Consider the following 71,659-nt stretch of genomic DNA (forward strand, 5'->3'; position numbering starts at 1 on the left):
TGACTGCCATTGCCCTCAGTCTACACAATCTCCTACCACCAGATTATCCAGGCTCAGAAACTTTCTATAACTTTACACTGTCTACATAAGAAATGTAAACATCTGTCTTTGGCATCCAGATCCTTCACAATCTTCTATCAGAACCTCACCTCTACCACAAGGTAAGCTACTCAAGGACAGAAGATTTGGTGAGCTTGTTATGCTTTCTATCAGAGGTTCTTCAAGTGTAGTCCTAGACCATTAGCATCCGTAATACCCTGGGAACTCTGTAGGAAGTCAAGTTCTTTGACCTCTACTTCAGACCTAGTGAAACGAACAGCCTAGGGGTGGCACCAGCAACCTGTGCTTTAATAAACCCTGGGGGTAATTCTGATGCAGTTTGAAAACCTTTGTTCTGTGTGTCCTCAGTACGTAATTCAGTGCTTGGCATTGGAATATGAATGAATGCCTACCCGCTCTTTCAACATGCATGCTCCTTCTGTCTGCCTGGAAGGCCTGGAAGGCTGTGCAGGCTCCCCACCCCCACCCCCAGCCCCAGGGCATTTCCCCTCCTTCCTTTCCAAAATCACATCGACTTCGTATAGGCGTCTCCCTTTTCCTTGCGTGTGCTCCAGGGAAACCAGAGTCCCTCCCCAGCCTTAGGAATTGGTCCTAATTCAACCATACAGATCTTGAAAGTGCAGCAGGTTCTTTGGGGCTATGAGTAACTTAGTAGGGGTGCAGCTTCCCCAAGGACATGATCTTTAAGCTGATGTGGGAGTAGTTGATCAATCAACTCGTGTGTGTGTGTGTGTGTGTGTGTGTGTGTGTTCTTTCTGGGACAGAGAGAAAAATTGCAAAGGTATAGAAACTGGAGGGATCCAGGGAAAATTCCAGAAACTGGGGAGAGGGGAAGATGGAGGAGGAAGACTAAAAGGAGAAAGAGAATCTCCTGATGTTGGATTGGAGAGTTAGCTGAGGTCAGACATGGCAGAGCTTGAAGCTATAATACAGATTTTGGAATCTGTGCTAAGAACAGTGCAAGATCATTTAAAGGGCTTTGGACAGGGATAAGACAACATGATGCGTGGTTTCAAAAAGACCACGGTGGCTCTGAGTGAAAACTGGATTTGCTACTGAGAAATTTAAGAACTATCTCAAACTAAAATCAAGAAGACCATAGTTGAAACACAATGGTAATTTAACTTGAAAACAAATACTTATTGTGTCTTTGTGGTTACTGTAATTTGTTAGGAAAATGAAAGGGCAACCAGATAGACTGAATGATAAAGCTGGCAAGGCTGGCAAGGTGTTTTTCAAAGATGCCTCCATAGGACAGTGAGAGTGATTATTGGCTGGAATTGGGATTTCCACTGACCAGCAAGGTACCCCCAAGCCAGCCTTTCTCACCTATCTTCCCAAGGTAGCTTCTACCCCTTGGTGACCAGAGAGATGAGGAAGGAAGCCTGTGGTTTAAGTCTTTTTGCACTTTCATATTCGCTTCCACAGTGCCCTTTGACATGCCCTGGGACCTTCTACATTTGTCCTTGCCACTATCACGCCCCCTTTACTGCACTAAGCAAGGGAAGGAGTACCGGAGGAGGGATTAGAGGGATTAGGGTGTAGATGAACTCGGAAGAGGACCTGCAAGTAAAAGAGGATGGACCCGAGGCTGCGGAGCCAATGTCTATATTGTGATTACACTGACGAGACCGAAATGGCTTAGACAGAATTGATTTTGCATGCCTAGTTTGTGAAACGGGACGGAGGGAGAAGCAGGATTTTATTCACCTTCATTAGAACCTAATCCGATGACAAGCACCTTTTAAAAGCACTTTAGAAAAGGAGAAAGCAAAATTAAGACATTAAGAATACATTTTTCCATTATTGGACTGCAGTAGCTGTCCCCCTCCCCCAAGGTAATAGGTCCTTAAAATAACATTAGATGATTAGAGTTCATTAGAACTGTTAAGAGCCTTACGCAAAGCGAAGGAAAGGGCATTAACAAAATCAAACAGAATGAGAGCGGAAATAACTGAACGAACGCTAAGAGAATCGTCAATACGTTTTTAAAAACAGGTTCTCAAATGCCGCTGTAAGCTCCTTTGCTCAAGAGTCACACTTTGTAAACAGAGACCGGTCATCTGCGGCCGCTTAGCTTTCTTCATTACTGGCCCTCACACGTCACAACCCCCGTGCAAATCAGTAAAGGATGAACACTTCCAAGTACAGGGAAATCAGTTAAGAATCCTGTACGAAAAACTATAAGCGCATGCAACTGCCGAGAAGCGGTTGCTTGCGCTCTAACTTGAGGCACTAAACCAAACGACAGAATGCTATATATCAACGCTCAATCATTTTAAGTTCAGAAGGCAACAGTAAACAGCTCTGTTCGTGAAACCGTGAGTGGCTCTGAAAAGAGCCTTTGGGTTTAGCAGTAAATATCCAAACTTTCAACTTTACTTGGAGCTGGTGTACTTGGTGACAGCCTTAGTGCCTTCGGACACCGCGTGTTTAGCCAGCTCCCCGGGAAGCAGCAAGCGCACAGCGGTCTGAATCTCCCTGGAGGTGATAGTCGAACGCTTGTTGTAGTGAGCCAAGCGCGACGCCTCGCCTGCGATACGCTCAAAAATGTCGTTAACAAAGGAATTCATGATACCCATAGCCTTGGACGAAATACCAGTGTCGGGGTGAACCTGCTTCAGCACCTTGTAAACGTAGACCGAATAGCTCTCCTTGCGGCTGCGTTTGCGCTTCTTGCCATCCTTTTTCTGTGCTTTGGTTACTGCCTTCTTGGAGCCTTTCTTTGGGACAGGAGCTGATTTGGCTGGTTCAGGCATGGCTTCCGTATTATGGCTTCTCTAACGAGTAAAGCAAGCAGCGCATGATCCCGCTTACTTGTAGACAGTATTATGCAAATAAGGACTTTGGTTCCTCAACCGCTGATTCGCTCGTGCGTTTGGTGGCCTGTACGCAAATAAAGGATTCTAGTTTTACGCTCCTATTGGCCGAGTCCTAAGAGCAATTTCCACCAATCAGGCCAGCTTCTTTAACCTGGCTAACAGTGTTTAGCCAGGTTGTCTCCATTCGGAACGAAAGCTTACTAATTTTAAAACGAGAAGACCGTCCCACCCATGTTTTGAAATGCCAGGGAGGCTAAGCTTGTGGCACCGGTACACTTGAATTGCGAGGCTTCATTACAGCTCCTGGAAAACTAGATCTTTACATTAGAATCTAGTTTCTAAAGCAATAAGACAGAAAAGAAGGACTGAGAAGACAATTCCGGAGTCAGTGTTTTCTACTGCTTACAAATTGCACACATATAAAGTGAAAACAACGGTGGAGGAATAAGATCGCAGTACGAAAGCAAAATAATATTCCTTAAGGAGAGATAAGAAACGAAATAACTTTTTAGTCAATATGGCCAGATAATACCGGAAAAAGGCAAATCTTATCCAGCTTAGCCACAAAACAAGGATCAGAAACAGTTCTTCAGTCTGGTGAAAAAACCTAAAATGGAAGAACCCGGTATTTAATGGCTTCATTTTAAATTTATCTTTGGCTGAAGCAGGCTTCTTAATTTTTTTCTCTCTTTTTTGCAGGGAGGGTGTCCTTCCTAAATTTGACTATTATTCTAAACTGCTTCCTTACACACACGCACACACACACACACACACACACCATCCATGGGCTGCAAAGGTCCTCACAGACAGCTTTCCACCAAGTCTCCACCAGTCCTGGGATAGCAGCCAAGAGGCACTCTCCTTGACTTCATTATATCTCATCTTTGTATCCCTAAATATTTATATGTCTTTCTCACGTTAATTGATGAGAAGGAAATGGGCCTGGCGATCTGTTCATCTTCTTTATTTCTTCCCTATTTTCCCATTAAGCCAATTTAGTAATTTTCAAAATAAGTTAACCAGCTAAATATGTATTCATTCATTCATTTAGTTATCTAAAGAATGTCTATGTGATACGTATTATTATAGTTTCCATTTTAGAGAAATTCAGGGAACCCGAGTCGTAGTAACTTCCCCAAGATTCTGCCACTTGTAAGTGATGGCGCCAGATTTAGGCAGATGTGGAGTCAAAGCCTAGGCCTTTCTCCAGAAGATTCCAGCTGCCCTGGGCTGTCGTCCCCCCACCCCCACCCCAATCCCCACCCCCCAAAGAGAGAAAGCTTCTTGTTGCTTATTTCTGGTTTTAAAAAGAAGGGAACTCTGTGGTTCCAGCGGGGAAAGAAGGAGAAGCAGAGAGCCGGGCGGCTGGGGCGGAACACGACGTGGCTGCAGCCACCGCCGCCACCGCCACCGCCACCGCCTCTGTGCTCGCGGCGTGGGGAAGGAGGTGTGGGTCTCAGGGTGGGCGGTGGGAATAAGAGCGCGGATATAGATAAACTCAACATCGACAGCATCTTCCGATGGCTGCTGGAAGTGAGAGGGTCAAAGGCGGGTAAGAATGGCCAAACTACAGAAGCATGAAATTAGAGGATTGTGCTTAAAGTCTCGTGAGATCTTTTTCAGTTAGCGTATCCTACCAGAACTTGAAGCACCACTCAAAATATGAGGTGATATCCATGGGCAATACTACGATTTGCTCGACTGGAGTCCTGCGGTTTCCCACCAGAATGCAACTGCCTGTTTTTTGGGGACTGTGTGGACAGAAGGAAGCAGTCACTGGAGACTGTTATTTGCCTACAAAATCTAATATCCCGAAACTTTTTTTCTTCTCTGAGGAATCCATGAATGTGCCAGCATCAATAGAATTTATGGAATTTATAATGAATGTAAAAGAAGATACAACATTAAACTATGGAAAACTTTTAACAGACTGCTTTAACTGTACCGATAGCAGCCATCGTGGATGAGAATATATTCTGCTGTCATGGAGGTTTATCACCAGATCTTCAATCTATGGAACAGATTCCGTGAATAATGCGACCAACTGATGTACCAGATCAAGGTCTTCTTTGTGATCTTTTGTGGTTTCACCCCGATAGGCTGGGGTGCAAATGACAGAGAAGTGTCCTTCACATTTGGTGCAGAAGTGCTTGCAAAATTTCTCCATAAGCATGATTTGGATCTTATATGTAGAGCCCATCAGGTGGTTGACGATGGATATGATTTTTTTTTTGCCAAAAGGCAGTTGGTCACTGTTTTCTGCACCCAATTGTGGAGAGTTTGACAATGTAGTTGCCATGATGAGTGTGGATGAAATGCTAATGTGTTCTTTTCTGATTTTAAAACCTGCAGAAAAAAAGAAGCCGAGTGCCACTAGACCCTTTACACTACCAAGGGATATGATCACAAAGCAAGCAAAGAAATAGATGTCATTTTGACACTGCCTGGTTTGGACTTGTAACATATAGTATATAACTTTCATTTTCAAAACTGTAATGTGTACTGGTCAGCTTGCTCAGCTCTGTGTGTGTGTGGGGGGGGCACATCCTCCCCATACCAATTTCAATTTAATGAATGGCATTTACTTAAATGATAAAGTACTTATCATCATTACTTAAATGGTGTTAAATCTGTACACCCCAAGACAGTTTAAACTAAGGGGTAAGTCTACCATTGATCTTTTTTTAATTCAGTACAGTTCGTGAATAATGTAAATGTTTGCTTTCTTTAGTATATAAGAGAGCCCTAGGGTGCTTTCAATCTGTACATGTTATTGTCATAAAATGCATACTGTTGAAACAAACCACTATGAACATTTTTTTAAAAAATTTATTTCAAAGGTATTTTTTTTTTTTCTAATTTTTTTCATCATGTACAAACTAGTTTTTATAGCTATCACCATTAGGAGTAAACTTCAACCTTGCCAGCATCACTGGTATGATATATATTTAAATGAAGCACACTTTTCTCCTATCATATACTTAAAATGATGATTAAAACCATTGTTTAAATGTTTGTGACTCTTCCCTAAAGCCAGTTTCTGTTGAGATCTGTATTGACATTACATGGCATGGTTATGTACACATGCAGTCTTCTAGGGGATTCAAAACAAGTTTTTTATTTCAAATAGCAATTAGTAATGTAGTGCTGTTTAAGCTATTAATGATTAAAGTTAATAACATTTTGTACAATTTCCATATACAGATTATTCATTAAGTAATCTTTTTACTGTTGCATCAGGCCTGAACTCGTCCATTCAGAAAGCTTCAAATTATACAAACAATACTGCTCTATACCAGTGACTGAATATGCTTTCTTTGGCCTATGTTCTATATTCTGCAGTGACGTTGAGGCTTATGTTAAAAGAAAGGAACTAACTTACTATCTACCATTTTATACAAAACTCACAGTATATATGACTTTTTTTAAACTAAGATCTGTTAAAAAGAAATCTGTTTCAACAGATGACAGTGTACAATACCATGTGGTGGAAATGAATTCAGACTTGTTAAATGAAGAACTTATTAAATCCAAAAAAAGGAAGTGGAATAGAGCATTTTTTTTAAGACTAAAGGAAATCCATAGAATTGAAAAAGCTTTTATTGTATGGTATACTTAATCACTGGAGAAAGAAGAGAAAGAAAATTAAAATCAGAGCCATGGAAAGTGGCAGAAAGAGAGGAAATAAAATAGAAACAACGGAAGTAGAGGAAAAAGAATAGCGTGGGATAAAGATGAAGAAAGAAATTTACCCAAAGAGGAAGAGATAGGGTCTGGGAGACAGAAAATGTGCATACACAAAGAAGAGTCATCCAGTGATACAATCTGCAATTGCAACTAGGCACAGGAAGAGAAAGACAAATGGCGACCCCTAGCAAGAAATACACATATCACATGATCAGTTGTTAGGATTGAGACACAATAACTGAGTTTTATGGAGTAATGATGCTGTTTATGATTTTTTTAATTCTTTCCAAGGCCTGCATTTTTAGATATATTTGAACAAAATGAAGCTATGGCACATAGGTAAAGAAGAAAACAATAGGAGAAATGTTTAAAATGCCAAGAACCACCCAGTGGACTTGAGGAGATCCTTACCCCTGATTAGAGGTTTTTTAAAATTTTAAAGTAAAATATATGTATTTATAGATTTTTTTCGTGTAGCAGAAAGAAGAATTATAAAACAAATACCTGGTACTCATAACCCAGTTTAAGAAGTAGACTGTCATTAATATTTTAGAAAGCCTTGAATAGCCCTGTCCAATTCCATCTCTCCTCCCCCATACCCACACTCCCAGAGATAAAACACTATCTACATTTTATGTTAATTAGTCCTTTGTTTTTCCTTTTAGTTTCACCTTCTAAGTACGGATCCATATGATATTTAATTTTGCCTATCTTTATCTTTATATAAAATGGAGTCATATCTATATATTATTTTATGATTTGCTTTTTCATTCAAACAAATGTTTTTGAGATTCATTCATACTGCTATATTTTACTCTAGTACCATCACTTTTATTGATAAATGGTAACATTGATGTACCTAATTTACTGAAACAGACATTTGTGTTTTGTCTTTTTAAGATTATTGAGATCAATATTGCATGAACTTTCTTGTACATGTTTCTTGAGGTAGATGTGAACACATTTATCCATGAGATAGATAAATATGTAGATAAAGGACACTTTCTGGAAAATTGATCTTTCAAAGCAGTTGATTCGTAGCTCTCTTATCACAACTGAATTTTCACTGTGCTATTATTGTTTGACTCTTTGATAACCGGGACAGAGCCCCTTTGATCTTTGTCTCCATGGTAGAGACAAAGATTTCTAGCCTGGTAGACTACTCAGCATTTAGTAGCCTTCAGCACATGAATGAATGGGCAATTGAATTGATCAATCATAGCAGTGAAAATGAGAAATTCCATTGAGGAAAATGGTACACACCTGGCTTCACTGACCTGGAGGTGCTGATAAAATGATGTTGGCACATTTCACAGAGACAACCTGTTGTACGATTCCACAGCTAAATTTGCAGAGTCTCTTGGGGAATATATGTAAGCTACAATTGTTTTCTTTGGTACCTGTAGACAACTTGTTTAAGGGACATACTGCCCAGACTGACCTGTTATCTCCCAGCTAATTTATCCCCAAAATGCATAAAACAGGATTTTCCCTACCAGTCTCTCTTTTTGTTTTTCCCTTGATCTATTAAAGTTATTTTTGTCTTTTGTTTTGAATAATTGTTCTTAAACCATCATGAATACTAACCTGAAATTATCTGGATGGAGATGACAATTATCCATTTCTGATTTCCCAGTGGGTAGTATTTTCTAGTGGTTGAGCTATTCTCTAATTAGAAAAGTTTCCAGAGCTTTTTTTTTTTTTTTTTTTTTTTTTTTTTGGCTGTGGAGGAAATTGATAATGAAGTCCCAACCTCCTTATAGAAAATCCTGGTGTTTTATATTCTTACAGCTCTCAGAGAGAAGGCTTGTTTTTATTGTGCTCTTTCTAATCCTTCCAAAGCTGCCTCTTTTCAGAGGACAAATCACCCTCTGCAGGACTGACACTTAAACTCCTCAAAACCTTGGGATAGATTACTATTTTTACTTCCTTCAGTACCGAGAGAGAGGAGGAAACATGATGGTCCTCTGTGGGAAACTGAGTCTTCCATGTTGCCTGAGGCATATCTAGAGTGGTGGCTTAGAACGCTGAGCCGCAGGCCTGCATAGAATGCCATGCAGGACCGCCCTGTAAAGATGTGTGTCTTGTGACTACCATTGTCTTAAACCTAGATTGTATTCACCTGATGTAAACCTAGATTGTATACACCTGATGTAAACATAGGTATCTGGTGGGCTCTCCCCCACCTGAGGACCTTTAGCATATACACCTGATCTTCTGAAATAAATAGCTGGAGCAAGGCTGCATTGTCGTCCGTTTAGCACGAGATGCAGTGGACCCCCTGCTCCCTTAACTCTTAACTTTGTGTCCGTGTTTCATTCCTGCGCCGCCCTGTCAGCAATAGTCCTCTGCCTTCCTTTTATCTGTTCCTCCCCCCTCCCATTTCTCAAAGTCAACATTCTAGTTCTTTCTTGGGCTCTCACTCCATTCCCATATCTTCCCTTATGGCAGGTGCCAATGCCCCATACTTCACAGAGATGTCTGACACTTTGAACTCTGATTTAAAATCTGAGGTTTGAACTTGTTATATCCTGCTTTCCCAACCACCCTCTCCCTAGAAACTTAAATAAATCCTATCACATCCCCAAACCCTTTTGTCCTGTCTCAGAGGATGTCTTCCAAATACTGAAATGTTCCCAGGCTCAGTTCTTGGACCTCCTCTCTCAAGTTGATCTCTTCCTGTCTCATGCTTTAAATATCCTATAGTATTGCCTTCCAAATTCATATCTCTAGTCTGGATCTCTTATCTGAATTCCAGACTTGTATATCCAATTGCTACTCATCATATTCATTAGACATCCTATGTTATTGCCTAAAACTGAACTCCTGACCTTGTCTCCAAATAATCTGTCCACAGTCTTCCCCATCTCAATGAAATTGTACTCTTCTGTCAGCTTCTCAGACCCAACACCTTGAAACCATACTTGACTTTTCATTTTCTCTCCCACTTCATATCCAGTCAAACAATAAACTCAGTCTACTCTTCCTCCAAAATCTATCCTGAATCTGATCAATTCTTTCTGCTTCCAGCATTACCATCCTGATCTCATCAGCTTTCATTTTTCACCTGGATTTCCACAGTAAACTCTTCACTGTCTGTCTGTTCTCACCTTTACACACTTATGAACCACTTGCCATACAGAGTCAGAATGAGCGTTTATAAACTCAAGTCTTACTGTGTTGCTGCTCTCCTCAAAACCCTGTAATAGCTTCCCATCTCCCTTAAAAACAAAAGCCGAGGTCATTGCAGTGGCCTGCAGAGCCCTCCATCATCTGAGTTCCCATTACTTCTCGATCACAGGCCTCCTGTAGTACCTCAAAATGCCCAGCACCTCCTACCTCAGAGCTTTTGCACTAAGTTCCCTGTGCCTATAATATTCTTCTTTCTCCCTCACTTTTTTAAAGGGCTGGTAAAATTTCACCTTCCTCTAGTCACCATATGTAAATATCCTTTCTTGGTCATCAAATGGAAAATAACATTATCCATCTACTCCCATCCTGTCCCAAGACATATGTAATATCCTTCTTACCCTGCTTATTGTTCACCACATCATGAATCAACCCACAGCATATTGTATATTTTAATTCTGTATTGTTTTTCCTGTAACATTCCTTGTGGCAGTCAGTGGCTTACTTTCTGTTTGGGCCTCATTGTTCAAATTTTGATACCTGGACCAGCAGTAGCTCCTTGCCTGGGTGCTTGTTATAAATGCAGAGCCTTGGACTCCACACCAGACCTACAAACCAGGCTGTAGCTTAATGAGATCCTCTGGTGATCTGGGTTTACTCTACAATGTGTGAAGTGCTATGCCAGGGAACTGTTGATATGGGTGCTCTGATCTCTACTTATAGGGAAGGGTAACTAGCAGAATAAAATACTGGTATATTTCCTTTGAATCCCCCCTCTTTCCCATATATGTATATATATGTTTAAGTACTATCTCTTTCTGACTCTTTGTCTAGGATCATTGGTTTTTATTTGTTAGCTTATATTAGCATTACCATTAGCTTTGTTTATTTGTTAATACTGTAAGCTTTACCAACACCACCTCTTCTTTAATATAGTAATTAAGACCTTGATACATCTCCATTATGAGTAAAGTTGAAAGCCACTGATTAAGAGCCAAAGCTGGAAAGTTAAGAAAACAGGCAATCATTTTAGGTATGATGATTTCTCTAGCTTTACTGAAATTTCAGTCTCCCCTTGAAATTCTACTCTCAATAGGGCACCTATCTGTACATATGTATGTGATCATTCTATGAATAAGGACACATTGCCTGGGAACTTTTATGGTCTGATTTATTTCCAATTCAGTACAAATACAACTAATAAATAAGTCAAGTCAATGACACTTGACCATCTGCCCCACAATTGAAACCAAATTTTGCCATTAACTATTTAATTAATAGAATTTAAATAGGGGTCTAAGGGTCCAAGCAACTGATTTTAAATGTGAGAATCATGAAATATGAAACTGGCCTCTAAACAACTCTGAAGGGTGGTAAGGATTAACCCAAACTGGAGCGTTCTTTCCACATTTACGTGAATTTAGAGAAACACGGTGAACAGGGCAGACAAAAATAGTCCAAGAGCTGTTTCAAATAAAAAAATAAATCCAGATTTGGTTAGAAGAGGTTTTTTTCAAAAGGATTATTGCAATAGGGGAGGGGACTATTGCAATAGAGAGAATGCTCAGATCATAAGTTCTGCAAGGTTTTCAAGGGTAAAGCAAAAAGAGTTTTTCTTTTATATGGAGGAGTCAATAAGGCTAGAAGGAACTGGGTGTGGGGAAATGGGATGAAAGTGTGGCAGGATCAGATAATGATCACATAATGTCACACCCTGAAGTCAGCTTATTCTCCTCAGGGGCCTTTGAGGAGAGGGGTGGGCTAACTCAGGCTGCGGGTGGATCAAATTTCAGGGGTCTGGGTGAAGGAGACAAACAGCCAAAAATTGTTTACCAAACTTATCATTCTGATTGATCAGTGGGGACAAGTGGTTCAGCTAATCCTTTATGAGGCAAAGAATGGGAATTTGGAGTGTCTGTCTGGGTTTTTTGTAGGTAAAAAACAGAGTTATGTAAGTCATATGGGGAAGGATGGTTCATTGCAGGAATATTGATATAAAAAAAAAAGTGGCTAGGAAGCTTATAAATAAGTGAATTTCTCTGATAGACTTTTTTCCCATAAAAATTCTCTCCAGGTCCAAGAACAAAGATCTTTTTTACGTGTACATAAAATTGAATGCCAAAATAATTGTAGATGTTAATTTAAATGTAGTATGTTCTAAATTATTTTGCTATAATAATTGTAGTCTTATGGAAATTTTGTTTTCTTTGTCCTTTTTCAAACAATGTACATTTTATCTATTTATGGTGCTTGCCTTTTTTCATAAAAGAATGCATGTAATAAAAATGTGCATTAGAAAGTGCTTCTCTTATTTGAGGCTGAAAATAAATCATGCATGCATTTAAAAAGGAAAAAAGAAAAAGAAAATAAAGATGCAGCAAAAATATGTATGGGAATTTTTTACCAAGAGAGAACAAGTACTGTATAGCAATATTAATGTCAGACAAAATAGAATTTAAGGCTAAAATATTAGTAGGGATATAGGGGGACACTGTCAATGTTGAAAACAAGATATTCTGAAAAGCTCTCTTGAGGAAGGCAAGATACCTAAGGAATACTCTACAATAAACACACCAGCCTATCATTGCCCAGCTAACCAAAAAACCAAAGTAAATTTCCCCAAATTCCCCAGGGCAAGAAAAATCTAGGAGCTGAAATCTGTGTGATAAAACACTTCAGTTGGGGTTCCCCAGGGCAAGCACCATTTTCAGGATTCTGAATTATGGGATTAAGGGAAACTCTTTGGAGGTGAGGATTCTAGGCTTTTAAATGGAACTGGAGACATTTAGCACAACACCAGAACCCTGGGAAAAAGGGTAAACTGGAGAAAAAAACAAATCTGGCAGATTGCTGAGAAAGAAAACTGTCTCTGAAGAGCTTTCTGGAGGCAAGGAGAAGAAATTTGCTCCAAGGATTTAACACAGGGTATGGGTTTCAATGAATGTGTCTTGGGAAATTAAACTGACAAGTTTGTAGCATCCTCTAGTAGTGCCTTACAAAGGCAAACATAAATATCTTGAAGCAAAGAGTCACACAAATCATTTATTTAGCCAGCAGTTGTTTATTGAGCACCTATTAGGTGCCAGGTACTCTATCAGGAATTTGGGATACGTCCTTATACAAGCTCATAATAAATGTGACCAAATCGAAGAGGAAAACAGAAATTATGGAGAGTCAGCTTTCCACACAAACAGGAGCCTTGGATGAGCCCTCCCAAGACAAAGAATTTCAGATATTGAAATGATCAGATAGGCTGTAAAATAACTATTTACTAAAAGTTTAAAGAAATTAAAAATGGTACACTAGAACAATCAGGGATCAAGGAAGAATAAAAGCTAGGCAGATTTTTAAAAGAACCAGATAGATTTTCTACAATCTAATTAAAGAGCAATAGATTTTTTTTTAAAGTAGTAAAAATAAAACAAGAAAATTTCCTATATATTTGAAAACCAAAAGTTACACTCCTAAATACCATATATTAGAAAGGAAATCATAAGGGAACATATGTAATATTCCAAAATAAATGGATATAAGGATGTATCTGAAGTGGTACTAAAAGGGAAATACATAACATTAAATGCAAATGTTAAGGAACAAGAAACATTGAAGATACATAAACTAGACATACACTAAAAGAAGCTAGAAATAGAACAGGAAGTAAATCAAAATAAAGTAGAAAGAAATTTTTAAAGAATAAGTATTAATTAAATAAAAAATAGAGACAATCCATAAACCAAAAGCTTGTTCTTTGAAAAGCTTAATAAAATAGACTTCTAACAAAACTAATTAAGGAAAATAAAGGGAGGAGATAGTTGTAGGAATAAAGAAGGGAACAATGCAGCTATCAAAAGGTAGATATAATGAATCACAAGGGAATGCCTTTAACAATTTTTACAAATTAATTTAGCAGAAAAGAATAATTTTCAGTAAAAAAAAAGAACATAAGTAAGAGTAAAGCTAAATAAACAAATTGTGGTTAAGGAAATAGAATAGGCAATAAAACCCAAATGACACCAAACTCACTTGAGTTTTATGAGCTTTAGTGATTCTTAAGGAATTGATCCTTATTTTATAGAAGTGGTTTCAATAGAAAAATAGGGATATTGTCCCTACTCATTTTTTTTCTTTTGAAATTGTATAACCTAAAGGAATTTTAAGCTAAAGGAGAGTAATAAAAAAGAAAGAAAATAGAAAAAGAAAAGAAATAGGAAAGAAAGAAAATTATAGCCCCATCTCACCAAAGAACATTCATTAAAAGCCGTATTAAAACATGAGCAAATGGAAACCAAGATGTCGTATTAGTTAAAAAATAATAGTATAGCATGATCAACTAAGGTTTTATTCCAAGAATGGAAAAAAGGATTAACATCTTAAATCTGATAGTGTTAAGAGATTAAGAGATAAATTACATGCTCATCTCCATAGATGGAGAAAGTATTTGTTAGAATATAACACTCTTTCACCGTATACATTTCAAAAGATTTGAATGAGAAGAGAACTTCATAAGCACCAGGTAACGTAAACAAAAGAATGGTACAATTTTGGAAAGATTCCCATAGAGTCAGAAGCAAGAGTGCTATCGCACCACTCCTACTCAACATGGCACCACAAGGTCAAGAAGAAAGACAGGTAATTCAATAAGAAAAGACTATATCTTAATTGCTTGAAAATAATATAATTTTCAACATAAAAATCCGTGAGAATGTGTAAACAATTAGATCGAATAAGAGCTCAACATATAAGAGCAACATATAAAAGTCCATGACCTTTCTATACATTAGCAATGATCTACCTGAAAAATATAATAGGGAATCCAGACATCATTCAAATAGTACAACAGATTCTAAGGATTCTAAATCCAAGAAAAAAAAAATCCAAATCTATATAAATAAAACTATGAAAAATTGAAATGACAAAAGACAAGATCTGCTTAAATGAAGAAACATATACTGTAATATGTTTATGTTTTATTACTCAGCATGCTAAAATGCTCATACATTCCAAAACAACCAATAAATTCAATGTTATGCCAAGCAAACCCTGCTGGATTTTTAGTGGAGTATGGTAAAATTCATATTGATGAATAAAAGTAGCCAAAATATTTCTCAAAAGGAAAAAGGGAAGAAAAAAAGAAAGAAAAGAAAAGAAAAAGAGAAAGAGTGGTGGCTTTGTCTTAGTATAAAGCTACATTAATTAAAGCCATGTGGCAGTGGTATACGTATAGACAACAGATGAGCAGAACAGATTCAGGCAATCCTGCTGCTTTCTGGGATCCTTTTTACTGACATTTTCTAATTGCCTATATATAGCTCCTCATTGGCTGCTTTGATTCTGAGTCTCAGCTTCTGTATCTTTGGGGATGGGTGAGGGTGAATAAGTTAAAATATTTCTCTGATCCTAAGCTCAACTCATACTGCTGCCAAAAGGAACCTGGTTGACTCAATTCGATGAATACCACGGATGCAGAGAATGGGGGCTGTCCCAGCATATATGGTGTTGAAGTGGTGAAGCAGGAAGAGTTAAGAAGCATCCCTGCAGACTGGGGTAGTTGGATGGGATTGTATGTGTGATGGAGATGGGAGTGGGGAGCACCTGTGCAGCCTTAGTAGTGGGAGGGAGAGAAACTGAAATTTTGCAGAACTTGTGAAGGCAAGGTTTTTAAAATTTTATGTGTTGTTATTCAGAGTAATTGCTTAGAATTGCCAAGAGCTAGTAGTGTGCCAGTTTGGCTGTATGACGTCCCCAAAGAGCCATATTTTTTAATGCAATCTTGCGGGGGCAGATTTATTAATCTTTTTGATTAGGGTGTGACCTTTTGATTGTTTCCATGGAGATTTGACCCTGCCCATTCAGGGTAGGTCTTGATTAGTTTACTGGAGTCCTTTAAAGGGAGCTCACACAGAGAGCAGAGAGATAAAAATGCCCCAGGACATGCTAAAGCAGGAGACCCAGACGCTTGCTGATGCTTGGAGATGCTTGGAAATGCAGACAGGACTTTTGGAGATGCTAAGCTAAGAGGTGAAGCCCAGAGTTTGCCCTGGATAAGCTAAGAGACACAGAAGGCCAGAGACATTTTGGAGAAAGCCATTTGAAATGCAACCTGGGAGAAAAGGAACAGCAGATGCAGGCCATGTCGTGCCTTCCCAACTGACAAGAGGTGTTCTGGACGACATCAGCCATTCTTCAGTGAAGGTATCATCTTGTTGATGCCTTAGTTTGGACACTTAGAACTGTAAATTTGTAACTGAATAAATTCCCTTTATAAAAGCCAATCCAACTCTGGTATTTTGCGTTCTGAGCACTAGAAAACTAGAACAGTGTGATGTGTAAGAGCAGAAACCCTGGTCCCTCTATGCCATTTATTAACTGTCTGACATTGGGTAAGTTACTGTAAACTTTAAGTGACTCAATATACCCATGGTTAAAATTGGGATAATCACAGTGCCTATCTTTACAGGTTTGTTATGAGGACTAAATGGGTTCACATCTGTAAAGCACTTAGAAATATGTCTGGCTAAGGGTTTGGTAAAGAAAAAAAAAGGTAAATAAATAAAAATAAGTCAGACGGTTGTTGCTATCTGCACCCAGGGCCTCATTGTCTTTTGTGGGTGCTAGGCACTTTGGCCTTGTTGGACCCTTTTCTCCTTCAAAATAATAATAATGACAATGATAATCATAATCATATTATATTGAAATTATATAAAGCTTGATATATTGTTATATTTTAGAACATTTTCTTCAACCTAAAAGTTCATTTGTTATTTTGTGCTTTTAGAATTAAAATATTTTCACAGGCCTTGAAAAGTATCGTGGGTCCCAGACCCTGTCCCTAATGGCTGACGGCCCTGTGTGCACCTGGAGATGAAATTTGAAGATTATATAACATATCTAGATGAGGAAATAATTATCCACATGTCCATGTGCACATATTCTCTTTATCCTCACACGAAATGCCCTACAATCATGAGGACAATAAATACGAGTGGTGCAAGAAAGACGTTTTTGGAATTATGAGAGGGTGTCTTAGGCTAAAGGCAAGGGGAAATGCTGGCTGCCTGAAAAGAATGCAGGGAGGCCCCAGGAGATTAAAGCTCAAAGTTTCTTTCTGGTTTCTCACTCTCCTTTCTCTCCTAAACTTTGAGCCATCAGGGGAAAAAGACAAAGCAGGATTGTTGCTTTGCTTTGCAATTCAAACTGCTCTGACCTCTGCATTAATCTGCAAATAATCCCTTTTTTTGTTTGTTTTAAATTTAGTTTTATTGAGATATATTCACGTATCATACAATCATCTGTGGTGTGCAATCAGCTGTTCACAGTATCATGATATAGTTGGGCATTCATCACCCCCATGTTTTTTGAACATTTTCCTTATACCAGAAAAAGTAAAAATAAGAATAAAAAATAATAGTAAAAAAAGAACACCCAAATTATCCCCCTCTCACCCTATATTTCATTTAGTTTTTGTTCACATTTTTCTACTCATCCATCCATACAGTGGAAAATAAAGGGAGTGTGATCCACAAGGTTTTCACAACCACACTGTCACCCCTTGTAATCTACATTGTTATACAATCGTCTTCAAGAGTCAAGGCTACTGGGTTGCGGTTTGACAGTTGCAGGTATTTACTTCTAGCTATTCCAAATACACTAAAAACTAAAAAGGGAAATCTATATAATGCGTAAGACTAACATAAACCTAACCCTTTTTTAGGTTTTAATGTTTTGGAATAGCTAGAAGTCTCTATTTTGAAGGAGGAAAGGGTCCGAGGTCTGGGGGCAGCATTTCAGGGCAATCTCGTCCTTTAAAAGCAGAGTTCTCAAAGTGTGATCCCCAGAACGTTAGCATCACTGGGATAATTTAGAAATGCAAATTATTGAGTCCTACCTTAGATCTACTGAATCAGAAACTCTGGCAGTGGGGCTTAGAAATCTGGGTTTAAAAAAATCCTCCAGGTGATTTCTGTGCTCACTCCAGTTTGAGACTGCTTCAGAGTACCATGTTTCCTGTAATTCAGATGCCAGAGGTGACCTTTCAAATGGCAGCTTAAACTAAACTGTTTTACCTTCAGGAAGCCAAAGCAGTTCTTAGGTCTTACCCACTCAGACTCTGATGCCAGAAAATAAAGTAACAAATGAATAAATGTATGTACATCTGTAAGAAAAAGGAGACCACAGGAGAAGAATCTGAATCAAACAATGAATGCAGAATTCCAATTCTCCACAGACTTTATTAATTGTAACATTTCATTTACAGATGTACTGTCATGCTCTCATTCAAACTTCTCCCAGCAAAGGCAGTCCATGGTAAATAATGAATTTCCAGTAACTAGGCCTGTTACAGAAGTAAATTCTATTTTTGGTAACTCATACAAAAAATAAGATGAAAAAGATAAAACCCCTTGTTTAGGCTTGTCCACTCAGGCAATGGCTGACATTGATAAATTAATGTGCAGCAAACCAGGATGGATGGCTTGGATTTGGACTTGGTGTACATATTAGTCCAGTTGTTATCAGACAGATCAGATTTTTCATAATCATAACTTTTCAGTTACTGTTTGCATTCATTTCTTCTCTGCAGCCATCTCTCCCCCCTGAAGAAATAAAAAGGATTTATTTGTTAGGTGTCATTTTTCATCAGGATTGATCACTGCTATATGAAGAAGAGGGTTTTTTTACATGTATTTGTAAAATGTGCTTGCAGGAATCTCTGCTCCCATGTTACCTATATTTTAGTCATTATTAGGATTAACATATAATGGCTCAGATCATGCTGAGTGAAGAGATATCCCTGAATAATTTATCTTTGTTCCAAATCCCCCATCTACTTTTCTTGGGGTGGGATTTATATTATTCAAAAACTTTTATTCTCTCCCTTTAGTTTTCCACCTGAAGAAAACAGGCCACCCTGACTTTCATTTTAATTCAGTATAACAAAAGAAAATATAATAATTGTAATAATTGCTAAATGTTTATTAAATGCCTATCACTGTTTTAAGAGTTTTACATGAATTATCTCACTTAATCCTTAAAATAACTCTAAGAGGTGGTTAGTATTATCATCCTCTTTGTCTGGATGAAGGAAGTGAGGCCTAGAAAAGCTGAGTCACTCAATCAACTGAACCACTGTGGCAGCTCAGCAGCGGCCTCTATCCCTGTTTTTACAGACATGTGCACTTTAGTTAATTATGCTATTATACTCTGATAAATACTAAATCAGAACCTACTGTATGTCTGGAATAGCCTTAGGCATTAGGGAGTCAGTAGCAAAAGAGACTCTAAGTCTCTGCCCTCATGGAATGTACAGTCTTGAGGTGGGGAGGGAAGACAGATAATAAACAAATTTACGTCACGTAATGCTAAGTAAAATGAAGAATAGAACAAGAAGAAGAATAGAATGGTGTAGATTGGTGCCATTTTAATTAGCTGATTAGAAAGAGCCTCTGAGGTGCAATGACATTTTAATCGAGGCACCCAAGAAATGTGGGGAATATTTCAGTTGTTGTGACAAGTATTATACCCAGTTGGAACACCACATATATGAAAGGTGTATCTCCTAATCTCTCTCACTTTTTTCATCTTTTTTGCCTTTATCCTATCACAGTCAACTGCAGGGTTTTCCCTGGTCCCTCAACTCTTCACCTCCCTTTTGTTACAGCAGTTTGCTTCTCCTTTTCCTTTTCTGAGTCCCCCTTAATTTCTCTCAACTTTCTTTTTCAGTCCACAGCCCTCCTTTTTTCCTAAAAAAAATAGCCATAATTTGGCCATTATATCTATAGTGCATTGTTTTGTATTTATGAAATGCTGCTTGAATTGCTAAAGATCAATTTCTCCACTTCTCTTCAATTCCTGTTCCCTGCCCATGTTAGTAAATTTCCTGTTTTAGGGAAGGAAAAGCCACTCAACTGTTGCTGCTCAGATAAGGAGAAGGAGCCTTTTTGCTGTTTAGAATCAAATGCCAAGGCTACCAAAACAAAGTTCAGGAACTCTGAACTTTCCCAGACCTTGATCTCTTCCTCTCTTGGTTTGGAGGGGAATTGGGAATGTAAAATCAGGAAGGAGCTGAAGAAAGTACAAAAAATAGTCTTCAGTGAGAACTCAATAATTTCTGGGTCTACGGGTGATCTGAATATCTGATAAAGCAATTACAATAGACAGAGCAATTATTTTCTTTAACAAAATAAAAGTTTATTTTATTAGACTTGGGAATGTTCTTTCCCTCTGGGCATTCTGAACAGTCCAGTTACAGTGAAAATCTAAGAACAGTTATTTCCACAGCACAGGGTACTCTATGCACAAAATTACAGAGTTAGGAGCATTTAATCAATTTACCGATCTGATTGTCTCACCAACCCACCCCCTCCCATCCCCCAAGTGCTCTATACCTGGATTTGTAGTTAAAATAATCTGTTACATTAAGTCCTTTTTTTTTAACAAAATTTCAGTTCCTAACCATGGCTGAATCACATTTTACACTGCAGATTCAATGTAGATTCATTGCAGATTCAATCACCTCTTAAAAGTTAAACAAGGTAATAATTTTTAATATTAATCAATCATCATTCTTAAGTTTTGTATTTCAAATGAATTATTAAGTTTGATTAAACTTTTTGTCCAATTTTAAAGTCCATTAGTTTTGTTTTGTCCACATCATTATTTTCTTATATTTTCATACTCCCCATTACTTTCTGGGATATTAATTTTATTTTAAGTATTTATTTTTCTCCATTGGTTTGCTTCATAAAGGCCAAATCTACTAGTTGGACATTCCAACTACAAACATGCATTAGAAATTTGCTTTATAGATTGCTGTTTAAGATCTCTCAGATGAATTAATTCAATACATTAGATAATTCTGTTTAAGTGCCTGCTATGTGCCGGGCTAAGAAAACAGCAAAGGCCACTATTTTGCCCCTTGATCTCAGGAAAAAATCCATCAGGGACACTCTCTGATCTATTTTATTGGCCTTTATCTCTGTGAACAGTGGTGAATTGTAATCTAAGTTATCAGAATTCTTAATGATCTACCATTTACATAAAGATACAGGACCAGGTGATTTTATAGCTGACTTCTATCTAATCTTTAAAGCTCAAATAATTTACACATTAAAATATTTAGAATATTAAAAAGGTGGTCTTATAATATGTTCACAGATTCTTTGACTATCCTTACCTGAAAAGGTCTATTCTGACTCCCACCTGTTTTGTGACTTGGTCTCTAATGAACAGAAAGTGGCAGAGGTGACAGTATGTAACTTCTGAAATGACATCACAAAAAACATTGTGGCTTCTTTTCCCACCCTCACCCCCCTCTCTTTCTCTTTATGATTTCTCTTTCTAGAGGAAATCAACTGCCTTGTTTTCAGGATAATTATTAGCCCTGGTGAGAGGTCTATGTGGCAAGGAACTGAGGCCTCCTGTTAAGAGTTAGCCCAAACTTGTCAGGCACATGAGTGAGTCACCCTGGAAGCAGATCCTCCAGCAATATAATAGCTACGGCTTTAGATGACTGAAGACTTTGCTAACATCTTGACTTCACCATCACACAAGACCCTGAGTCAAAATGACTCAGCTAAGTTACTCCTGAATTCCTGACCCACAGAAACTGTAGGAGATAATACTCACTGATTTAAGCTGCTTGGTTTGGGGATAATTTGTTATGCACCTCTAGATACATAATACAGATGGAGAGCCCTACAACTAAGTTTATAAAGCTACCATAATTTTATTGACAAAACCTGATGAAAGTAAATCCAAAAGAGAAAAATCATTGAACAAGTTTATGTATGAATAGAGTTTGGAAAAATCCATATACAATATTTACAAAATTTAGCCAGCCATTATTTAAGATAATAATGCAACATGACCATACAAGATTTGGCCAAGGAATGCAAACAGGGATCAACATTAAGAAATCTATCTGTACTTCACTGCTACAAGTTAAAGTAGGAAAAGCTCATGATTGCATCAGATGCTCAAAATTGATTGACTAAAACTCATAAATCATTTCTAATAAAAACTCTTAAAATCAGATTAGAAGGAAACTACATCGACACAATCAAAACTATGCACCAAACTAAAAGAGCAAGTATTACTATAAATCATGAGCTACCAAAGAGTTCCATAAAAAAGAGGAACAAGACAATGATGTCTGCAATATGTCAATAGTGATTGTGATTTTAGCTAACACAGTAAGATGATTAACAACAATTACTGGAAGTAGTATTGGAAAAAAGATCAAATACTTTCACTTGCTAATGATATTATTACCTGCAAGAAAAACTTGATAGTCCTTTAAAAATTGATTAGAATGAACAGAATTGGGTTAAGTTACCTGGATGCAAATAATCAATTACCCAATTGTCCTCCCTATACAGAATTTCAAATAGTGCTTCAATCTGATGCTGTCAATATGAAGAAGGCACAGCCTTATGAAAATCAGGATTATATCTGATATAAGAATTTATTGGGCTTAGTTCACGATGTCATATAGTGACCACTTTTTCTTGTATCACTTTTCATTCCATTGGATTTATTTTTAATTGTATGAGTAACCTATCAATTCACAAAATTTCTCAGCCATGATCTTCTCAATTACACATCTGCATTATTCTCCCTGTTTCCTTTTGGTACCATGATTAGATGCATTTCAGATATCTGCACTACTAATACCAGATCACTTACACTCACTTTTACATTTTTTTTTTTTTCATTTTGCTGCATTTTGGATAATACCTAAAGCCCTGGTTATTTAACTCATTAAATATCTTCAGCTGGGTCTAATTGGCTGTTAAACACATCCAGTAAGCATTTAATTTTAATTTTGTGTTACAATTACTATTATACATGAATGTATGTATGTGTATATATATATTTATCATACAGATGCATATATGTATTCCTAGAATTTCTATGTGGTTCTTTTTTAAAATCTGCTTGGTTGTTCTTTGCATTTTCTTAGTCCCTGAACATATTTTGAACACTGTTGTCATGTTTTCCAACATATTAAAGTTAGTCATTTGAAGTCTGTATGTGGCACTCCCTTTTACTCCTTTTGTTCCCATGGTCTGTTGCCCTTGGTCTTGGTATCTTGTTTCATGGCATGTTTGGTTAATTTTGATTGTGAAGCTGCTCATAGTCTTTGATATTTTATCTGCTGGGATTTGTTGAGGCCAAAAATGAAGCTTGATTCTCCATAGGATTGTATTTGCTAAGGGGCACAAAACCAGTTGGGATATCCCTAAATTAAATTCTCAGCTTGGGTTTTTTTATTATTATTATTATTATTTCTGTGGTATGAATGCCACAACAAATAAGTGTGAAGGCTGGCTGGCATGAAGTCTAAATTCTCGGTGGCAAAATCCCCTGCTCAGCACCAAGGTTCAGGACGAACTGTCTTCTCTGCAATCCTCTCTGATGAATGAGTCTGTGTGTTTGAGTTTGTGGTTATTTTTAGTTCATCCTTCTATCTTGAGAATGTCTGTAGCTTTTGGTCTGGTGTTTCACCTAAGGTAAAGTAGTTTGTATTTTTTATTAATTTTTTTTTTTTTTTTTTAAATCAGGATCCCCTCTTGGAAAGGCTCCAGAAAACCTATTTCAAAATCTAAAGTAATCTGTGGTACTCACGGTTTCACCTGGGCTAAGCCCCTAGCCTGAGAGTTCCTTTCCTAGCAGTTCTTCAATGCTTTTAAGAATTTAAAAAGAAAAGTTTTCTAGGATTTTATTTGTCCACTCAGTACTGAACTTCCCATATTACGGTAAAATTATTCCCATAATCTATGAATCTGTGTTTGTTTGGGAGGGTGTGAAAACACTAGCCTTTCTAGTTAAATTAATTCCTACCTCAGCTAACCTCACCCTCCAATAGCACTTCACTCCAAGCCCAGACTCATCCACCTTACAATAATCTTGTCTAACTCTGAGAACTGATTCCTTTCCTCTTAGTCACTCTCTCCCACCTCCCTCCAACCTCTCTTGTAGTTACTTTTCCCACAATAATTCATTCCCCAGCAGTGAAAATCCTGAATGCCAATCCTGAACGCCATCCTGCCTTGCCAAGCAGAAGCCATATCCTACCAAAAGGAGCTTTTCCTTTCCTTTCTACTGCCTCATGTCCTAGACCCTTGGGAACATTTGGGAGAGGGTGGGTGGTACTGAAAAGGGGGGCCTCCCTCAGTCCTTAAGCAACTATGTCTACCCACACTCCCGATTGAGTATTGGGTTTCTCTTCAGTTACTTGGAGGACTGTTAAGTGGAATGCTTATAAAGATTCTGGCTTCTTCGAGTCAAGACTGGAAAGAGATTTGACTTTCCAGAAGGAAAACTTGGTAATGGACAGCACTTGAAGTTATTGCAGACTGCTTCCCTATCCCATCCCCCTCTGTGCATTCTAGGTACAGTACGTGCTCCTCCCCTTCCTCCCCCTGGCTAGCTGGCAACTTCAGCCAGAAATTGGCCCAACTGCAAAACAAACTGGTAAAACCTTTCTAATTTGTGTGTGAAAATTCACATCGTCCTCAGCCAATTTTTGTAGTACGTGTTTAGGTGATTTTTTAAAAAAAGACGAAAAAAAAAAAAAACACTCTGAGAATAAATTTGTCGTGTCCAGAGTTAATAGTCATCAGAGTCAAACTGTTGCAGGATCAGTATCATGATCAACTTGGAGACTGACGCACGAAAACGAAAGCCCTGCATTTCAAGTAAGTTCAGTTCATATTAACATTTAGTTTTGAGATGCTAAAAGACGTAATAGGTTCAATAGAACTGTACGTAAACATGAGTGCTCAATTTATGCTAATTATCGTTATTACAATTCCTTTCAAGTCTCCCACAGAAAAACATGAAAAAAAGAATGGTAGTGTTTTAAATTTGATGAGAAATCCAACAATAGCCTTCGGGATTAAAGAATCACAATTACAACTCATTTGTTGAAAGCATGCGTGGCTCTTAAAAGAGCCTTTGGGTTAGGTGTAAAGACGCTTACTTGGTAAGTTTACTTGGAGCTGGTGTACTTCGTGACGGCCTTGGTGCCCTCGGACACGGCGTGCTTGGCCAGTTCCCCGGGCAGCAGCAGGCGCACAGCTGTCTGGATCTCCCTGGAGGTAATGGTCGATCGCTTGTTGTAATGCGCCAGACGCGATGCCTCACCCGCGATGCGCTCAAAGATGTCGTTGACAAACGAGTTCATGATGCCCATGGCCTTGGATGAGATGCCGGTGTCGGGGTGGACCTGCTTTAGTACCTTATACACGTAAACCGAGTAACTCTCCTTGCGGCTGCGCTTGCGCTTTTTGCCATCCTTCTTCTGCGCCTTGGTCACCGCCTTCTTGGAGCCCTTCTTAGGGGCTGGGGCCGATTTGGTGGGTTCAGGCATGGTAATGTGAAAAGACACAACACTACAGCAAGCACCTGGGAAAATAGTCACTGCTGGCAACGTCGCATTTATTTATAGATGCGGTATTCAAATGAAGTTAATAGGATTTCGCTTACGATTGGATTAATTTTAGAATGTCGTCACAAATGCGAATGCAAACGATTTTTGCAGGTCTACTTTTTCATTGGCTATTTCGTTACTTTGCTTTTACCCAATCAGAAAGCCAACAGTAGGCTACCCAAACGTACTGTAAATAAGTCTTCTCAAACAAAAGTGCTAGATATGTCAGAGCAGTTAAAATCTAGGGGATCATACATTCTGGCTTGTGGGTGAAGTTAACTCCTTTCTGTTAAAGACAGCTCTCCTGATTGGGTCTGGGCTAGGGACAACTGGGTCCCTGACAACGTGCTGACTGCCTAGCACAGTGCGGGAGCTGAGAAGGACGCGGTTTGTGGTGGAGCACGAGCTACTCCGCGCTTGTTGCAGCCAGCGACAAGCTTAATTATCTGTTGTGTTGCAGACATGTGACATCTCATTCTTATTCTCTAACCTCACAAAAACTCGCTACACTTAAATTTCACCCTTCCTACCGTGCGTATATTTGCGCTCCGAGCAAGGCGAACTTATTTGGAAACCCACCAATCTCCGTTCTCGGGTGACCCACGTTTTCAGACAGCCACGCCCCCTTTTGAAAGCGCAACAGCTCTTTTGAGATATTTGGGTGGCTCTGAAAAGAGCCTTTGGGTTGTATTAAAATTCTAAGCAGTTGGCCAAAGGAACTTCCTATTTCTTCTTCGCTGCCGCCTTCTTTGGCTTGGCTGCCTTCGGCTTGGCGGTCTTTGGCTTTGCCGCCTTGGGTTTCACCGCTTTGGTCTTTGCTGGACTCTTGGGCGCCTTCTTCGGCTTGGCTGCTTTCGCCTTTTTCGGACTCTTTGCAGCCTTTTTGGCTCCAGCAGCCGCCGCCGGTTTCTTAGCCTTCTTTGGAGTCTTCTTGGCGCTCTTTTTTGGGGTGGCCGACCCCGTCGCCTTCTTGGGCTTCTTGGCTGCGCCGGCGGGCTTCTTGGGCTTGGTTGCGCCCCCCTTCTTGGCCTTAGGCTTGGCTTCCCCGGGAGTAGCCTTTTTGTTGAGCTTGAAGGAGCCAGAAGCACCAGTACCCTTTGTCTGCACTAGGGTGCCCTTGCTCACCAAGCTTTTGAGACCTAACTTGATGCGGCTGTTATTCTTCTCCACGTCGTAGCCAGCAGCTGCCAATGCCTTCTTGAGCGCAGCAAGAGACACTCCACTACGCTCCTTGGAAGCAGCCACCGCCTTGGTGATGAGCTCGGACACCGGGGGCCCAGACGCCTTGCGTTTCGCAGCACCCGCAGACTTGCGAGGCTTCTTCTTCACTGGCGTCTTCTCAGCAGGGGCCGGGGTGGCGGGTGCGGCGGGCGCAGTCTCGGACATACTGCGGACTGGCTTAGAAAGCGTAATTCGAGCCGGAAACAGAGGCACTGGCCGGGACTCGGGTTCTGCCGCCGCGCCCGCCGGTTTATATAGGGCGGAGCTGTTCAGTGATTGGTGCGCTGTCCAGCCCGCCTCGCTGGCAGCCGCAGAGTGTCCTCTTGGATCCAGAGTTGTGTTTGTTACACCTCAAAAAAAGCCAAAAATATCAAAATTCCCTGCCCCGAATTGCGTGGTTTTTCTCAGAAAATGATCCCCGAAGCCTCAGGCTTCACGCAGGTCTCAAAATATAAGAGAAGCACAAATCCTTATGCCAAAAACCATCAGTATTTCCCGCCGTGCTCGGCAAATTCCATCTCAGAGGAACAAAACTTTCTATTTTCTTCGTAAATTATAACCTGATCTTTAACTGTGGAGTTTTCTGACCTCTCAAATATGATTCTCCAAGTGGTTAGTTTCCTATATGTTCAAAAAATATGCCACTATCATTAAGATTTTTATTACAAATCTGCGCTTAAGTGAAGGAAGTAACACAGGCTCCTCGGAGAGTCCTGCCTATTGAGCCGAGGGCATTTGAGTTCATCAAACTGGTTTAGTTTAATCCCAAACAAATTACTGTCCATTTTGGGTTAACTTTGGAACCCCCGGGATGTCAATCTATATAGTCATGGTTTTATTTCTGTCCGCTGCACCTGGGTTTTTGTTTTATTTTTAACAATTCCTTAGGATAATTCTTTTCCTTTCTGCTCCCAAGGGTTGGGGGCGGGGTTGTTGTTTCTCTTCCTCAGGACAGCTGCTCCATGGGTTGAGATACCTTAAATTCAGGATATTTGGGAAGGCAGGGGATTCCAAGACACTGTCAAAGTACAGAGATTAAAGAGGGCGACTTTTCAATAACCACTCAGATAATGTTCACAAAGTGACTGGAAGTGGGGGTGCACTTTAGTGCACTTTACTTTGTCTGCAGACTTGCTGAGATCTTTGGGCATATGTTTCTGGACCAAACTGTAATACACTAGTACAAGCTGGAGTTGAAGCACTGATCCTAAGAGAAAATAAATGAGAAGCATAGATTATAACCCATCTATTCTCATTATTAGAGAAACCCAGATCCTGTTATTCCTGAATAGCTGATGAATGACTAGCCAACTCACAAAATAGGATTTCAATCCCCCTGAAAATTACGGTCCAATTCTTCCCAGAGCTCCATAACAAAAGAAAAGAAGTGGCATTTAGGGCTTCAATGACAAGTTTAAATTTCCATTTCAGAAGCAGTAGTTTGAGAGGCTATCAAAGCCATGTCACTGCACTCTGAAGACATCCTTTGCAAGGCCTCTGAAGGGGTGGGTTTGGTTAGGTAGCTGGCCAAACAATGGAAGATTATGCGTTGGCAATGAAAGCCCAGCTAAAGGAATTATTCCTGAAAAATGGTTTGGAACTGTCTAAAAAACTGCAAGCCAAGAAAGCAGAGAGACAAGATACAATTTTGCACAATGCTGTAAGGTGATGGACATGCCTGCCTACAGCGTTGCATTGAGAATCACTTTAATTTTTAATTCTATTACCCCAAGTCTTCTCCATACACAGAAACCTGCACTACTGAAATGAAGATTAGAGATCTTTGATGCATTAATGAAGTGTTTCAAAACAGTTTTCTTAAAATTAATGCTTATTTGGTATAAAACTGATGTAAATCATCAATATTTCTTAAACCTTAATGTGTAAGCATTTTCACATCACACTGATGGTTACTAGGGAAACCACAATTATGTGGGCACTTGACTCTAGAACGGAGGGATTGTACTCATTTTTAATGACAGACTAAACTACTCCCACAAATGACTTAAATTTGTACAACACTTTGAAGTTTGCTTTCAAATAGTTCACTTTATTCTACGTATGCCTCACTGCTTCTGACTCAAAGGGACTTAACTCTCCAAATTCTGTGATCTTTCAACTCCCCTATGAGGGGCTCCTATGGTACAGAGTGTTTTCCTATATACTCTTGAATTGAATAGACCTATAAATAAAACTATTTGACTGAATTAGAGAAGACATTGAGGATCCGCCAATATTAAATCAAATATTTGTTTGACATTTTTCTCTGATGTTTTAGGAGCAATACCAAAAGTCTCCACTCTTGCTTGTGTTTGTGTGTTTGTGTGTGTGTGTATGCACATGTGTTTTAAATATAGATTCAAGGCTATGATCCAAAAGATTCTGATCCAATAAGTCTCCAGTGGGTCCTCTTAATCTGAATATTTGACAAGTTTGTTAGGTAACTCTGATGTCCAGCCAAGTCTGCAAACCACTGAGTCTCACCAGAGTTCACTGACAGGGCAAAAGTGTTTTCTGTGACATAGGTGTTCCTGGGGCTTGCTGGGCTTGCTTGTGAAACCTTAGTAAAGAGGTCCATGCTGGATGTGAGCACAGGTTGGGAGGATGGGGCAGCAGCAAATCATCCTTACTTACTTGGATTCACACTTGACTGGACACTAGAGTGGGCTAAAGAAGGAGAAAGAATAGTAACAAATTAAGCATCCTTTACTTTATTCTCTACCCACAGAGGGTGAATTGGCCCTTGACTGCTTTGGGGCTACCAGAATCACCTAGTAATGTATGTCTGCTCTTTATCCCATCTTATTCTTAGTAATTATACCTTCTACTTATTGACTACATAACTTTGTGCAGCTACCTTATTATTTAGTCAATACAGAAATCCTCTGCTATGGACACTATCCACATTTTACATGGGACGAAATGTGTAGTTATATAGATACAAAAACAGATGTGTGTGCTTATGTGTGGGTTAGTAAATACACAAATATGTCCTTGCTCTGTCAGCTTAGAGACACTAGAAGCAGTGACACCTTAGTAGCAACGAGCACACCTGGCACCCAATGCTTGGCTTCTCAGCACCATTTTCCAATAAAAATGAACCAGGGCTCCTTGGAGAAGTGGTTTGTTTCAGGGTGGGGCAGGGAAAACATAGAATGCGCCTGGAATATCTTGTGATGCCAGAATACAAAGAGATGCTCAAGAGAATTTGGGAACTTGTTGAAAAAACAAAGAATCTAAAGGAGCTCTTAATGACCAAAGCTGGTACAAAAAGAAAAATGATAATATTGGAATTTTAAAAAAAAATTTATTTTTAGAGCAGCTTTGAGTTTACAGAAAAATTGTTTGGAAAGAACAGAAAGTTCACATAAAACCCACTCTACTGTTTCCCCTGTTATTACCATTTTGCTTCTGTATGGTACATTTGTTGGAATAGATGAACCAATTTTATTATATTATTAACCAAAGACTATAGTTTACATTGGGGTTCATTCTTTGTGTTGTACAGTTCTATGGGTCTTGACAAATGCATAATGCCATATTTCCACCATTGCAATGTCCTGCAGAATAGTTTCACTGCCCTAAAAATGCCCTGTGCTCCACCTATCCATTCTTGCCTCCTCCCCCCTCCCTGACCTTGACAAATGCTGATCTTTTTATTGTCTCTATAGCTTTGCCTTTTCCAGAATGACATACGGTTGGAATCTACAGTATGTATGGGCTTCTTTCACATAGCAATATGCATTTAAGTTTCCTCTGTATCTTTTTGTGGCTTGATAGTTCACTTCTTCTTATTGCTGAATATTACTCCATTATATGATGTACCAGTTTGCTTATCCACTCACTCATAGCAGGATATCTTGGTTGCTTCCAATTTGGGGCAATTATAAATAAAGATGCTTGTGCCAGTTTGAATGTATTGTGTCCCCCAAACGCCATTATCTTTGATGTAATCTTGTTTGGGCAGATATTATCAGTTTTGATTAGATTTCTTTGAGTGTTTCTTTGGAGATGCACTCCACCCAGCTGATTGGATATTTCCATGGAGGCATGGCCCCACCCATTTAGGGTGAGCCTTGATCAGGGGAGCCATATAAATGAGCTGACAGGCAGAGGGAACTCAGTGCAGCTGTGAGTGACATTTTGAAGAGGAGCTACAGCCAAGAGGGACACTGAAGAAAGCACAGGAGCTGCAGATGAGAGACAGTTTGAAGACGGCCATTGAAAGCACTCTTGCTCCAGAGAAGCTAAGAGAGGACAAATACCCCAAGTGCAACTAAGAGTGACATTTTTGAGGAACTGCAACCTAGAGAGGAACATCCTGGAAGAAAGCCATTTTGAAACCAGAACTTTGGAGCAGATGCCAGCCACGTGCCTTCTCAGCTAACAGAGGTTTTCCGGACACCATTGGCCATCCTCCAGTAAAGGTACCTGATTGTTGATGACTTACCTTGTTGATGACACTTTATGGCCTTAAGACTGTAACTGTGTAACTAAATAAACCCCTTTTTATAAAAGCCAATCCATCTCTGGTGTTTTGCGTTCCGGCAGCATTAGCAAACTAGAACACTGCTATAAACGTTTACACGCAGATTTTTGCCTGGACATAAGTCTTCAAATTATTTGGGTAAATATCTAGGAGCATGATGACTGGATCATGTGGTAAGTTTTTGTTTAGCCTTGTATCAAATTGCCAAACTGTCTTCTGAAGTGCCTGTGCCATGTTACATTCCCACCAGCAATGAATGAGTGTTCCTCTTGCTCCAAATCCTCAGCAGCATTTGGTTTTGTCAGTGTATTGGCTTTTAGCTACTTTACAACTGGTATCTCCTTGTTTTAATCTACAATTCTTTGATGACATATGATATTGAGCATCTTTTCTTATGCTTATTTCCCATTGGCAAGGTGTCTGTTCAGCTTTTTTGCCTATTTTTAAATTGGGTTGTTTGTTTCCTTATCTTTAAGAGTTCTTTGTATATTTTAGATACAAATCTTTTGTGAGTTACTTGAGGTTTTTTCTTCTTTGTAAAAATGTAATTTTTAGAACAATTGTAGGTTTATACAAAAACCTTGCAGAAAGTACAGAGTTCCCAAATACCTCTCCACCCCTACACCTACCTCCATGCCACAAACACAATTTTCCCTATTAGCATTTTCATTAGTGTGGAAACTTTGTTACAGTTAATGAGCCAATATTATAATTATATTATTAACCAAAGTCTATAGTTTACATTGGGGTTCACTTTGTGTTGTACAGTTCCATGTCTTTAAAAAATTTTTATTGTGGCCACACCTACAATATAAAATTTTTCATTGTAACCTTTTTCAACTATATGGAAACCTAGATTTTTTCTTGCATTATCTTCTATAAATTTTATAGTTTTGAATTTTATATTAGGTTTGTAATTAATGTTGAGTTATTTTTTGGGAAAGGGTAAGGTCTGTGTCTAGATTCCTTTTTTTTTTGCGTGTATATGTCCAGTCGTTCCTTCATCTTGAGTGGAAAGACTATTCCCTCCCCATTGAAATGCTTTTGCTTCTTTGTCAAAGATCAGTTGATTATATTTGAATACATCTATTTCTGGACCCTCTATTCTGTTTCATTTATCTATTTGTCTATTCTTTTACCAACTCCACTCTGTATTGATCACTGTACCTTTATAGGAAGTCTTGAAGTTGGGTAGTGTCAATCCTCTATTCTTCATCAGTATTGTGTTGTTTTTATAGGTCTTTTGCCTTTCCGTATGTTCCAGTTTGCTAATGCTACCTTTCTGCAAAATACTAGAAATGGATAGGCTTTTATAAATGGGGGTTTATTTGGTTACACAGTTACAGTCTTAAGGCCATAAAGTGTCCATTGTAACTCATCAAGAATTGGGTACCTTCACTGGACGATGGCCGTTGGCATCCAGAAAACCTCTGTTAGATGGGAAAGCACATGGCTGGCATCTGCACTGGAGTTCTGGTTTCAAAATGGCTTTCTCCCAGGATGTTCTTCTCCAGGCTGCAGCTTCTCTCAAAATGTCACTCTTAGTTGCAGTTGGGGCATTTGTCCTCTCTTAGCTTCTCGGGAACAAAAGTCTGCTTTCAGAGGCCATCTCTAAAATGTCTCTGTAAACTGCAGCTCCTCTCTCAGCTCCTGTGCATTCTTCAAAGTGTCCCTCTTGGCTGTAGCAAGCTCATTTCTTCTGTCTGAGCTTATACAGTGCTCTAGTAAACTAATCAAGGCCCATGCTGAATGGGCAGGGCCACACATCCATGGAAATTATCTAATCAGTTATCACCTATGGTTGGGTGGGTTGCATATCCATGGAAACACTCAAAGAATTACAAACTAATCAACGCTAATACATCTGCCCACACAAGATTACATCAAAGATAATGGTGTTTTGGGGGACATAATACATTCAAACTGGCACACCATATAAGCCCAAGAATCAGTTTGTTGATTTCCACAAAATAACTTTCTGGGATTTTGATTGGAACAGCATTGAATCTATAGACCAAGTTGGGAAGATTTGACATCTTAATAATATTCAATCTTCCTGTCTCAAACACAGAATATCTCTCATTTATTTAGATCTTCTTTGATTTCATTCATTAGAGTTTTGCATTTTTCCTCCTTGTATATATTTTGTTAGATATATACCTAAGTATTTCATTTTTTTTGGTGCTATCATAAATGGAGTTGTACTTTCAATTTCAAATTCCAAGTCTTCATTGTTGGTGTATAGAAAGAAATTGAATTTTGTGTATTATAGCATTGGATTTTATCTCATAGAATAAATTATATATCCCTGATTCCATGCTGATATAAATAAATAAATTTTAAAAATACGTAAGTAAATAAATAAATAAATAAATAAGGAGGGGACAACTCTTCCTTGCAGTAGAATTCCAATTTATAAATGTACAAGGAGAGAGGAAATAGAGAACAACTATTAGGCAAACACCACAGTAATCTTGTTGCAGACAAAATTCAATAAAGGTTGACAAAATTAGTTGGCAAAAGTTTAAAAAGAAGCAGGATTTTCACAGTCTCAAAGAATCTCTCCTACAATATCCATTATATAAGTTTACAGTGGAGAAACCTGGCAGACTCTACCCTAAGTGGCCAAAAGTAACCATCATGAGGGAGAAGACACATTATGAACTCCTTGCACTGAGAAAGAGCTTCATCATTTTTTTGCAATATATCTTGCCAAAAAGCATACACTCACTCCAATCATGAGAAAATATCAGACTCAAATTGTATGCCATCCTTTAAAATAACTGATCACTACTTCTCAAAAGTGTCAAGGTCATGAAAGACAAGCATAGACTGAGGAATTACTACAGATTTTAAGAGACTAAGGAAAAATAACAACTAAATTTAGTATGGGATCCTGAATAACACAATATTGGGAAAATTGGTGAATTTTGAATATGGTCTGAAATATATTTAATACTGTTGTACCAAATGTCTATATCTTGTTCTTGATAATTGTTCTATGGTTATGTAAGATATTAAGCAGGTTGAGGGATATAAGAGAACTTTTTGTACTATTTTTGCAACTTTTCTGTAAATCTGAAATTAGTTCAAAGTAAAAAGTTTTCCAAAAAAAAGTTTCTCATAGGATTTCACCATGCCAAAACACTTTTCCTAGAAAAGAAAAGTATGATAAAGTGTGTCATAGTTTCTCCATAGAGTAGAATTAGAGATGATTTTTCTTCTTGTCCCTAACTTTTTTTGTATTTTCAGAGTTTCTATGATAAACATGAGTTACTTTATTGTCAGTAAAGAAGTGTTTGCCTTAAAAATATTCTAAAGCTTATTAAAAAAAAAAAATTAAGTGTTTTGTTTTTCCCAGACACTCAGATACCATCCTCTTTGCATACCCTCCCCAGCCTCCTTCCCTCCATTATCTGAACTTTCATTGAAATTATTTATTTCCTTATTTTTTTCTTTATAAGCCTATCACTCATATATATATCCATGAATAATATGGTTTAATTTGTCCTGTTTTTGAAATTTTTGGATGTGAAATCATGAAGTATTTATTCTTCTGTCTTGCTTTTTTCCGTCAATAAGATTCATCGCTCTTTATCATGTTGATGCACACAAATCTAGTTTATTGGTTTGCATTACTGTTTTCATTCCATTTATAAATGCAGCCCAGTGTATTTCTTTATCTAGTCTATTCCTCATGGACATTCTGGTAGTTGTAATGTGGCAAATTTAATTTTCAATGATGACCACAAAAATTTCTCCTTGCTTATGTTCCCTTCTCCAATGGGATTTATCACCCCCATTCCCAAGTCTAATTCCCTTCCCCTTGAATCTGAGTAACTTGGGACTCCTTGCATCAATAGAGTGTGTAGAAAGTGAGAATCTGTGTCTTCCAAGGCTAGGTTATAAAAGGCTACACATCTTTTGCCTAATTTACTGCAGTCCTTAGGCTTGAATCCCTAAGGGACCTTATATGAATTTTGATGATTGTAAGGCCACCATGCTGTGGGGAAGACAAAGTACATGAGGCAAAGACCATGTTTGGGCACTCTGTTGGCAATCCTAGTCTTTGCACCATCTTAATTCAGGGACCAGAAACGTGGAGGAGTCTCCAGACCACTGCAGCAACCAGTGGTCTCCCAGCCTTTGAGTCTTCTTGGCCAAAGTCCCAAACATCATGAAATGGAGGTAAACTATCCCAACTCTGCCCTATCTCCATTCCTGACTTGCAGAATCTGTGGGCATAATAAAATGATTATTTTAAGCCATTAGGTTTGGGGGTACTTTGTTATGCAGTGTTAGTAACCAAAATAGCAACAGTACCAATTTATTTTCATATGTTAATTAGCTTGCCAGCTAATTTTTGTCTAAACCTTTTTAACTTAGTTAACAGTAAGAAACACATTTTACATGGTACACTCACTCACACTCACATACACTCACACATGAGTGCCCTAACTGGAGCAAAAGTTTTAGGAAGTAATTGCCATCCCTATTAAATGGAATTTCTTCTGCCATTTCCTCTCCTCTCCCCTCCCTACCCGCCCTCTACTCTACTTAATTTAACTAAAAAACCCACTAAATTGATTTCATGACTCAAGGTGTCTCAATCAACAGATTGAAGGAACACCGTGTTATATGCTGCAGCTCATCCCTTAATATGTATATATGTATACATAAAATATGTATGTATTTTTTATTATATATAGGTAGAGAGAGAGAGAGAGAACTAACCTCAGATTTCAATTGTTTGGCTCATATTACACAATTTCACACTAGCCTAAGGCTAAATAAATAAACAAAATATGAAAAGGATAAATCTAATAAATGATTCTACCTTTAATTTGGATGTTGAAACATAGAAATTCTAAGAACCCATTATCTTCCAAAATGAAAGTCTAGGACTTGTCCTCTGGGAACCAGGGCAGTAATCATATGGACTCTGGAGGAAGGAAGGGTCCCTGCAAAAGATGCAGGTGTATAGTAATTTGAATCAGGGTATGTGACACAAAATGGGATAGGAGAGAGTGGTGGCTTGAAGCTGTGTGTACCCCAGAAAAACATTTTCTAAACCCAATCTGTTCCTCTGGTATGAACCCATTTTAAGTAAGACTTTTTGGTGAGGTTCCTTCAGTTAAGATGTGGCCTACCTCAATCAGGATGGATTCTAATCCTATTACTGGAGTCCTTTATAAACAGAATGGAATTCAGCAGACAGAGAGAAAGCTACAGGAAGTAAGAAGCTGAACATCACAGAAATTGGAAGAGAAGAGACTAGGACCAGAAGAGGCCACCATGCACCTTGCCATGCGACAAGCTAAGAACTAAGGATTGCTGGCAGCCAGCCCTGTAATACCACAGTCTTCAGGGAGAAAGCATTGCCTTTATGATGCCTTGATTTAGACTTTTTTCTAACCTCAAAACAGTGTGGAAATTAATTCTCATTGTTTAACCTGACCTATGTCATGGTACTTGCCTGAGCAGCCTAAGAAACTAAAACAGAGAGTTTAAGAATATAAAATATAAGTATTATGTATATTTTCTTAAGAGTCAACACAGATCCCTTAATCCTGCCAAGAGCCCAGGGAATAGTCTCTTCAGTCTGGAAGGATGACCTTGTGAAAAACAATAGTTTCAGTGTAACCTTAATATTGAACCCATCATCATTTTCCAAATCAATCTCTTCAGCATCTATTAACTCAAAGCTCTTCCTGGTATATTTATAAGGGGTGGTTCTATGAACAAGACAAGATTGAATTTGGTCTTCCTGTTTATCTTTCTCTGCTTTTCACTTTCTCTATTTATCATACATGATATTATTTTTTCCTCAGCATCCCTTTCCTATTCCCTCTCCATTCCCCCTACATTATTTGGATTTGCTAGTTTGTAATATAAGGATTATCCATTTACACAGTGTTCTAGTTTGCTAATGCTGCTGGAATGCAAAACACCAGAGACGGACTGGCTTTTATAAAAGGGGGTTTATTTGGTTACACAATTACAATCTTAGGCCATAAGGTGTCCAAGGTAACACAGCAGCAATCGGGTACCTTCACTGGAGGATGGCCAATGGCATCCGGAAAACCTCTGTTAGCTGGGAAGGCACGTGGCTGGCGTCTACTCCAAAGTTCTGATTTCAAAACGGCTTTCACCTAGGACATTCCTCTCTAGACTTCGGCTTCTCTCCAAAATGTCACTCTTGGTTGCTCTTGGGTCGTTTGTCCTCTCTTAGCTTCTCCGGAGCAAAAGTCTGCTTTCAAAGGCCATCTCCAAAATGTCTCTGTAAGCTGAAGCTCCTCTCTCAGTTCCAGCGTGTTCTTCAAAGTGTCTCTCTTGGCTGTAGCTCCTCTTCAAAAGTTCACTCTCAGCTGCACTGAGTTTCTTCTGTTATGTCAGCTCATTTACATGGTTCCACTGATCAATTTAGACCCGCCCTGAATGGGTGGAGCAACACCTCCATGGAAATTATCCAATCAGAGTCATCACCCACAGCTGGGTGGGGCTCATTCCAAAGAAACACTCAAAGAATTACAATCTAATCAACACTGATTACATCTGCCCACACAAGATTACATCAAAGATAAGGGCTTTTGGGGGACACAATCTATTCAAACTGGCACACACAGGATCATTCATTCATATACAATGGCACTTTGGCATAATGGTTAAGCAGATGGATTCTTCTATTAGTTATCTATTGCTGCCCAACAAACTGTCCCAAAATTTAGTGGCTTAAAATGATAAAAACCATTTATTATCTCATACAGTTTCCATAGGCCAGGAATCCAGGGGTCATCCTGACTTGAGATTTCAATCAAGATTGCAGTCAAGAGGTTAGCTCAGGCTGCAGTAATCTGAAGACCTCACTGGGGCTGGAGGATCCAAATTCAAGATGGCTTACTCACATGGCTGGTAGGTCAGTGCCAGCTATTGGCTGAATGCCTCAGTTCTTTGTTACATGGACCCCTCCAAAGGGCAGCTTGAGACTCCTCATAAAATGGCAATTTGCAACCCCAGAGTGAGTGATTCAAGAGAGAGCAAGACAGAGGCACACAGTCTTTTATGACCTAATTTCAGAAGTGATCTCCATTTCCACAATATTCTGCTAGTTACAGAGGTCAGTCCAATCCAGTTTGGGAGGGGACTACTCAAATGCATGAATACTAGGAGACAAGAATCACTGGTGCCATATTGGAACCTGACTGTCACATTTCTGGGGGCAGACTGCTCCATTTCAAATTCCAATTCTACCACTTGCTGGCTGTGTAACCATAAGAAATTTACTAAACTCTCTAATCCTCAATTTTGCCATGTTTAAAATTTTGTTGAGAATAAGAGTATGGTAGATTGTACTCTTGCCCCCAATGTTTTGCTATTCTCTATGGAAGATTGTATATCCCTGGCCATTGATATGGACCTATAGTATCCCTCCCCACTGAGGAGTGCACTCTCTCCCCATACGGACATCAGCCATAGCCATGCAAGTTGCTTTGGTCAATGAAACATGTGCAAAAGTGACATGTGCCCACTTGCCAGCAGAATCTTTAAGAGCTGCAACGAGATACCATTACTTTAAGTTACCCTATGTTGTGAGAACAGCATATCACACAGATAAAGAATACTCCTTCACCCTGGGTTACTCCATGAAGATGTGGAGCAAAGCCACAGCTGACCCACAAAAAACTGTAATTTGAACCTGAAATAACTCTTACTGTTGTTATCTACTGAGATTTAGGGGTAGTTTTTTTTACATTACTTAGTAAAACCTAACTGGTACAACTACTAATAACTTACTAAGATTGCTGCCACAATTAGATGAACGAATGTTTTTGAAGTGCTTATAACTGTGCCAGGCACAAGGTAAGTACCCGTGCATATCACCTATCATTAAGATTAAAGAGACCTAAATTCACAAGAGATGGACATATAAGTCATGTCATTAATTTATTAATTTGTAAGAAGCCACATTTGATGTTAAAAATAACAGTCAGAGCTTTGCCACATCTACTGTGAGAGTGAAGACCATTCTCAGCAATCAGACTGCTGACATTCCAGAAAATGTCAACGTCAAGTTAAAGGGCCCAGTTATTACAAAAGGCCCCACAGGAGCCCTATGGAGGGACTTCAATCACATCAATGTAGGATGCAGTCTCCTTGGGAAGAGAAAGAAGAGGCTTCGGGTTGACAAATGATGGGGAAATAGAAAGGAACTGGCTACAGTCCTCCCTATCTGTAGTCATATGCAGAATGTGATCAAGGATGTTACTCAGGGCTTCTTCTTTTACAAGATGAGATCTGTGTATGCACCCTTCCCCATCAACATCATTATTCAGGAGAGTGGGTCTTTTGTTGAAATCCAGAATTTCTTTGGTAAGAAATATATCCACAGAGTTCAGATGAAGCCAGGCATTGCTTATTCAATATCTTAAGCCCAAAAAGATGAATTAATTCTCAAAGGAAATGGCATTGCACTTGTTATCTGATTAAGCTGCTTTGATTCAGCAAGCCACAATAGTTAAAACAAGATTAGAAAATTTTAGGATTGTATCTATGCACTGAAAAAGGAATAAGTTCAGCAGGCTGATGAATAAGTTCTATGAGTTGTCCAGCCATGAAAACAAGATGTCAGATGTTTTCCAAGACCTCTTTGTGTTATTTTAAAGATGCGATATAATTCATCTGCTGGAAAAAAAACAAAAAAAGATACAACACGTGCTCATGGTGTCACCTTTCTGGTCAGCAGACCAACGTAAAGATTAGCAGATACTTTCTGAGCATGGAGTTATAATAATGAACAGTTTTATCTAGCAAAGTTCTCCTGATTCATGAGCTCCTCCACCCTTGGGACATTTGTGATCTGCGTTCCGGTCTGTGGTAAAGATACCCTGAACAAGTAACCATTCTATAAACTGTTCTTTTTCTAGGTGACCACTGTTTTAGTTTCTTGACCGTTAAAACAAATACCATGCAATGGGTTGGCTTAAGCAATGAAAATTTTTTGGATCACAGTTTTGAAGCTAGGAGAAGTCCAAAATCAAGGCATCATCAAGGTGACGCTTTCTCTCAGAAGATTGTGGCATTCTGGGGCTGACTGCTGCCATCCTTGGTCCTTGGCTGTTCTGTCATATGGCAATGCATATGGTAGCTTCTCTTGGCTTCTCCTTTCTTTTCTGTATTCCTTTGACTTCCAGCTTTTGGCTATTCCCTGTGTCTTTCTTTCTCTGTAGTCTTCCTTATAAGGCTTTCAGTAATATGGTTAAGACCTACCCCAATTTAGTGGGCCACATCTAAACTGAGGGAACCTCCCCCAAAAGTCCTATTTACAAGAGTTCATATCCACTGGAGTGGATTAAGTTTAAGAACTTATTTTTCTGGGCTACACAGCTCCAAGTTGCCACAACACCAACCTTCCTTTTCTCACAGTTGCTCTTATATGACCTCTATAGGCATGTAACCATAATTTCCTAGTATAATTTATATCAGTCATAGTATAAATTCAGAATATTGCAACATATTTATAAAATTCATCATAGAAAATATACTATGTGCCAGATACTGCTCTACACACTTTAAAGATAATTTAATCCTCCTAATAACCCTATGTGCTATTATTATCACCATTTTCCAGAAGATGAAACTGAGTCACAGAGATCTTAAATTACCTGTGTTTCCTGTACTCCTGGGAAGATTTCCCCATTGACTAATTCCAAACATGCTTTGTAAATTATTTTTATTCCAAATACAAAGATATGTTATTTTCATTTGTATTAATTTTATTCCTACATACTTTTCCTTGATTTGGTGGTGGAGTATAAAGTAGAGGGTGGGAAAGTAAGTTTGTAGGACATATAAATATTTTATGAAGTCATAGCATAATTCATGTTTTCAACAGCCGCACACCCCTTCTGTGTTGTGGATAATTCAGGGTGGTGTTGTCATTGCTGCTGCTACTGTTTGTTTGGGTTTATTTTTGGTCTCGTATATAGTGCTATGAAAAATGCAACTTCATGACAAGTCTCCTCCCCAAACCCCTCCCAAGGAGAATGTAGTTCCTAAACTTTCTCTATGGAAAAATTCTGAAGGCCCTAATATTCAGGGATTTAAGGGACCATAGATGTCACTAAACCTCCCATTTTATAAAAGAAGAAACTTGAGCCCATGTGGTAAAGGTACATCCTAAAGAAGCCATCATCCTCTGAACTTTCAGCAGCAGAAGGACCAGGGAAGGCATTTGCAACTAGGAAATGCTACAAACACTGTTGTACATGAGTTGCTCAACAACGGCTAATGTTTATCAGTTGTGTTCAGTCCCACTGAGCTTTTCCCCAACCCTTTGTCATTGTGCAGGTAGAAAAGAGAAACCACTCTAGGGATTTCATACAGAAGGAATTTAATAGAGGGAAGTAGATAAATAGTTAAGGGAAGAGTTGAGAGGAGGCAACCCAGAGGTAAGCAGCAACAGGAAGCTGCCACCCTTCCTAAGGCTAGAGGGACAAAGGAAAGAAAAGGTAGTGCTGGCATCCTGGCATTTTGGCTGGGACCCCCCAGCAAATCTGAAACAGGGTGGACTGGTAAGGCAGGAACTGAGATCACCAGGAGAGGTGCTGTCACATGGGAAGTGAAGCTAAGGAGAACCACGGAGGCTAGAGAAACCCTAGGAAGCAAAAAGGGAGAGGGAAACATACCCTAGTCCCACCAGTATCATCCACTAGTGCCTTCTGGAAACCAGAGAGCAAGGGAGGCTGGGAAATGTGGTTTTTGGTGATGGACAGCAGGGCTGAGAAAGGCTGAGCTGAATCTGAGAATAAACAGACAAATGACTGGCAGGTACAGTCAGAAACTCAAACAACATAGCAAATATTTTTGCAATTTCAGATGCCTGAATGTGTGACTGTATACCTGGACTCAGCCAAGTCCTCTGGAAAACACATTTTTAAAGATGCTGGATCAGGAGGACAATTTCACCTGGGTTTAAGTAGGTTATGATTGGCAGCCACTAAGCCCACCCCCAATGATCCCTGCTTCCCATGGTTCATGCCCTTTCCTTAAGTGTGTGTGCACCTAACAAATAGAATATGGCAAAAGTAATGGTAAGTCACTTTTGAGATTAGGTTACAAAAAGATTGTGGCTTCTGTCTTGGGCACCATCTCATCCTCTTACACTTGCCAGTTCCCTCAGAAGGAAGCCAGTTGTCATGTTGTGAGCTACCCAATGGAGAGACCCATGAGACAAGGAACAACCAAGGAGGACTTGAGGCTTAGGTCCAACTGCCCTCAAGGTACTGAATCCTACTAACAACCACATGAGTGAGCTTGGGAGTGGGTAGTCCCTGCTTGGAGCCTTGAGATGGCTGCAGTCCTGCCCAACACCTTGACCTCAGCCTTGTGAGAGATCCAGAGGACCCAGTTAGCTGGAGTCCAGGTCCTTGGGGGAATTTGTTATGCAGCAATGGATAATTAATACACCCAGAGGTGAACCAGAAACACATGTAAACTGAAGGCCAGGGGAAGAGGGTGCATTCTTTTCAGTGTCTGTTATGTGCTAAGTACATTTTCTCCATTTAATACACTTAGCCACCCTCTGAGATGGGTGATCATGACTAGCTCCATTGTCCAGACAACTGAGGCGGAAAAGGGGAAATAATTGTCTGAAGGTCACATTGTATTGCATGAAGCATGGGCCTGATAGATGGTCAAACCTGTGTTTCCACTCCCATTATCTCACACTATCTCATAATTCTAAATGACCAGCCCTTCAAAGTGGCTGTCACACATCCTTCAGGTTGTGTACAAATAAAAAGAACAAATTGTTTCAAATCAAATGTCATTTCATTTTCTGAAAATCCAATCCCCATTTCTCTCTCTCAGAACATCATAACTCACCTAAAAATAAAAAAGGATCAGGGTCTCATTTCTGGTGCTTCTTAAAGACTAAAGTATATGAGTACAATTTGAAATTGGAGTTAACAAATAACCAAACCAAACCAACCCTCCAAAGAGACAGGCAGATCTTAGCTCCTTGGTCTACTAGGTCACTGATATCATTGTGTAATAAAATAATAATTATGATGATAATAATAGCAAAGAAAAACAGCTAGCATTTATTGAGGGCTCCCTTTGTGCTTGGTGCTCTTCTAAGAATATATTATCTTGTTTGCCCTCCCAATAACACTCCGACCCAGCCTCCTTGTGTTTAAACCCATTTCCTCACCACAGTCGTCCACCACCTGCCCCCAGCTCACTAGGTAGGTGACCTTGGCAAGTTATTTCACCTCTGCATGCCTCAATCTCCGCATCTATGAAATGGGATAATAATAGCACTACTTTACAAAAGCTGTCATGAGGATTAAATAACACGAGTTAATATGTGAAAATAGTGCTTGGCACATAGTGAGCAACATAAGCTAATTAATGAAATGAGATAGGAACAACTTCCCTCACTCTCCAAATCTAGTTTGGTTAGCAGTGAATGTGGACAGCAAGGAATATCTGTCTGATTCTGAGCCACAGCTTGGATCTGAACAGTCTGGTTCCTGATCATGGATCCAACGGCCTTTCCACATGGGCTGCTCTGCAGCACAGATGTGGTCACCACAACCCAGAGCCAAGCTCTCAGGTCCAGGACAGCCGAGCTCTGGTGGGGCGGCCACAGAGTGAGACAGGAGGTGCTCCGCATATTTCAACACAGACTCCCTGGTGTGAAAACAGGAAAGATACTTTAAAAAACAGTTCCTTGAAGACTAGTTAATGGCAAACAGAAAGGAAAGAGAAATAATGAAAAGAGAATGGCTAGTAAACATAATAGGGGATGAATGGAAAATTATAGAAGTTGCCATTGACTTGTGGCTCATTAAGAGCATTTGAGATGATGAGACAAGAGGTGTTAGAATAACAATCAAGAAAGTTAGATCCCAGCCACTTAAGGAAAGGTTGTATTTACCCCCTTTCCCCTGACTACCTTTTCTGGAGGTTATTTCACTCCTCTGAACAGGACTTCCCAGTCTTACCTTCTGCCTGTCTCATCAGCAGGTGCAGTGTCCCTTGGAGCTCACAGGCAGAGGGTCAGCAGATGCAGAGCACCTGTCTCATGCCCTGCAGAGTGGTGTGCTGGGCAGAGTGAGGCTGATGCTTGCAGGAGCTGGGCTCCAGAAGGGGACCCACCACCTGTGACTTTCCCTTTTTATAGAGAAAGCATGGAAGTAGATTCAAATATGGAAAATAAACATTTTCTGCATGGGTGCCATCTGGGAAAACCAGCCTCCCAGCAGCTGGGAACGCTGGCTGATCCTCCCACAGGGAAAGAAGCAGCCGTCATTCCAAATTCATTGCCAGGCAACCCAGAGGAAGCCCCAAGGGTCATTTGTTCATAGCCCTGCTTATGTCCTCACAGCACCTCTGCTCATAGTGTTTCTATCCTTGCTGTGCTGGCAGTCGGCATTTCTGCCACCACCATCTCTCAGACCATGGCCACCCTCCCAGACAGCATCTTCTTGCCCGTGGGAGAGAGAGAGAGGTAGGGAATGCCTCACAGAGAAGGTGACATTGAGTGAAGTCCTGAAGGAAGTGAGGGGTTGAGGCAGGTATCTGCAAGAAGCTTGTTTTAGGCTTCCTCGTAGAATTTGAAAAGAAGATATGAAAACTGAAAGCAAGTGAGAAACAATACAGAGACAAACATCATAGGTGCAGATGATAGGAGATAGTGTGAGACTTGAATCATTCCAGAAGTATGGGGGCCATTTGGAAGGTGAGACAGAGCCCCTCTAGGTAGGAAAACAGCACAGCAGTGTGAGTCAATGCAGACAGAGAGAGAGAGACATGGATGAGAGTATCTTACCAGGCTGGAGCAGAGGGTGTTTAAGGCAGTGATGTTCTAGTAACTGTTTAACAACTGGCTTTCCAGGATAGAGACAAAACCAAACCCTCATTTGTAGCATTTGCCAATTTTTCTTGTGTAAACACTGCCAAGATGGACAATTTTGGGCTGCCAGTGTTACACTGAACACAAAGTAGCAGACAGAAAAGAAGGATGCTAAATGATACATGGATTCCCAATTGGATGCCTAAGAGAATGAAGATGCCAAGAGCAGAAATATGATTCTGTGTGTGGAAACGGACAAACCACTGACCTGTTTTGCGACCATACACAAGACTAATTGATTCAGGGCCTGAGACTCTTCATTTACAACCTGAAGAGACTGAGCAGAAAGGACATCTAAGTGTCCTTCTGTGCTCTGCCTTTGGTTTATTCTTTCCTCCCACAGGGCAGATGTGCCTTGGGCCCTTCTCCTTAAGGGCCTTCTTCATTCTTCTTTTCTCTGCTAAGAAAGCTCTGCTGCCTAACAGGGACAAGTGCTCCATATAGTCACTGAAGGCAAGGAAACAAGTTGAGCCAAAAGCTAAGTGGGCAGTGTGGTGCTCCCTTTCTGTCTTGAATTGTGGCTCAGTTTGAAACATCCATCCACTCTGCTGGGGCTGCTACTTCTGCACCCGATGGAGACCTGGTGAGCCGTGCATGAGTGCACCCTGCCGCCATTTCATTGCGGCACCTCTGCGAGGCGGGCTTCTCTAGGAGTTTCCTTCTGCCACAGGGGCAATTTGCTGATAGAAGCAGGTAGGGCTCTGGCTTAGCCCAACTCCAATTCAATCCCTGCAGGTGTGAACCCCTGGTGGAAATTCCCAAATCCTCTCCTGCTTTCTCTTGTCCATATTTGGAAATTTGTCTTTATTCCTATCTGTTTGTCTACCTACCCAGTCTTTACATTATCTATCTCTCCATCTATCTGGGCTTTATATAATCTTGCATGCTTATATTCGGTTTGACAATGAACACAGTGCTTTCTCCTCTGCCCCCATCTCATTGGATTTCCCAACTCTGGGAGGTGATATTACCCCACTTCAGAGATGAAGAACCCGATCTTCAGAGATGGCAGATGACTCACCTCCAGTCAGACGTTTGGTAAATGGCAGAGCTGGACCACAAACCCAGGTATTTGAGCTCCAGATTCTCCTGTCTTTCCAGTACACCTCACTCTGCATGTTTGTGCATATGGGTGTTGTGGGGGGGGGAGGGGAAGGTGTGCACACACACATACACAAGTCACCTTTTATAGATTTATTGTGTAGGTATTTCTTGGGTGCCTTTTTCTTACAACACAGTCTGTGAGATTTGATGTATCTCCCATCAACCTCTGGAAATTTCAATTCAGGGCCAGAATAATAACCTCCATGCAGGGCAGGCCTCATGAATTAATCAGGTATTTCTCGAGTGGCCAGTATATGCCAGTGGTGGATGAAACAGCTCCCACCCCCAGATGTTAAGAGTGTAGCAGAGACATTCTTGAAACCTGACCTCAACCTGTAGCAGAGGGCATGAGGCAGTGGGCAAGTTGGGAGGGTGATTGTCTGACTCCTAGCAGGGAGGACAGGAAATAGTGATTTAAGTAGGGAGGTGTCATTATTAAATAATTAATGAAACTGCCTTCCTTCCTCTTTGTGTCACCTTTTATCTCCTCATGCCAGGCTGGAATATGGGAAATCTGCTCCTATTACAACATATCCTTATTACTGTCACAAAGGAAATGTTTTTCAAAGTTAAATAATTGGCATTTGTGCCGATCCTTAGAGTTCAAAACAATCCATATACATTATCTTTTCTAATTCTTCTAGTCACTTAACTTGGTTTGTTACCATGTCACGAAGAAACTGAGGTTCAAAATGACTAGGCTGGTGGGGGGGCACACAGTTTTTAAGGTGAAGAATCTCAAGTCCAACTCAAGAGTGACTTGAATTTCAGTTCATTTTCCACCATCCCAGCAGAATATGATGCTAATTCCAATGTTGCTGTAAATCAGGGTTAATCATTCCAGAATAGTCTATAATAGCAAAAGACTAGAAACAACCCACATGCCTCACGTGCCTACCAACAGAGGACAGGCTAACTAAACTACAACACAGCCACACTGCAAAACCATGTGATTGTGTACAGGAAGATCCAAGTGTTTGCATATGGAGAATTCTCCAAGGTATATATTGTTAGGGAAAAGAGCAAGGGCAGAACAGTGTATTCAGTCTGCTCCCTCTTGAGAACAACTGACACCAACATAAATTAACATTAGATGGATACAGAATGGATATCTAAGAGTCAGTGGTGGAGGGAGTGGATTCTTCATGCATAACTGGTTCTTCCATTTTATTTGAACCCTGGAAATGTATTACCTATTCCAAAAACTAGAAACATTTTTTGGTAAATAGTTTTCCCCCTAATAATGTTATTTCTTGCCCCCTCTATCCTCCTTACCCCCAAACACACAAACACATATGCATGGAAAAAACAAACCCAAAGTTTTTAATAGGAAAAAAATTGCAGGTGCAGATGCAGTCTATTAAAGCCATCTATCCCATTTATTTCTGAGCACTGGTGGGTTGGGCAGACATTTGAGATCTTCTATATATCTCTCTGTAGGGGGAAGCTTTTGAAACCTAAAGAGAGAGAAAAAAAACAAAGTAAATGTATCTGGGAACCTCCTTTTCAACCTTCCTTACACATGCAGAGAAACTTTACAGCTCCCTTTCCTTGCAATGAGGTAGCTTCTCTCTTGCTACTAGCCTTCTCAACTCTTCATGTAAAAAGTAACTTCCAGTGGTGAAAGGATTAAACCTCCTAGGAAGATGGCCCCATTTTATTTCTCAGATAAGTTACTGGATTTGGCAAATAAAAATACAGAGATGCCCAGTTAAATTTGCATTTCTGATTAAAACAAGTTTTTTTTTTGTTTTTTTTTTTTTTAAGTTTAAGTATGTCTCATGCAACATTTGGGGCATACTTATCCTAAGAAAAATATTTGCTGCTTATCTGAAGTTCAAATTTAACTGGGCTTCCTGTATTTTTGGCAACCGTATCATTAGATGCCACTTGAAGAAGCTTGAACATGTTAGCTCAGAGAGGCATGAAACATCTAGCCCAGCACTAGCCAACAGAACTTTCTGTGATAATAAGACATGTTCTGTAACCATGCTGTTCAATACAGTAGCCACCAGAACATGTGGCTATTGGGCACTTGAAATGTGGTTAGTATGACTAAGAAATTGAATTTTTAATTTAATTTAAATTTAAAATGTCACTTGTGGCTCGTGGCTACTGTGTTGGACAGCACAGTTCTAGAGTCAATTGTGTATCTCCCTCCAGATTGGAATTTTAAGACCAGGTGGTGGCTAAAAGAGTACATAACCCAGGAAAAAACTCATAAGTCCCTGTAGCTTAGATAGTGATTATAACAATATCTCTGTGGAGATAAACATTTCCAAACATATCCATATATTCATTGTGAGTATTTACTGAAGATCTACTATAAAGGACGAGTGCCAAAAGCCCAAGTGCAGAGATGAGTAAGACAGAATTCTTTAACAATCTCACCCCAGAAAAGAGGGTTTTAACTGTATAACCCCAGAAATAGAAAGTGAGAGCCAGCTGAGGTGCCTTACTGCACAGAGCAGACACTGTAAATGGCTGAAAGGCACTGATTTGGTCACATACACACACCAGCCCTGTGATTCTTTTCTTTTCAATTACTCTAAGCAAATATCTAGTACCCATAGACTTAGTAACATATATAGTAAAGAGGATTCTTTTATGCCTGATACCAGCCAACAGAGAATAACAGCCCTTAAAGAAATCAAGGAGGAGAAACCAGAAAAAGGTGGAATGTGGAAAACAGGAGGGGGTTTACTTCACTTCACTGCACTCCTGGTAAATGGGCAGGGTGAGTAGACAATTTACTAACAATGATTTTATTGTTGGAGACAAATCCAGATACCATGCACTGGGCTGTGGGAGGCCTTTCTGGGCTAAATAAATAGCAGTGAATACTGGTCTATTCACTAGATATCTGAGGGCCCACAATAGTGAACACAGGCTCAGGTCACCACCTCACACAGAGTCTAATGGAAAGAGGCAAACCATGAGGGATCCGATAAATACAATCTCTGTTTTTAAAGAATCGACACCAGGTGACTGGACAGAAAATAATTTGGGTTGGGAGGTGGAGAGATGGAGACTACATTTTAAACTTTTTTAAGTTACAAAGTAACACACGTTCATTTTCACACTATCATTTAATGTTAAAGGAAAAGTTAATGTCTCTTCATCCCCCTCCCATCTTGCCTCCTGGAGATAAAACAATGTGATATGTTTTCTTGCATACCTTTCTCTATATTCATTTTACTCTCTTCAGTTGTATATGTGATTCTCTTTCACTGCCTCATTCCTTTTGGTAGTTGCAGAATATTCTTTAACAAGGATATTCTGTTGTTTAAGTTAACATTATTCTTACCTATAGTATTATAGATGGTTTAGGTGGTTTGGTTTTGCTTTCCCATTACAGTATTGCAAAGGAGTCCTTACACGAATAACTTGATACAGAAGAGCCTTAGTTTCTAGATGGTAGACATGCTCCCTACTATTTATTAAATTTTAATAGGCCTTGCCAGGACAATTTCTCAAAGGAGTATATGACAGTGGCAATTCTTCCTTGTCCTTAGCAATCCTGGTATTATTAGTTTTTACTGCTGCCTATTGTTATCTGAGAAATGGTATCCGTTTGTTGCACTAATACGCTTAACTTTAACTGCTAGGAAAGTTAACAGGATTCTTTTAATGTATTGGCCATTTGAATTTAATAAAGACTAAGATAAGATACCTGTTATAGTCATTGTACTATTATGTTGTTTGCCTTTTTGCTGTTTGCAGGTCGATCTTCTTTGTAGATTCAGTTCATTAAATGTTCTTATATTAACATTTTGCAAATCCTTTATCCTAATTTATTGCCTATTTTGTACTCTTTATGACATAGCATGTACTATTTTTTGTTGTTGTTTCTTGCTTGCTTTGTACGGACACCCCACAAAAATGGAGATTATACAAATGGTTTCCTAAATTTCTTCTAATATTAGTATTTTATATTTGAGCCGAGATCTGATGGCGAAGGAGCTTGCCAAAGGAAAGTCAGGGGATGATGGGCATCTCACAGAGACGAATTTGGAAGGTTGGAGTAGAGATCAGTGTGGTTGGAAGAGTGATGGAGATGAAGTCAGAGAGGAGGGCAGAGGCTGGGCTATGGGTGGTCCCTCCGGTTATGGGAAGGAGTGTGGGGAATAAACTAGGATATATAATGAAGGCGTAGGTGAAATGACTTACAGCTAGTTTGATTTGTGGAGATGAACGCAAACATGCAGTGCTTACTCCTACAACTTTGGGTTGAGTTAATGGATTTAGGAGAGTTTCATTTACTGATTTGGAGAAGATGGGGTGGGGTGGGGTTTTCTAACAGGCTTAGGGAGCAGTGTAACTCTCTTGTCTTGGATGCAATTCAGTTCGAGAGGCCTGTTAGAAGTTCCAACTTCTAACAAATCCCTCAAGTAGGAATTTGGATGCACACATATTTACATCTCAGGGAAGAGGTCAGGAATGGATCTGTAAAATGGGAAGTTTACTGCAAAAGGGGTCTTTGAAACCACCGAACTGACAAAATCAATCAGGGAGACAGAGTAAAGCATACAGATCAGTCAAGGTCTAAGGTTCTAAAATTTAAAGCACAACTGGCCATTTTGAGATAGACTATTAAGGCAAGAGCAATTTGTCACAAAATAAAATCAGAGCCCTATACATTCTACTCTGGTTATCATGAAAAACAAGAAATTTATCATACTTGTAAAATCAAGTTCAGATAATACCAAAATGAAATAGGATGTGAGATGACAGTAAAGAGTATTTATTTCATAGATTTGGTGATTTAAAAAGTATTACAATTGGTGGTGCTGCCAAATTGATTTGTTCGGGATGGCCCAAATAACCAAATGATTATCTCAGCCTCACATCTCACAGTAAATCCCTGGGAACTTTTGCCCCGGGTACCCATGAGCATTCCATAATTGGGAGGTTTGGATTTAGCATCTTCATCAACTTGCAATTAAAATACTCCTCTTCAGGGCCCTGAGGTATACAAGGAGACCTGTCCGGTTGTCCATGAGAATTGTTTTAACTTTAAAAACTCTTCAGGAGATAGTAACATTTGGCCATCAGGGTGAACACTTTTTTTTTTTCCGGCCATTTTGCTTTGACCAAACTCCGGGACACTGTAGCAGCATCATCTGCCTGGTGTTGAGGAGGGGAAGGGCAGAGGGAAGGGTAGGACACTGCCTCAAGAGCACCCTGCAATCGGTGCCAAAATCTGGCCCCCAGCAGTTTCTACTTGGGTTAAAAAAAAAGAAAAAAAAAAAAAAAATCCTCTCCGGGCACAGTCCCATGTGAACACTGGAAACCAAGCGATTGCAAGCAAAACGCTTCAGTGGAGCTCCAGGGGCGTTTGACTAAGCGGCTACCTGCATGAGTCTTCCCAGCGGGGCACCGACCAACGTTGGCCACCTCCGCCAGGCTCCTCGTTCAGGGAAGTGCAAACCGCATCATCCAGAAAAAACCTTGGTATACCGCAGAGAACTCAAATAAGTTCCAGATCGCCACTCTTTTGGAGTGGGAAAAGCTTAATCACCGGATCCCTTATCGCCAATTCCTTCGGGAGGCCCCTGCCCCACTCTACCCACTTGCCGGCTACGTTAGGGACGTAGCTGTTTGACCCTTTTCGTTTCTTTTAAGTCCGGCTCGCTAAATGCCAGGTATGTTTTCCTTCAGTAAATTCATTGGCAAGAAATATCTAGGTAAGACAGCACCATCTTTCTCCAATAGTACAAGATTAGAAATGGCTCCGGTTTCACAAACGGTGGAGGAACTGCAACTCGAATCTGGAAATCAGTCTACCCTGAGCTACCATACAGTAACGCGACTTTGTTGTAACCGCCCTTAAGCGCTGAAAAACGTCAGAACACACTTGCAAGGTTAACGCGAGCCAAGCCTGAAACGCCAAACCGATAACCGAAGGGTTAATTTTAGTAAGGCATAAGCCACGACTATTTGGCTATGTATGCGACTAGAGGAGCCTTTAATTGGTGGCGTCGTGAAACATACACACTAGAGCAAAAATAACTTATGGATACGGTTAGTGGCAACACCCAGAGAACCTTTGAAAGCAACAGCAAAATTTACCTTACCTCGTCTTTTGTCTTTAAATACAAGTGTGCATATAGCTCTTCCTTAGAAACAGTGGGGGGGGCTCTGAAAAGAGCCTTTGGGTTCGAAAGTTTCCGGAGACTCAAATGTTAGCTCACTTTCCCTTGGCCTTATGGTGGCTCTCGGTCTTTTTGGGCAGGAGCACCGCCTGGATGTTGGGTAGGACACCGCCCTGAGCGATGGTCACGCGGCCCAACAGCTTGTTGAGTTCCTCGTCGTTACGAATTGCCAGCTGCAAATGGCGCGGGATGATTCGGGTCTTCTTATTGTCGCGAGCCGCATTGCCCGCCAGCTCCAGGATCTCTGCCGTCAAATACTCAAGCACCGCCGCCAGGTACACCGGGGCGCCAGCCCCGACACGCTCAGCATAGTTGCCCTTGCGGAGCAGACGGTGCACTCGACCCACAGGAAACTGCAGGCCTGCACGCGAAGAGCGAGACTTCGCCTTCGCCCGAGCTTTACCTCCTTGCTTACCACGGCCCGACATAACAAGAAAAAAAAAGAAAAAAACGCCAATAAAGTACGGCTGTGCAGAGTAGAACAACCAGAGGATTGCTGTGAGCACCGCGGCTTTTATAGGCATTTCCCGGACAGTAAAACCAGCTGTCTGATTGGCTAGTAACAAGACAAAGCCACATAGCGAATAGAGACGCTGTATTTCCATTCCTCATTTGCATAGTTCTGCCCATGGATGACAGGCCCACTGTTTGTCTTCCAATTAACTAAGACGCGCTCTGCATCCCTCATTAGCATAAAGCCTCTATAAGTAGGAGAAATCCGCCTCTTGTTTCCGCTGCGTGTTTTATCACTTGTGTCTTAAAGATGCCGGAACCAGCGAAGTCCGCTCCAGCTCCGAAGAAAGGCTCCAAGAAGGCGGTGACTAAAGCTCAAAAGAAGGACGGCAAGAAGCGCAAGCGCAGCCGCAAGGAGAGCTACTCTGTTTACGTGTACAAGGTGCTGAAGCAGGTCCATCCTGACACTGGTATTTCGTCCAAGGCTATGGGCATCATGAACTCCTTTGTCAACGACATCTTCGAACGTATTGCAGGCGAGGCTTCACGCCTGGCGCACTACAACAAGCGCTCGACCATCACCTCTAGGGAGATCCAGACTGCTGTGCGCCTGCTACTGCCCGGGGAGCTGGCCAAGCACGCCGTGTCCGAGGGCACCAAGGCCGTCACGAAATACACCAGCTCCAAGTAAACTTGCCAAGTAAGCGTCTTTACATTTAATCCCAAAGGCTCTTTTAAGAGCCACCCATTTGTCCACAAAGAGAGCTGTGTTCGGGCTGAGTTTGTGTTTTAAAGGTAACATTGTAAAAGACAGAAGTGTTGTTGTAACGTTCTATTTTTGTTTCGAGTGGAGATCTAATTACCGATTGTCGGTTCAAATATCCTGTTGTCTCTTTAGTTGTTAAGTTACTCAAGATTGCAACACACTTGTAAAACTTCACTGTTAATGTTGAATGCAACATTTTAACGAAATGGAAGGCTTTTAAACGAAAATCAGGTTCCAGATTGCAACATTTGTCTTGAAAAATTTGGTCTCATGTAGCTTGGAAGTGGGAATTTAAGTTTCCCTGAGTGTCTTATAACATGCGGGCATGCTTGAGAAAGCAATAGTTTTGGATAAAGAAGCTCAATGGATGAGGCCACTTAGTTCTCCACTGGAGGCTGAATTGATTTTAGGCTCTGGGGTGGGGGAGTGCGGGACACTGTTATAGAGTTCCGACTTGGCGGGCCTGGGCCAGGGGAACTGATCAGCCCCTAGGAAAGGTAGTGGGGCACGGGTGGTAGCGCCCTCCACGGCCCCCTGGGCCTGAGAAAGTGGGGCCGAATGCAGGCCCCATTTCCTCACCCCAAAGTACAACCGTTGGGGAGGGCTTGCCGGAGAAAACACCCCCCCCCCATGCCTTACCCGCACCCTCCACCCTCTTCGTTACCGGAGCAACTCCCGCCCCTTTTCAATCAACCTCCGCGCCCTCTCAGAACCAATCCAAGCCTTTAACCCTTACAGCTACCCCGCCCTCTAAACCGCCCGATATAAGCTTGTACTCTCCCCTAATAAACTCTCTTGGCTTCTTCACCCTAAAAGAAACGTGTCCCGCCTGTTCCTTCTCGCCGCCCTCCACACCTTGCACGCCTCCGCCGGGGACCGGGCCCAGTCCCCCGCCTCGCCCTCGCCTCCGGGAAAGAGCCCCCGCCGCCGGTACCCTCCGAGCAATCCCGAGAGCCTGAGGATTTAGCAACCGGCCGCCACCCCCCCCAGACGAGTCAACTGCGACCGCAACTGGCGCCCAACGTGGGGCAGGTCCTCTCCACGCAGCGGTCCAGTAAAACCACCCGCTTGCCCGGACGCCTCTCCAACTCCCCTTCTCCTCGCCTGCAAGGTAAGGGCCGCCTCTCCCTCGCCGCCCCGCGGAGCCACCTCTCCCTCGCCACTCCACGTCCGGAGCCGCCTCTCCCACGCCGCTCCGCGCCCGGGCCGCTCTTCCTTTCCCACATTAACCTGGCTTTTGCCCCCGACTACCTTTCGTCTTCTCTTCCTATATCCCCCCATTCCTCCTAACACTCTTCCTCCAGTAGCTTTCCCTCTTCCCCTCCATTACTTTGCTGTGGTCCTTTGTGTCTTTGTTTCTTTGTTTGGCGCCGTGTGCCTCTTTGCAACCGCCCCCCCCCCAAACTGCTCTCGCTACCAGAGGGTCCTGCTTTCTATTCTCGCCGTCTCCTTCGGCCTCGAGGCCACGGTTTACCTCATTTTCTTTACTCAATAAACAACCCCCCCTTTTTTTCTCCCTCCACTATGGGTAATCGTCTATCTGCACGCCAAGCACCTCAAGTTCGCGCTCTAGCGGGTCTCCTAGACACACATCGCTGTAAGGTGTCTGTCCGACAGCTGCAAGTATACTGGGACCTCCTGCTGCCCTTTAACCCATGGCTCACCACTTGCCATCTTTGGGACCCTGTTACTTATAATCGCCTTATTGATCGGGTCACCAACGCCATGGAACATGAGAGCAAGCGCTTCCCTCCCGGCTTGCTCCCCACCTTAACAACCGTCCGCTCCTGCCTTCAAGGCTCCCTCCCCCCTGATCGAGGCCCCATTAAATCCAAGGAGGCCCTATCAACCCAGTCAACAAATTCAGACAGCGATACTAATGTGGACCACGATTCGGACACAGAATCCTTAGTCGAGCAGATTAACAACGCGCTTGAAGTCGCCCCCCAAAAACAAAGCAATACTAAGCCTCTCCAAAATGGCGAACTTCCTCCTTCTTCTTCCATCAAGGGGAGGAAGTGCTCCGGCGATGACGTCAGCCCTAAGCCAGGCCGGAAACCGCATGCGCTTTACCCCGCCCTTTCACAGGGCGGAGTTAGTCCGCCATCTTATGCCTTAGGCCCCGCCCTTTCACAGGACGGGGCTAGTCCGCCATCTTATGCCTTAGCCACTCCCACCGTGCCGCCATCTTGCGACGCTTGGGGCCTCCCACTTCCGCCTCCCCCTTCGGCGAGCTCCCCCTCGGAGCCGCTGCCGGCAGCTGCCGCCGCTCCTCCCACCCAGCCGGCTAACAACCCCTGGCTGCCTTCTACACCTCAAGGCAACCCTTGGGACAACGCTCCCCCTACCCCCACTCCCGTGCCAGGCCCTCTGCAAGCGTGTCCTCCTTTCCCTCACGCTTTTCGCTGCTTTCCCCTTAATGTTACCCCCACGCTGCAAAAACCGTACGACTGGTATCCCATTGACTCAGATACTATCAAGAAGCTTCGCAGGGCCGTCAAGGAAGACGGGTTAGGTAGCCCATACGCTTCCCAATTACTACAGGATATCGCCATGGACTTTTGCCTCCCCCAAGACTGGGCCTTGCTTGCCCGTACCATTCTTAACCCCGGCCAGTTTGTTGATTGGCGTGCTCACTTCCAGGCGGAAGCAGCTAAGCAAAGCGAGCAAGACGCAGCCACTGGAGTCTATCATCACCCCGAAGCCTACTTGGGCACTGGAGCGTTTATAAATGCATCCGCCTATATTAATGCGCCTGCCACCTTTTGGCCTATCCTTCGGGGAATCGCCTTGCGAGCTTTTGCCAACTGTTCCGCCTGTCGGCCTACTAAATTCACCAAGCTCCTCCAGGAGCCAAATGAGCCTTTTGCCACCTTTGTCTCCAGGGTTGAAGAAACCTGCGCCAGGAAGGTTAGTGATCCCCAGGCCCAACTGGCTCTCACTCGAGAACTCATTCTCGAGGGAGCCAATCCCCCTTGCAAGCAGGCTATTCTTCCCTTGCGGGAGAAAAGCCTATACGATTGGGTACTTGCCTGCAGCGCCTTTGACCCAGCTGCCGCGTCCCTAGCCCAGGCTGTCTCTGGCACTGTCACTGCCGCCTTAGCCGCCACCACCGGTTGCTTTAAGTGCGGGCAGAGTGGTCATTTTGCCCGGGAGTGCCCCAATGCAGAAGTCAACCGCCCGCCTTTCATGCAGCGCAATGGGCGCCCCCCTCCCACTCCTTGCCCACGCTGCCAGCGTGGCTATCACTGGGCGCGCGATTGCAAAAATAACCCCAAAACCCTCTGCCGCTGCCCTGGTGTCAATCAGCGCCAAAATGCTGAGCAAGCTTTAAACTCCAAGCGGGGCAAGCCTCAGCCCCGTCCCTAAGAGGCAGCGTGCCGGCCGGTTCTAATAAAACTAATCACTTCACCGGCAGTAAAACGCTTCTCTGGACAGTCCCTATCACTCCAGAAAAGCCTACTCGTAAGTTAAGAATAGGGGGGCAATGGTACACAGGCACGCTCGATTCAGGGGCAGAAGTCTCTTGCATGCCCGCTCAGTATGCCACCATGTGCATGGTTCTCGATGGTCCCTCGGTAGTGGGAGCCACTGGTACCTCCACCTCTCTTCAGGCCATAGGGCCCATTAAGTGGGAGGATGAAGAGGGCCACTCAGGCACCTTCCGCCCGTTATTTCTACACACCATAGACCAAATTTTATGGAGCCGTGACATCCTCGCCGCCTCTGGGGCAGTGCTTACCACGCACCCCCCCCAATAATGTGCGCCACTGCTCGTTTAACACCTCCAGCGCCCGTTCCTCTGCAGTGGGATACTGAGGAACCTATATGGGTGGAGCAGTGGCCCCTTCCCACGCATAAATTAGTAGCACTCCAAGCCCTTGTCCAAGAACAATTGGACGCTGGCCACATAGAGCCTTCTACTAGTCCCTATAATTCGCCAGTGTTTGTTATTCATAAAACAGCCACAGGGAAATTTAGGCTCCTCAATGATCTGCGGGAGATCAATAAGCATATTCTTCCCACGGGCTCCCCGCAGCCTGGTCTCCCCCATCCGGTGGCCATCCCAGCCCACTATCATGTAGCCACCATTGACATCAAAGACTGTTTCTTTTCCATCCCACTACATAAGCGAGACCGCCCGCGCTTTGCCTTTACAGTTCCCGTCCCCAATCACGCGGGCGTGGCTAGCAGGTACCAATGGAAAGTCCTCCCTCAGGGAATGCGTAACAGTCCGGCCATCTGCCAAATGTATGTTAATCACGCAGTGGCCCCCCTGCTAAAGCGGGCCATGCTCATCCATTACATGGATGACATCTTGGTGGCCTCTGAGGACGCCGAGGCGCTTCCTCTAATCCTTAAAGACCTCACCACTAATTTAGCTGACCTCGGCCTTGCGGTTCAGCCCGAAAAGGTTCAAATTGTGCCTCCATTAGCCTTCTTAGGATTTAGTATTGATAAAACCATTGCCCCGTCCGCTCCCCAGCTGGACATACCAGATCGGGTCACTATCACTGAGTTCCAACAGCTCTGCGGTCAAATTAATTGGCTCCGCTCTGCGTTACCAATCACCACTGCGCAGCTCCAACCACTCTTTACGCTGCTAAGTGTTCCAGAAGCCCCGCCGCTAGCAGTCTCCCGGCGCATTAAGCTCACCCAGGAGGCAAAGGAGGCCATTGCTGCCATTAACAAGGCGCTCGCCGCCTGCTGTCTCAACAGGTTCAGCACTAGAGAGGGCAATCTTATAGCACTCATCCTTCCTACGCCCGGAACACCCATGGGCTGCCTGTGGCAAAATGGCCCTCTACTCTGGGCGCACCCCGCTAAAAGTCGGCTTAGGAAAATCTGCCCCGCAGTGCGGCTCTGGATCAGCCTAGCTTCAGATCTAGTCACCCTGGCTGTTCATGTATTTGGAGAGCCGCCGGAAAAAATTGTTTGGCCTCTGGATGCAGGCCAAACCCGCCTGCTTATACGTGACAACCCGGACATGCAAATCCTTTTAGAAGGGTTTCATGGGGAATTCAGCTGCCACTATCCTAGCCATCGGCTATTACAGGGACTCGCCAAGCTTCCCTTCCGCAGCCCCTTCCATCCTTTCCCCTCCTCTGCACCCATCCCGGGTGCCACTACCGTCTTTACTGACGCCTCCAAGACCCGTTTCGCCTTCCTCTCTTATTCCCAGGACCACCCGGAACCCCGCCTATTCAGTTATGTCAACCTTCATTCAGTCCAAGTGGGGGAAATCCTGGCGGTGTCATACGCGCTGAACGCCCACTGCAACCACCCAGTAAACATTTTCACTGACAGTCTCTACACTTATCAGGTCTGCCGAGTCCTCGCATTTTCCACCTTTTTCCCCGGGAACTCGGCCATTGATAAAGCACTTTCTGACTTCAGGAGCATCCTGGAGCATCGACAGGATCCTTGGTTCATTAGCCACATTCGTAGTCACTCAGGCCTTCCGGGGCCCCTGGCTAATGGCAATAGTATAGTAGACCAAGCGGTCTCAGCTCAGAATACCCAAGCTATGCTAACCCACACGGCAGCCCCTCCGGGGGATGCTGTTAACCAGGCCAAGTTATTGCATTCCAGGTTTCACTTTTCGGCTACGTCGTTACATCATTTATGTGGCCTCCCCCTAGATACCTGTAAACATCTTGTCCGCAATTGTGCAACTTGTGCGCCCTTTGCGCCGCTTGGCCCCTTGCAACCTCAGGGAGTCAACCCACGAGGCCTAAAACCCAATTCTAGATGGCAAATGGATGTAACTCACGTTCCGTCCTTTGGGCGCCTCAAGTATGTACATGTAATGATTGACACCTTCTCAGCCATGTGTTATGCAGTCCCCCTTGCCGGGGAAACGGCCAAACACTGTATCAAGGCCCTAAGACAGGGAATTCTCTTCATGGGAGTCCCCTGGGACATAAAAACGGACAATGGGCCTGCCTATCGCAGTGCCTCCTTTGCGGCCTTTCTTCAGTTATATAACATCACCCATCATTTCGGCATCCCCTATAATCCACAGGGGCAAGCCATTGTGGAAGCAGTCCATCGCTGCTTGAAAACACAAATTGAAAAAGAAAAGGCAATGCTCCCCCAGGCAACTCCAGGGGACCTTATCATAGCAGCCCTTATTCACCTTAATCTACTCACATTCAATAAGGAAGGGCTTTCGCCCCTACATAAACATTGGGGGCCCTCGTATAGGCCCACCCAGGCCCCGATGGTCTACTGGAAGGACCCAGAGAGTAATGCCTGGAAGGGTCCCTCCCCACTCCTCGCCCAGGGGCGCGGGTTTGCTTGTGTTTTCCCAGATGATGCAGCACAACCAATCTGGATCCCAGGAAGGGCAATCCGGCCCGCCACCAGCAACCACGCGTCTAACGAGACGAGAACGCCGTCATCTCCGCAACCTAGTGCACCAGATGACAACAGTACACCTGGGCCTGGACCCCAGTCCGAGTGAAACCCCGGAGAAACAAGAAATCAGAGAAATCATACGCCTCTATAGACAGGCAAAAGCCAGCCCCCTACACCTCCACAACCCTCACCCAAGCATAGCTTCCCTTCTAATGGTCATGTTGGCCCTCGCCTCTTCTACCCAGGCCAACCCCCACCAGCCTTGGAAATGGACCTTGGCACGGTGGGAAGATTCCAAGATTGTGCAAACCCACGTTACCGCAGGACGCCCTTCCTTCGTCATCTACCCCTGCGACCTAATCCTGTTCCCGGAGGGCACACCTTGCCTTAACCAAGCCCAATATTACATGTGCCCATCCTCAAACCCCAGGAAACAGTACTGCAATGCTCCCAACCAATACTACTGTGCATACTGGGGGTGTGAAACATTAGCCACTACTTGGAAGCCTTACGCCCCTGATCATTACCTAACTTTAAATTGGGCCCCTTTTGGTTGCAAGCCCCGTGACCATTCCATCAATCCTTATTACGATAAATATAATTGTCAAAAACTAAATCTCACCGTACAGCTCCCTACTGATCCCTCTTGGCTATTCGGTCGAACCTGGGGCTTCAGAATCTATTTGGAAGGAGTCGACCCAGGTTCCCTTATTTTGATAAAAAAGGAGGCTGTACTAAAAAACCCCTCTGCCATTGGTCCTAATAAAGTCATTAACCCCCTTTTTCCACAGCCCTCCAGCCGCACCTCAGCTCCAACCAGCCGCACCTCAGCTACAAACAACGCATCGCCAACCCCATCACCCCAACCTTTCCTACCCCCCTCTCGTTACTCCTCTCCCCTCCTCGGCCTTATCCAAGCAGCCTTCACCTGGGTGAATTTCTCCAACCCCAATCTTACCTCCTCCTGCTGGCTTTGCCTCTCCACCTCCTCCTCCCTGTATGAGCCCGTCGCCTCCAACCTCTCCTTTTCAGAAAATGCAGAAGACAACCCCTCGGAATGCAATTGGAATACCTCTGCCGTCCCCCTAACCTTTCATTCAGTCTCCTTTACAGGAAAGTGCATCCGCCCTCGCTCAAGTAACTCTCCCAACCTCACAGCTTGTGCCAACTACTCATCTCCCAGCAGCTCTGCCAAGTTTCTTATTCCCCACAACTCCTCCCAATGGCTCTGCTCCTCTACAGGACTTACCCCCTGCCTTAATGTGCAAACCCTCAATACAACTAATGAAACTTGCCTCCTAATTGTCCTTATCCCTAGGGTCCTATACCACAGCGAGGAAGACTTCTTCCTCCGCCTGGAAAGAACTGCAGCTCCTGCCACTCTGCAAAAGCGAGAACCCATCACCGCCCTCACAATTGCCTCCCTCCTAGGTCTTGCAGGCGCTGGCACCAGAATCGCTGCATTAGCCAGTCAAAGCTCCGCCCTAACTCACCTCCGGGCGGCTGTTGACGAGGACATTCGTCACCTACAAGACGCTATTTCCCATCTTAAAAATTCTGTCAATTCCCTCTCTGAAGTCGTGCTCCAAAACCGCCAAGGTCTCGACCTTCTCCTCCTCAAAGAAGGAGGCCTTTGCGCCGCCTTAGGAGAAGAGTGCTGTGTATATGCCAATTCCACAGGTCTCGCCGAAGACAGCCTAAAGAAGGTCCGAGAGGGACTAGAACAACGCAAAAGAAACCGTGAAGCCACCAACTATTGGTCCCACATCTTTACCCCCCTCCTCCCTTACCTCCTCCCTCTCATCGGCCCCCTACTAATGATTATTCTAGCTCTCACCCTAGGGCCCTGCATTATCCGCAGAATTGTCCAGCTTGCTAAGAACCAAGCCAATGCTGTCTTTTCATCATTTGTGCAAGTCCAGTATCAACAACTTGCCTCCAGTGAAGAAGCTGACCCTCCGCAGCGTTGCCACCCTCGTCCATCCCGCAAGCAGCGAGGCCCCTCTCGAACGCCCGGGCGCCACACCAACATCGAGCTCCAGCCTCTCTGACTACCATCTACCCCTATCCCTTCCCCCACCTCCCCTTTCCCTCATCCCTTGGCGGATCTCTCCAGTAAGCTTCTTCCTCTAATTAGAAAAGAAGGGGGAAATGCGGGACACTGTTATCGAGTTCCGACTTGGCGGGCCTGGGCCAGGGGAACTGATCAGCCCCTAGGAAAGGTAGTGGGGCACGGTGCGGGACACTGATTACGTGCTTCGACTTGGCGGGCCTGGGCTGGGGGACCTGATCAGCCCCTGGGGAGGGTGGTGGGCACGGGCGACAGCGCCCTCCACAGCCCCCCAGGCCTGAGAAAGTGAGGCCGGAGGCAGGCCCCATTTCCTCACCCCAAAGTACAATCGTTGGGGAGGGCTTGCCGGAGAAAAACCCCACCCCCGTGCCTTACCCGTACCCTCCACCCCCTTCGTTACCGGAGCAACTCCCGCACCTTTTCAATCAACCTTCACGCCCTCTCAGAACCAATCCAAGCCTTTAACCCCTACAGCTACCCCGCCCTCTAAACCGCCCGATATAAGCTTGTACTCTCCCCTAATAAACTCTCTTGGCTTCTTCACCCTAAAAGAAACGTGTCCCGCCTGTTCCTTCTCGCCGCCCTCCACACCTTGCACGCCTCCGCCGGGGACCGGGCCCAGTCCCCCGCCTCGCCCTCGCCTCCGGGAAAGAGCCCCCGCCGCCGGTACCCTCCGAGCAATCCCGAGAGCCTAGGATTTAGCAACCGGCCGCCACCCCCCCCAGACGAGTCAACTGCGACCGCAGGGGAGGAAAGGAGAAAAGCTATTCAGCTTGCATAATCAAAAGCTCTCAACCAGAAAAACTGTTTCTGACAACCACAGGCTGGCTTGAGGGCCTTAGGAAATTCCACCTTTTCTTAACAGTTTTTTAAGATTGTCCTGAACAAACGTTTTAAGATAAAAAAGAGAAGCCCTTCCCCATCTGAGACTATCAATATCAAAGTCTAGAGCACATTTTCACATCTATAAGTGAAGGTGGCTGTCTCTCTTAAAAACATGGAAAAGAACAGGAAATTAAAGAACACAAAGATTTTCACAATTTAAGATAAAATACCATATGATACAGATTACAAAACTTCACATAAGGACCCTTTGATTTTTAACATCTGTTAACAGATTTTTGACATCTGTGAAGAGTATATACTCTGTGAAGAGTATATAATGTACCTAAGGCCTGTCTCTGGTGCCAGACAGACCTCCATTCCAACAGCTTTGCAATCACTAGCTTCCTGACTTGGACGAGTTACCTGAGAAATTCTAAAAATTGGTGCAGCCTTGACCTGATTAAGGAAGAAGCTCCCATTCAAGACCCTGGCAGAAGCTTGTCACAGTATTCCTCACCCAAACTCTATTAAGGTGTCCCAGAGTTCCTCAACTGAAATTGTTTTCCTATGCCCCTAGTGGGCCTGCTCAAAAACTGATAGTCCAATCTAGACTGACCTCCCGCCTAACTGTGAAATCATTACTACCGAAAAAATGGATTCACTCGTTCCAGGCTGACTGCAGGGTTTTTCCCCTCCCGACTTTTCCTCTTTCTCTCACAAAAATTCTTGTTTGGCCTTTATTATATGAAATAATTTGATGGCTTGTTTTCAATTCCATACAAGGAAGCAGCAGGCTAATAATTAGCTTCTTGGTCATTTATTGCTGGATGTTCTGCCAACTACCTGAAAACCTGCCATAGGAACCAACAGAAACGTGTAGCCTGAAAGTGTACCGTGTCCATCCCTGGGCCCTTTGAATTTTCTGTTCACCTTGTCTCCTGTTGTAGCAACTAGATTCTTTGGCTCTTGCCAGCTAAATCTAATTCTTTCCCAAGTTTTATTTTCCTTGTTCTGGTTCTGATTCTGGTTGTGCTTGGGTACCTGTTGGTAGAATGTGGAAGTAGAATTTGAGCTCTTGTTTTGTTGGTCAGATTTTTAAGTGATTAGTCAGTGGCAGAGGACAGGGAATCTGGAATCTCATTCATTTGTTCATCTTTTCTTGATTATTTTTGTTTGTTTGAGGATTCCGGTATTGTCTGATGTTTGAGAACACAGGAACAGGAAGTCCTTAGTGTATTTTCCTTCAGGCTTTTGATGAGATCCCACTGTATTTGGTGTTTTGTATTTGCATGCTGTGGCCTGTAACTCTAAAGATCAAAACTTCTTCCTCAAAACTCTTTGTTGAATGTTTACTCATTATGGGTCTAAATAGTTATCAATATCTGCAAAAATGGCATTCCTGTATCAAAGATGAAAATATATAAAATGGCTTCCTACAATCATTTCTTACTTGAAAGTATTAGGCCTTACAGGAGTCAGGACAAGAAGAAATCATATCCTCAGCGTACACTGTCCTGACCCTTTAATTGTCATGCAAAAGGAGCCTATAAACTTTTAAGCTTGAGCAAACAATTCCAAATTAATGTCCCTTTGGACACTTTAATTAAGATTAGAGAGGAGAAAGGAGACAGTCATGTCCCTAGAGTTCTACTGAGTCAGGAAAAAAAAAGGTCTCCAATACCCATACAAAATGAAGAGCGAATATTTTCCTAAATTTTGATGTGTTTATTATAAGGGATATGGCACTGGAAATGAGAATTTCCTGCCAAACTGAGAAGGGGATCACAGAATTATTTAGATTCCCAACAGTGGTACTCCTGGTCTTAGTTTACATACCTTGATTTTCCATTTGATCAACATTCTTGTGCCTCTGTTTCTACCTATCTTAAATTCGACTCCATTATCACAGTTAGCTTCTCTAATTTATACAAGGATTGAGACATTTTCTGTTTAATGAATATGAAATAATTTTGAGAAAACAATCTACCTTAGGAAGATATTAATAAATTAAATTATAAAGCAAAATAAAGTAATTGACTTATTTAAAAATTAATAAACTGAATAAGAAAATAGAAGGTCAGATTTTTCTAAATTTGAATTCTCCTTACTTTTTAAATGTGCAGCCTCTTTAAACTTTAACTCAGAGGAAAAAAAGTTAAACTGTGAGTTTAATTAGTGGTCTTAGTTGCCATGTTACAAGAAACAAAACAGAACTCCATTATTTTAAAATAACTTTTCACATAATCCTAATTGGGATACCTTTTGGATGAATTTGTTACTGGTTTAATCATTTTGCTTGAAAAATGGCTCTATGTTTTTTTCTTTATTATAATGTACAAATACTGTTAGCACAATATTCTAGTTTATACAACTCTAGGGTTTATTTTCTAAAATATCCTAATTAATTTGCATTTATTAAATTGCTTCCACTGAGGTGTAAATGTGCTAACATCACTTTATAATTATAAAATTGTACCTTTTGTAACTAAATTAAATCATAATGGTGTTATTTTAAAATGGAATTAATTTTATGATGCTACAAATCATAAGGCCTCAATGTGCCCATTAAAATACTGAATTCATGATCCATAGATAACTTTAAGAACTTGGATGAATATTAAATTGAGTAACTTAATGCCTAATCTTTGGATAACCTGGCCCATTTCTAATTGGAGGATACAAAGTACTCCTCACAACAAAAGTGCAATTTATGCAAGTCTCTTACCAAGTACAGAGTAACCAGGGGTTAACAGTCAGAAAACATACAGAGACGGCTTTGGAGAATGGTAATAGATATGCTTGTTTTTGCCACTTTAAATTTGCAAAAGGGATGTGTAATGTGTACTTGTGGGCCAGGAGGGCTGAGCAGTATCAGGAGATTGCATCCCAATTTTCCGTGTGCCTATGAGGGAACGTAATTGCCTGCTTTGCTTAAGGGCTGTTGTTAATACAAACAGCTCGGTCTCCATCAGGTTCTATGGCTACAGAGAAACACAAACGTGTTTAAGAAAATAGCTGTACTTAATCTGTTTATTTAGTAAGGAAATTGTTACTGTTTGTAAAATGTAGTAAACTTAAAGCTGAAGTTAAAGGCTTAAATTTATTATTCTATCACAATTTGATTATTTGTGTATATCTAAACATATACACATACAGGCTTACTAGGATGGGTTAAAAAAGAATACACTGCAATGAAGAGAAAAATCCATTGTTCAAAAATGGAAACTTTAAAATATTTTGTCTTTGACATGATTTAAAATTTTTTAACAGAAGTTAAAAAACAGCTTAAACATTGTCACTCTAAAATAGGACTTGTCACTGTTTTCTTGCTTTTTAGTATACCCATTATTTCTACTCAATTCTTAATGTATTAACCAGTTTTTCCTCACAATTTTATTTTTTTTACCTACCCTAAATTCGAGCTGTATATTCAAAATAATAAAACTGTCAAGATATCTTACACCAAAAAAAAAAAAAAAAAAAAAAAAAAGATCTCTGGGTTTCCTAGATAGCTACTGGGTTTGCTATTTTCTACATTTTACTTATAAAATCATTGTTCAGTTTACTTCTTGTTTAACTCTTAAATGTTCCCATCCAAAGCCAACTTCCTCACTTCTGTGTCCTTATAAGGTAAGGGTAGATACTATGATTTTCTAACAGCTGTTCTCATGCTAAAGTTGTCTCATGGTTTGTCTATGTTCAACTCAAATTATAATCTTGACATGATATTATTTGGAAATGGATTGTATCTGAAGAATAATCAAAGCATACTCCTTACAGTTACGTTCTAACTTTTAAATATCCTGTAGCAAATAACCCTGTTTACTTAGTATCTTAGGTATGAAAATGTCACTTTGCCTGGGGACTTAAGAGCTGACATATGTATTTATGGTAGATATGCCTTGGGAGGTATGCCTTAGCTTACTTGAAAACAAAGGACTCTTAACTTGTTTAGACAGCTTGATCAGTACTAGGGGCAAATATAAATAAGTTTTTAAAAAAGTAATTACTCATGAGACCAAGGAGCAACTACTAAAATCTCAGTTGTTAAAATTAAAACCTGTGCTAAAGAAAAGAAAATGCCCTGACTGCTCTGCAAACAAATTGACTTGAATGGTTTCACCATAAATCATATAATGATGGTTGTCTATACTGATTTCTAAATTAGGAAAAATCAAATCAAATACAAATGTCCCCTCAAACAAAAAGTCATCAACTATCTCAAATCTCTCATTGCTTGGTGTCACCCAACTATCTCCCCAGTATACTCAACAGAAAAATCCCAACAACAAAAGGAGAATCAGTTCAAATGTTTACAAAAACACTGATTAGCTGTCACAGGTAACAAAAATTTTACCTTATCTATCATTATCTTAAATCAAAAGACACTGCTTCCAACCCCTACTTCAAGACTACAACATTAACAAATCAATTTCATGTAATAGTTTCAAAGTACATGGATTTTGTTTTCCCATGTGGGAATACCCTCAAAAGTTTTAAATGATTAAAAAAAAAAAAAAAAGAGAGATTATAATGAAAACACTTTTTAAAATCAACAGGAAAGTGTTCTTATTAGATGGAATCATTATTGTTCACATCATTCCCAAAATGCTGAGAAGATAAGACAGCCTAAAATAAAAATTGCTCAAAAGAACTTAATCTTTCCGCATGAAAATTTTACTGCTAACCCAGATAGATACTGATAAGTGTAGTCCACAGTCTACACCTAAAAATTCCCCCAAATTCTCATCATTTGAAATGGCACCAAAAGATCCATGAGTCTTGGCTTTCTTCTCTTTTGATATGTTTTTACCGTGGGCCATCTGACATTGTCAGACAGTATCAGTAATGATAGCTTTATCTTAGATACTTAACAGATACAAGCTACATTTAAAAAAAAAAAAAAAATCACCAGACACAGCCTGTATAATTTACAAATGAAGATTAAGTATATTTAACAACACAAGTCAACTTTCCGACTCTCCTTTAAAGGGCCATTTCCAGTATGCTTAACTACTAATAATGTTTTTAAGCTTCAGGATAGATGAATATGTACTTTGCAGTGTAAACACTCTTAGAATCTCCTACCATTTGGATATATGCTTCCATTGGAAATCCAATCCTGAGACTCCTAAAAGACATGGAGACGTCTGGAAGGAGGAAGCTCTTCCTCTTTAACAGATCAACATGAGATCCAGTGTAGACAGTTTCTTGCTCCATTTTTCTGTTGCATAACACTGAATTGTTCTTTTCTCACTGTCTTTCCAATGATTAAATTTATCTGGACTTCCAAATAGTAGGAAAAACACTGCCACCCCCTCACCCCCCCAACAACTTTTATTAAGAGACTGACATGCTAAATTCTTTTTATGTTTTTCAAGGTTTGCACATTTCCAACAAAAACTTCTATAAGTTGACTAAAAGTTCCTAAACAAGAATATGGGTTACATAATTTATTTCTGACTATGGCTCAAATTAGCGTTGAAACAATGTCAGTTAGGTGTATGCACCGGATGCTGTTCTAAGCGCTTTACTACAGTAACTCAGTTAATCCTTAAAACAATAAAATGGAAACTAGAAAGCACATATGAGGCCCTTGGGGAATGACTCAGTGATGAAGAGATGAAATTGAAGCCGTATTGGTTCTCCCTTGGACCTATTTCGAGTTCCTGACCCTCCTTCTCTATCACCATCATCACCGCTATCCTCCTTCTTGGTGTAATCTTTGAGGCTTAGTGTGTGAACACATGGAGGCAGAGCTGTAGTTCCTTCCAACAGTCTAATTTGGCACCTTTCCCACAGTATTTAAGATAATACCAGGCACTTACAGTTAAGTTTACTCCATCTGAAGCAACAGTGTCTGTTAATGCATAGTTGGAATGTCACAGGACACACCTTGAGTCAGCAGAGCTTACCTTTCACCAGCCAGAGAGGACTGAAGATTGCCTGCCCCGTACCTACCCCACTCACCATCACCAGGCACTGATTCTGGGCAAATCTATCTTTTTTTCTTTTTTTCTTTCTTTTTCTTTTTCTTTCTTTCTTTCTTTCTTTCTTTCTTTCTTTTTTTCTTTCTTTCTTTGTGTGTGTGTGTAAATAAATTTTATTTTCAATTTTCATAACTAAAAGTTATAACATTTTAGATTGTTAATAAGACTTAGTTGACATTTAGTTAACCTCGTACAACATTAGTGTTTTCTCTTTTCTTGAAAATACTCAAACACAATTCCATTGTTCCTTTAGAGAATAGACTAAAAGGTATACTGCATATAATGAGTTCCATGAGGAACATTCTACCACATCCATGTTTTTTCTGACACTTGAAATACTGACATATATCAATTTAACCTATCTCTTAGAGGAAAAAGCAAAAATACACCATTAAAAAATTGGTCATCTATGATGGCCAATTTAGGTATGTTTCCACAAACAAAACCTATTTTTCACAGTGAGGAAGCAGAATATAATATACAATCAAAAGTATTTATCCTGAAATCATTTACCTCCTTTGTCAAAAGATAAGAAATTATGTATGGGAGATCAGTGTAAGTGATTTTTTTTTCTTTTAATAATTTAACTCTGCCTCAGAAGATAAACATGATTAACCTAAAATCCATCAGCCTATGTGAATTCCACATCACATTTTTCCCTATTTTATAACAAAAGGTTTAATATTTAAGAGGATTAGTGTGACAATATTACTTGAAAGCAACATTGCCATCATCACAGCTCAAGAAGTATCCACAGGACCCTTTTAGAAACAGAATGCTGTTCATGCACCAAAATGTGAGATTAGGCAGTTATCAAAACAGGTAAAAATTAAAACATTTTCTGTCCTCATTCATGTCATACTGCCACACCCCTGGAAATTCAGGTTACATGGGTTTTGCAGATCACTTCATATCCACTTTAGCATCATAATGTAAATGATAAAGCAACCTTGGTTTTTAAATAAAAACCATTAACATCATTTTTGAAACTACAAATGGGACTCTTCATGTAAGAGAATGATCTAATAGCAAATTCCTGTATCTAGGCCATATATATATGTGTATATATATATATATATATAACTTGAAGCTCTTAAATTATTTATTTTAGACTCAAATAAAGACAATTAGGCCACTGCAGTCATTTCCTCATCTGAGTCATCTGTTTCACTTTTTAGTTGCAATTCCCCTAAATCTTTATCAACAGTTGTAATATTTTTCCTCTTGTACTTCTTGGGGACTGCATCATTAGCACAGATTTCTCTCATTTTAATGTTTGGCAATTTCTTCAGATCAATATCCCATTCCCTAAAAGTTTTCAGATTACTTTCATTTTCAGTGTCTGGTATCTCAAAACCATATCTTTCATACTGCTGCTGCTGCTCGCATGCCATCGTCTGCTTGATGACTGTCTCCTGGGAATGGTACTTCCTTCCCTGCCTGTCTTTGATGCTGTTATGTAACTCAATCTGCTCCAGTTCATCACTGAATCAATTTAAATACCTTTCAATTAATTCACAAGCATCTTTCTTTGAATATTTTATTTTTGGGGGATCAAGATGATTGTGAAACCACTGTAGTTTTTCACCAATAATGTTGAGATGCAAGGCCTTTTCATTCTTTAATTTTTCCTTTTTTTCTTGTTTGTGAGCCTCTCTCATAATTTGAGCTGCTTTTCTACTATATGGATGGATAACTTTTTTTTCCTGTCCTGTGCTTTTTCATTTTGATGCTTTAGGCATGGTGTCATCGTCGCGACCCCTGTGGGCCTTCACGCTCCAGATGGGGGAATGATGACAGCAGGCACTACTCCAGGAAAAGCTCCAGTCCAAATACCGAGATCTTTCTTAAAACCTACCTGAATGTGACCTTTCTTAGCACCTAACTAAAGAAAACTTCATTGTTTAAAGACTATTTTTTTATTATTATTACAATTGCATACAAAATGTAGCAAAAATCTCTTCTTTGAAGTGACAGATGATGTGAAGTGAAGCTATGGCCTGGGTGTTAGATGTGCCAAGCATATGTCACAACTAGGAGCCCTCAGATCAGCAGAGCGTGGGAACACAGGTCACAGAAACCCACTTGCATCTGCCAGACCTCAACTGGGGCTCACCACCAAGCCGAGGCATCCCACATGAGACAGTCCACGCCACCTGGCCTTTGCCACGTAGTCTCCGGTGTGAAAGCCTGAATCCTTTTCCTCACTTGATAAATTCCTACTTGCCTTTGAAGACTTAGCTCAAATGGAACTTCCTCTGAGAGTCTGTCTCTTCTAGGCTATAGCATCCTTTACTTAAGGCTCAAATGCTGGAGGGTGTAGGTTTACTGTAAGTCCTCACCATCTAATAGCTATCACCTAGGAAGTTAAGGCAGAGGCCTTAACTTTATCCATAAACAGGGATATCGATGGTAGTAACCTCATAAGGTGGTTGTGACAATTAAATGCATTGGTATCTATACAGTGGTTAGAAATCAGCCTGGTCTAGAGCAAATATGAGGAACAAAAATAAAAGCCACTGGCGTTATTATTGTTGTTCTCCGAGTTAAATACAGTATCAGGTACCTGATGGATTATAAAAATGAATCAATCAATCTCTCTCTTTACAGGAGGAGCAAACAGGCTTTAGACATGCCTTTTCTACCATCGGTCGCTGCTGGACACTGTTTTATCTCACAAATAAACCAATGAAAATAAGTGATAACTGGAGGAAGATAAATGGAAGAATTTTTAACAATCAAGGAAGGATCAATAAGCACATGGTTAAAGCATTTTCTTTTTTTTTCCTAATTATAAATATAGTTCATTGTATAAATCTGTAAAAAGGAAAATATAAAAAGAAGAAAAACTAAAATCACTCCTAGTATTTCCTATTCTTTTTATATGTATGTGATATACATAACTATCAATATATATGAAAACATATAATAGATACATAGCATATGTAAAATAAATTTAGATGTCATACTATATACATATATAGATATAATATTCTAGGTAACTAAATAAAATCAGAAACAATTTTTCATAGATGTATATTTCATTTGTGGGATTGGCCTCTGTTAATGGTTATTTAGATTGAGTTCCACTTTTATGCATTTTAGATTGTATGGACTACAAATCTTGGTGCATAAATCTTTGTTCAAATATTCGATTATTTTTAGGAAGATTGTTAGAA

General features: G+C 41.2%; 5 protein-coding genes and 2 pseudogenes across 5 annotated transcripts; 2 read left to right on the forward strand and 5 right to left on the reverse strand.

The window, feature by feature from the left end:
• Window positions 1-830: 830 nt before the first annotated feature.
• On the reverse strand, window positions 831-2,834 carry LOC119539101 (histone H2B type 1-C/E/F/G/I-like). The gene has a single exon (XM_037842250.1). The coding sequence runs from the start codon at window positions 2,817-2,819 to the stop codon at window positions 2,439-2,441; it is 381 nt and encodes a 126-aa protein (XP_037698178.1). The 5' UTR covers window positions 2,820-2,834; the 3' UTR covers window positions 831-2,438.
• A 1,227-nt stretch (window positions 2,835-4,061) lies between these two features.
• On the forward strand, window positions 4,062-6,184 carry LOC119540809 (annotated as a pseudogene).
• Window positions 6,185-17,906: 11,722 nt separating this feature from the next.
• LOC119539096 (histone H2B type 1-M) lies at window positions 17,907-25,788 on the reverse strand. Its single transcript, XM_037842245.1, has 2 exons — window positions 24,679-25,788; window positions 17,907-18,289 (listed from the first exon to the last, which is right to left on the reverse strand). Exon 1 carries the CDS (start codon window positions 25,066-25,068, stop codon window positions 24,688-24,690), a length of 381 nt encoding a protein of 126 aa, XP_037698173.1. The 5' UTR covers window positions 25,069-25,788; the 3' UTR covers window positions 17,907-18,289; window positions 24,679-24,687.
• H1-4 (H1.4 linker histone, cluster member) lies at window positions 25,785-26,564 on the reverse strand. The gene has a single exon (XM_037842228.1). The coding sequence runs from the start codon at window positions 26,512-26,514 to the stop codon at window positions 25,852-25,854; it is 663 nt and encodes a 220-aa protein (XP_037698156.1). The 5' UTR covers window positions 26,515-26,564; the 3' UTR covers window positions 25,785-25,851.
• Window positions 26,565-47,156: 20,592 nt separating this feature from the next.
• Window positions 47,157-52,509, reverse strand: LOC119539083 (histone H2A type 1-C). Its single transcript, XM_037842232.1, has 2 exons — window positions 51,938-52,509; window positions 47,157-47,317 (listed from the first exon to the last, which is right to left on the reverse strand). The coding sequence occupies exon 1, from the start codon at window positions 52,441-52,443 to the stop codon at window positions 52,051-52,053; it is 393 nt and encodes a 130-aa protein (XP_037698160.1). The 5' UTR covers window positions 52,444-52,509; the 3' UTR covers window positions 47,157-47,317; window positions 51,938-52,050.
• A 227-nt stretch (window positions 52,510-52,736) lies between these two features.
• On the forward strand, window positions 52,737-54,110 carry LOC119539095 (histone H2B type 1-C/E/F/G/I). Its single transcript, XM_037842244.1, has 2 exons — window positions 52,737-53,168; window positions 54,051-54,110. The coding sequence occupies exon 1, from the start codon at window positions 52,779-52,781 to the stop codon at window positions 53,157-53,159; it is 381 nt and encodes a 126-aa protein (XP_037698172.1). The 5' UTR covers window positions 52,737-52,778; the 3' UTR covers window positions 53,160-53,168; window positions 54,051-54,110.
• A 15,497-nt stretch (window positions 54,111-69,607) lies between these two features.
• Window positions 69,608-70,222, reverse strand: LOC119539081 (annotated as a pseudogene).
• Window positions 70,223-71,659: the final 1,437 nt, after the last annotated feature.

This window comes from Choloepus didactylus, chromosome 7 (assembly GCF_015220235.1).
Source record: "Choloepus didactylus isolate mChoDid1 chromosome 7, mChoDid1.pri, whole genome shotgun sequence".
Classification (NCBI taxonomy): Eukaryota; Metazoa; Chordata; class Mammalia; order Pilosa; family Megalonychidae; genus Choloepus; species Choloepus didactylus.

Bases quoted from the DNA above. Each gene is read 5' to 3' on its own strand.
- H1-4 (XM_037842228.1), bottom strand. From the start codon at position 26,514: ATGTCCGAGACTGCGCCCGCCGCACCCGCCACCCCGGCCCCTGCTGAG.
- LOC119539101 (XM_037842250.1), bottom strand. From the start codon at position 2,819: ATGCCTGAACCAGCCAAATCAGCTCCTGTCCCAAAGAAAGGCTCCAAG.
- LOC119539083 (XM_037842232.1), bottom strand. From the start codon at position 52,443: ATGTCGGGCCGTGGTAAGCAAGGAGGTAAAGCTCGGGCGAAGGCGAAG.
- LOC119539096 (XM_037842245.1), bottom strand. From the start codon at position 25,068: ATGCCTGAACCCACCAAATCGGCCCCAGCCCCTAAGAAGGGCTCCAAG.
- LOC119539095 (XM_037842244.1), top strand. From the start codon at position 52,779: ATGCCGGAACCAGCGAAGTCCGCTCCAGCTCCGAAGAAAGGCTCCAAG.